Source organism: Odontesthes bonariensis, chromosome 8 (assembly GCF_027942865.1).
Source record: "Odontesthes bonariensis isolate fOdoBon6 chromosome 8, fOdoBon6.hap1, whole genome shotgun sequence".
Lineage (NCBI taxonomy): Eukaryota > Metazoa > Chordata > Actinopteri > Atheriniformes > Atherinopsidae > Odontesthes > Odontesthes bonariensis.
In genome coordinates this window covers 20,697,561-20,758,508 of record NC_134513.1, presented here as the reverse complement: position 1 = coordinate 20,758,508, position 60,948 = coordinate 20,697,561, and the positions used below count along the sequence as shown (strand labels likewise).

The window sequence follows — 60,948 nt, the reverse complement described above, 5'->3', positions numbered from 1 at the left end:
GTGTGACGTTAATAGCAAGAAATGTACTCATTTGGGTCATTGCAGAACTGACAGAGTGAGAGCCATTATCGCTGCTCAGTCTAGTTGGTATTTCCCTTCTGGGAATAATCTCTGTTAGCAGAGCCTTTGCCACTTGGCTGTTTTGGTATTTTTACTTGGAATACTTCAGTTAAGTTCGACCACATGTCAATCTATTACTAGGCAATTTTTCTTCCCTTCTGCTGGTGACCGTGCTATGAAATCTATTATTAAGTGTTCAAATGGTCTGTTTGGTGGTGGGTGAGTGTGATTCAAGAATCAAGAATCAAGAATCTTTATTGTCACTATGCAGGCATAATGAAATTTACTTCAGGAGCTCTTGGCTTTGGATTCACAAAAAATATAAAAAGATATCTAAATAATATACAAGAGAATAAAAATAGTAAAAGTTAAAGTAAAAAGTAAAATTGTTTTGGTTTTACCTGTTATGCGTTGCACAGACCATACACGATTGACAAAACTTCTGCGCATTAGCTGAAAATCCTTTAGTGAACCAGTGTTGGGGTATGGCATCCATCACCCCCCCCCCCACCCAACCCCCCACCCCCACCCCTTTGACACATGGTTCAACCCCATGTGTCAATTTTGCAAAGTGAGGAAAGAAATGTTTAGGCAGGCAAGGTTTATTCTCAGGTCCACACCACACTGCTTCCTTTGTGTGGCACTGCAGCGTCTCCACAGTGTCTTTTCCTGTGGTGTGGCAAAGGGCTGTATTGCAGTAAGAAAGTTGGGAATAGTGACAGGAATTGATACAAATAAAGGATCAGTGGTAGTGGGTAGCTCTGTTTGCAGCGGCATCCGCGCTTGCATTTCCTAGAGAGACAGGATCTGAGTTGTTAGTGTGAGGCATTTACAACCAACAACTGACTTTGGGAGTCAAAATGGCATAAGACCTGAAACTTTGTCATGATGGAAAATGGGTTTGCTGTCAGATTTTAGGAATTGTCTGTGTTTCCACAGAGTGCCAAAATCATGCACAACCCAAAGCATATCTGAAGTCAGTGTATATAGTTACTGTGTTGTTGTTGTTTGCCAGTCTGCATGCCTCTGTCAGTGCTATCAGTTTGGCCTGCTTGTGCAGACTAGTGAGAGGAGAGTAAACTGGAGACAAGAGTCTCATGGTTAGTTACAACAGCAAAACCAACTTTGTTGCGACCACTTTGTGGGTTGCATGGAGCAGATCCACCTACAAAGAGAAACAAATCAGAATTTGTTAATGGTGTTTCTTGTGGATTCGGCAAATCTGTTGGAGAGCAGTGTAACATGGTTTAAAACAGTGCGTCTTTTGATAGGATAATGCTAAAAGCATTGTGTTGTATCGTAGCCATCATGCTGTGAAAAAGTGGGAAGTCTTTTGTTCAAATAAAATCATGGACACAGTATGTGGGACCAGTAGAGTTACATCAGAATAGACCTGCAAAGTGCTGGATGCATATCTTGAGGTCATGAGCGTATTGTAACAAAGTAGTGGCCGTGGGTCAGTGGTTAGAGTCGGTCGTCCAATAACCACAAGGTTGGCGGATCGATTCCCACTCTCACTACTCAAAAAAGATTGGTGGAACTGATAGCTGGAGGGGTGTCAGTCCACCTCCTTGTCACGGCTGAGATGCCCTTGAGCAAGGCACCGTATCCCCCATGCTCCCCGGGAAGCTTCATGGCTGCCATTGTCAGCCACATCTGAGTGTGTGACCCTGTGCGTGTGTGTCAACAGGTGCCAACCTGGATGGGTTAAAAGCAGAGGACAAATTTTGTGTGTATGCATGACCCAATAAATCAGATCTTAATCTTAATCCTAGTGTCTGGAGAGAGAATAAAGGATTCAAGGCTGTCTGAGTGCTTCCTTGCAAATGATGAGGCTTTCACAGTATTCTTGGCTCAGACGTGTGAATGTATAGCCCCATCTGCTGAAGTTGAAAGCAAACCAGATCCAGCTTCCTGGGCAGTGTTGGTCAAGTTACAGTTACTAGCAGTGTTGGGAGTAACGAGTTACAAAAGTAATGCATTACGTTTTGCTGTAACGTGGTAATGTAAGGCATTACAAAAATAATATTGGTAATATTTTACTCGGTACAAATCTCAGTAACGCACGTTACAATGCTTTTTTTTTTTTTTTTTTATACAAATTCCCAGCCTGCGAGATTAGCAGAGGGGGGGAAATATCCACGCAATGTTTACTTCCTGCTCCGGCTACTACTAGAGAACTATCGATTGAGGAGAAGATGACTGCAGCAGCAGAGTTGGACTCTACATTCGGGAGATGGGCATACGCTCATTATTTTCAGTATGTCAGCGACAAGGAGGATACAAAGAACATTACAGTTAAGTGCACTTTGTGTGCGAAACCAAAACAACTCTCTACCTCGCGAAATAGCACAAGTAATTTAAAGCTGCAGTCTGCAGGATTTGTTGTTGTCATGTGTAAAGTCCTACTTTTTGGCATTTTAAGAGTTTACATGATCTATCAGAACGTTTGAAGTTGAAAACGGTGACCTCCGTAGTCGCAAAATGCAAGAAATGCTTATTTTTTAACCGAAAAATAAAAAGTTATTCAACTTCCTGTCCCGCCCCTTCAAAACACATGAGAACTCGTGCACGTCTACGTGCACACCAGATGCGCCCACACGACTCCTCATTCATCAACTCACCTGTCATTTGCGATCATGGAAGACACAGTAAGTAGACTAGCCCGTAATGAAGTTCAATAGTCCAGATAAATAAGCGTGGGGACGAGCCTACCTTGTATCGCGCGTGCACAATCGGTGATTGACAGGCAGCAGAGCCCAGCTCGTAACCTGATTGGTTACCTTTTACCGGTCCGGTCTGCAATTTTGTAAACAAACCTGCTGGCTTTGGAGGGACCTAGCGGGACATATAGGGGACCTAGAGAGCTAATTTTTTTTGTATTGGGGTATTTAATGTACTACTTTCAGAATCCCCGGACAGTTCCAGGCATTATGCTTGAAAAAGAGTTGCAGACTGCAGCTTTAACGAAGCATCTAGCGCCGTGCCATGCTAACATCAAGCTAGTAACCAAAAGAAAGCAAACTGAGGACGAGAGCAGAGGAAAAACTAAGCAGCAAAAACTAACATTCTCCCGTTCTGCGATGCTTGAACCTCGAGAAGTGAGGAGACTCGTGGCAGAGTATGTTGTCGAAGATATGCTGCCCCTTTCAGCCCCTCTAGCTTTCAATATGAATTTGCCTAAAGTAACAGTATATATATCACAATATGTATTGTGCCATGAGCCATAACTGCGGCCATTATATTGTACTGTGGTTAGCCTTAAGCCTAGCTCACTCATTATGCCATACCTCATCACCTCCTACTGGATGTCTTAATGAGCTGGATTGAATGTAATAAAATCTATTGAGAACGCCAAATCCATATTTCCAGTTATTTTGATGAAAGTAATGTAAAAGTAATGCAAAAGTAGTGTAATGCCTTACAATTCAAAGACAGTAATGTTGTAATGTAAGGCATTACTTTGAAATGACAGTAATAAGTAATAAAAATTGCATTACGTATGTGAAGTAACTTGCCCAACACTGGTTACTAGTTACTAGTTACTGCCCCCAAAAAGTAATTGAGTTAGTTACTCAGTTACCACATTGTAAAAGTAATTAGTTACTCAGCAAAGTAACTGTGGCGTTATTTTTGATGTTCTATAACGCTGTTATGTTCTATAACATCTTTAACATCAAATATGTTTATATTAACTGATTGAAGAATAAAAACACTACATACAGTAATTTAGAACATTCGGTATTTATTTGATCTCAATTCAATTCAATTCAAATTCAAAAATACTTTATTTATCCCAGAGGGAAATTAAATGTTGATGTAGCTCAATTAAATCAAAGAGTTATTATAGATGCTGATGGCTGTGGGCAGGAAAGATTTCCTGTAGCGGTCCGTTTTGCATCCAAACTGAAGAAGCCTTTGACTGAAGAGACTCTGTTTTCCAATAACAGTCTCATGGAGAGGATGTTCAGGGTTGTCCATAATTCTCTTGATTTTATGCAAAATCCTTCTTTGCATTATTGTCTCCAGAGGTTCCACAGTCGTCCCCAGAACAGAACCAGCCTTCCTTATCAGGTTGTTGAGTCTTTTTAGGTCCCTGGTTCTGATGCTGCTGCCCCAACAGATGACGCAAGAGGAAATGACGCTCTCAACAACAGACTTGTAGAAGATCTGCAACATCTTGTTGCAAACCTTGAAGGACCTTAGCTTCCTCAAGAAGTACAGTCTGCTCTGTCCTTTCTTGTAGATGGCTTCACTGTTGTGTCTCCAGTCCAGTCTGTTGTCCACATGAACACCAAGGTATTTATATTCCTCAACCACCTCCACTTCTTCTCCCATGATGGAAACAGGGTTTGATCTGACCCTGTTTCTCCTGAAATCTACAATCATCTCCTTTGTTTTGTTAACATTCAAGATGAGATGATTGTTCCCACACCATGCCACAAAGCGGTCCACCAGCTCTCTGTACTCAGCTTCTTGTCCATCTCTGATACACCCGACAACTGCAGAGTCATCTGAATATTTCTGTAGATGACAGGAGTCTGACTTGTACTGGAAGTCTGAAGTGTACAGAGTGAAAAGGAATGGTGAGAGTACAGTCCCCTGTGGTGCTCCTGTGCTGCTGATCACCTGGTTAGACACACAATTCTTCAGTCTGACAAACTGTGGTCTGTTTGTCAGGTAGTCATTAATCCAGGTGATTGTTGAGGCCTCCACCTGAGTCTTCTGGAGTTTCAGACTAAGCAGATCAGGCTGGATTGTGTTAAATGCACTGGAGAAATCAAAGAACATGATCCTCACAGTGCTGCCTGCTTTGTCCAGATGACAGTGGGTTTGTTGAAGCAGGTGTATGATAGCGTCTTCAACTCCAACTCCATGGCGATAAGCAAACTGCAGGGGGTCCTGATATGTGCTGGTTTGCTTACACAGGTGGGTCAACAGGAGTCTCTCCAGGACCTTCATGATGTGGGATGTCAGGGCAACAGGTCTGTAATCATTGATGTCTGAGGGGTGAGTTTTCTTTGGTACCGGAACCAGACAGGATGTCTTCCACAACAGTGGTACCTTCTCTTGGGTCAAGCTAAGGTTGAAAAGGTGTTGCAGAATCCCACAGAGCTGCTCTGCACAGGCCTTCAGGACTCGGGGGCTGACACCATCTGGACCTGCAGCCTTGTTCCGGTTCAGTCTTTCCAACTGCCTCTTCACCTGACTTCTAGAAACAGAAAAGTGGGAGGGGGAGGCAAAGGGGACAGCAGCATCTCCTGATTGGGTTGAAGACAAACTAGTGGAAGCAGAAGAATCCATGACTGAGGTGGAGGTGGAGATGTTACAGGAAAGCTGTGGGTCAGAGGAGGGTGGGATGTCTCTTTGGCTGGGAACAGGGGGGGAGGATGGTGAGCTTGTTCCTGAACTGAACCTGTTGAAGAATGTGTTCAGCTCATTTGCTGTGTCCAGACTTCCATCCATCCGATCCTCCCTCTGCTTGAGGCCTGTGATCTTCTTCATTCCTGACCACACATCTCTGATATTGTTCCTCTGCAGTTTACTCTCAAGCTTCTTTCTATACACCTCCTTGCTCTCTCTGATCTTGACTTTGAGCTGCTTCTGTATACTCCTCAGTAACTCCCTGTCTCGCTCCCTAAAGGCTCTTTTTTTCTTGTTCAATAGTTCCTTTAGCTCACTGGTGATCCAGGGTTTGTTATTAGGGAAGCATCTCACTGTTCTGGTGGGGATGGTGTTGTCCACACAGAAGTTAATATAGTCAGTCACACACTCAGTCATGGCATTAATGTCCTCTCCATGTGGCTTACAAAGAGAAATCCAATCGGTTGCATCAAAACAACCCTGTAAGGCTTCTTCAGCTTCCTCTGACCATTTTCTAACAGTCTTTTTTGTGACAGGTAGTCTCTGAACAAGGGGTTTATATGCTGAACAGAGAAAAACAAGGTTGTGATCTGATTTTCCCAGGGGAGGTCTTGATTTGGAAATGTATGAATCCTTGACATTTGTGTAAAACAAATCCAATGTCTTGTTTTCTCTGGTAGAGCAGCTGACAAATTGTTGAAAAGTTGGCAGTGTAGCAGAGAGTGAGGCATGATTAAAATCACCAGATATTGCCACAAAAGAATTGGGGTGTTGAGTCTGTATCTTAGCAACAACGGAACTGATGACATCACATGCAGTGTCGGCAACAGCTAAGGGTGGAATATAAACAGCCACCAAAACAACACTGGTGAACTCTCTTGGCAAATAATATGGACGAAAACTTACTGCCAATAGTTCAATGTCAGGACTGCAGAGACGACTCTTCACAGTAACATGTCCTGGGTGACACCATCTGTTGTTGACAAGCACTGCCAATCCACCCCCTTTCCTTTTCCTGCTAGTCTTTATATCTCGATCTGCTCGTACAGTCAGGAAGCCCGGCAGAGAGACGCTGGAGTCGGGTATATGATCCTGTAGCCATGTCTCAGTAAAACACATAATGCTACATTCCCGATATTCTTGCTGAGTCCTTATCAAGGCTAAAAGTTCATCCAACTTGTTAGCTAACGATCTTACATTTCCCATGATGCAGGATGGCAGAGATGGTTTGAACTTCTTCTTTCTTTCTCTCCTCTTTGCTCCTGCTCTGCATCCACGACGCCTCCTTTTCAATTCCAGTGGGATTTCTGGCTTCAGTTGTCGAATTATTTCTGCTTTTCCAATGTTATTCAGCTGCTCCCTGTTGTAAACCACCTTGTTGCTATGGTGATGCATCATGACAAAAGAGTAAAATATACAGAAGTATTGGGAAAAATTAATCCAGCTGCACAGCATCCAAGGCAGGAAGGAACAGTTGTCCAAAAAATGCAATTTCTTCCAAGAAATAACAGGAATGAAATTTAGAGAAAAAGAAAAATCTCAATGTGAGGTACAGAGCTACTCCAACATGCTGCCACCCTCAGCAGCGCATTCTAGAAGCATTCATAGATTGCAGCCTGCCATATGATGCATAGAAATAAAAACATGAATATTGAATATAAAATGGTGATGGTGGTCACCTGTTTCTGACCCAAAAAATCAAGTATTGTTTGTTTTTGAGTGCCTCCGTCTCCTTCGCTGGGGCTCACGCTAGCTGCCTTTGGGCGTTGGGTTAGCAGCTGCAGAAGCAACAAGTGCTTCATATTCGCATGGGATGATGTAAGGTGCTTCATTAGATTTGAGTTACTTGAGGCAGACATGGATAAAGTTTTTTTCTCTGGGCATAGCGAGCATGTTACATACACATTCTTGCCTTTTATCTCCACGGGTGAGTGAGAAGTAGTGCCGGTACTTCCAGTTAGAGAACGCTACCTTTGAACTTCCCTGGCTCGTTGCCATTGTCGCTGTCTCGTGTGTGTTTAGTAGTAGTCGTCAGCGCGTGCAGTGAGACAGCGTGAGCAGGGCATTCGCCCACCCAGTCAATCATCATCGCATTTGCAACGGTGTCATCATCCCCACCCCTGCTCTCTCCAGGCAGCATGCAGCTGATGTGTAGCCGAAAGCCTACAACCAAAGTGTAGTAACGTGCCACTTTATATTCTCAGTAACGATAACGGCGTTGTAATGATGGGAAAAGTAATTAATTAGATTACTCCGTTACTGGAAAAATAACGCCTTTATACTTAAACGTGACCTGGAGCCTCAAAGTTGGTGTCTGAAAAGTCGACCACTGAAAATAATTTTGTATTATCTGCTTTGCAGGGCTGCACAGTGGTGTGGTGGTTAGCATCATTAGCCGCTTTCGGACAGACCGTTCTAAGAAAGTAGTTATCAGAACTACCCTCCTCGAATTTCGTTCTGATAACTATCCTTCCCCAGCGGAACTGTTTCAGTCTGCATTCGCACATGAATCGGGACCTGATAGGGACTGATGCGCCGCACGCAGCCGTCTGCTTCAGTGACGTGTTAGCCGTTAGCCGTTTAGCGCTACATTCAAACACAAAACAAAACGGTAAAAGTAAGGAGAGTAGAAAAAACACCACCAAGAAGCTAATATGGAGAGCGGGGAGGCCACTGTGTTCATGGTCTGCATGATGGTGATATTAATCATGGACAATCACATCAGGCGTCTAATATCGAGGCTGGAAGAACTCACAGAGAGAGTCAGGAGATACTTTTTTATTTCATGAAGGAAGAAAGGAGAGCAGAGCGCTGCAGACAAAGGAGACCAGTGTAAGTTTAACTTATTAAACACCCGCCGGGAAACATTTTAGCCGTGATAGCATGGCATGGGGCGTAGCTACCGACCACCAAACACCTCTGTCAGATTAGTTCTATAGAACTATGAAAAGACCCGACCTCGGAGAAGGAGCTAAATAGTTATAGGAACTAAGGGAGAAAGCCCCGAGTTGCTGTATGTCCGAACACGGGAGAAAACGGCCCCGCGGATTAAAAGGTTATTAGAACTGCCAAAGGTTCCTACAGTCCAAAAGCGGCTATCGCCTCACAGTAAGAAGGTTCCAGGTTCAACTCCTAACTGGGGCCTTTCTGTGTGAAGTTTGCATGTTCTCCCTGTGTATGCATGGGTTCTCTTCAGGTACTCCAGCTTCTTCTCTAAAATTGTCCCTTAGAGTTTGGGTGTGTGTGTGGTTGTTTGTCTCTTGCCCAATGACTGCTGAGATAAGCTCCAGCCCCCCTGTGACCCAACTGACAGTGTTGGCTGATCTTCTTGACAGGAAATAAGGGTGTGCGTTTTGGAGAATCATCACCTGGGACAATCACTTCTGCTGTCTTAAGAGACTCAAAGAATTGTGGTATTCTATCGATGGCTTCTTGTTTAACTGAATGATGAATGAATGATGGAGTGATGATAACATTTTCACAAACTTAGAAAAACAGAATTATACTTACCGACAGCCCAGTGTCTTAGGGATTTCCTGTAAGGCTGTGATAGGTGCAGAGTGTTCTTTGGAAAAACAAAGTTTTTAGAAGTGCTTTCAGTTCCCAGCTGGATTTTCCTTTGAGTGTCCACAAAAGATGTCACCTTTTTTTTTTTTTTTTTCTTTAGTACCACTGCAGTGTAGGTGAGAAAAGAACAGATTGATCAGATGTTTCTTGCCAATCGGCTGCACGCTTACACGATTTCACAACTGGGCTCAAATCTTCCCAACTAACTGATGTGTGTTTTTCTAGGGGGATGTGTGGGCCTGAATGGTCCATGATGTACATGTTACATTAAGCTGATGTGAGAGAGACTAGCGCAGCACATTTATGTTGTGTCCAATAAATGTGTTTCAATGGGAGTTTGCCAAACCTCTCCTTTAACCTGCCTTCCTCGTACGATTCATCAGGTTCCGATGACATATGAGAGGTGCACTGTATGTCTTCTGATGTCGTGAAGTCTGTTGAAACGGTTTTCTTGGCTGAAAGAAAACTCAGGGAAGCATGTTAAAGGTTGCAATTTCCATTGGTATGCACAAGTCATGCTCAGGATGTGGTAGACAAGGTGTGTGAAGAAGTTGATGCGTTGAGATTAGACAAAGCCTAATTTGCACACCCAGTCCCTGCCTATCAAGTTAACAAAACAGACTTCAGAGAACAAGAATGCGCATTTGAAGCTTGAATGTGACCTGTCTACACAGTTGAATAGGACATTACCTTCTTTACAAGTTGGTTTGGCTCATCAGCAGGAGTCCATCTCCTTCTGGCAGCCCCCAACCACTGTCAGTCCGATTGTTGTGTTTATGTGTTTATGTGACAGTCACGCCTCCAGTGTCCACTTTGGCCACAGGTGAAACACACATCTCTTAGAATCTTCTTTTTCCGGTACCTGTAACGGCCATGTTGTCCCTCCCCTGTTGCTTCCCAAGTGTGTGGAATCCACCCGTCATTGGTTTAAACTCCTTCGCATGCAAAGGGAATCGCTATCGGCATCAATCTATCATCTCGTGTCTCTGCCTCTGCCCTCCACATTTCTAAACACTCTCTTTGAATTTAGTTTTTTCTTATTATTTCTTGTTCCCTTTTCTTCAGTTTTTCTTCTAACTGATATATATCTTTTAAACTAAGGGATCCCCCTGTTGGGAATCCAAACTCACTGTCCAAATACTTAGATATCTTGAACTTTTTGTTCCCCATTCCCTTTTCATGAAATCGGCTAGCGGCCCTTCCGGAGGCTGCTCCACCTCTACGGAAGATCTACGTCTCATCCCGAATGAGAAACGTCGTACTACCGATCAGTGCAGGTCTACGCACTGAGTAACTACTAAAATCCGTTTCGTTTGCCACAAACAGAAAAAGTCTAAACCACTTCATTTTTAAGCTATAAGTGCGGAAAAAAAGCTACATTTACAAAATTCCGCTCCTTCGTTTATTCAGGCTACAAGAAGTATAAAGCAGACACTTCCGTTTTAAGCTTCAAGTGACAATAGCTACATACACAACCTTCTGCTTCGTCTGAGTCTACAAGCAGGAAAAAACTTGGCCACCCGCTAAGATCATGAGAAATGAAAATGTTAAAACCCCAATTTGAAAGAAAATTCATTTAGATGTCAATATTTCAATACTCACCAGATGAATTTCGCTGAATTACATTCGGAAAATCTCAGCAGCAACGATTCAGGACGTATCATGTGAGCCCTCACGTCTTAAGAACTGAACAACGTTTGGAGGCTGGAAATAGTCTATTTTTCTTTCCAGGATGGCCTGTCGCTTTCCACGCCTCGTCCGAACGATTACCGAGAGATCCCACTTCTGACACAAAATTGTGGTGGAAGTTTTTCTTAACTCCCTATTAAGTTTTGCTTACCTTCCTATTACATCTGATGAGATATTAAATAGATACCTTTCTATTTTTCTGCCGGCCGGCCACGTGTTTATTTTCTTTATGCAAAAGGGTCAGTCAACACCACTCAGCGATTATGGTGAAGAAAGACCCTTGATCTTGAGGTCTCGTTGATCATTAAAAGATAAATAGTCTGGGGCGGTCGGTGGCGTAGTGGGTTAAGCAGCTGACCCATGTACAGAGGCTACAGTCCTTGCTGCAGCTGGCCCCGGTTCAAATCCCGCACTCCACGGCCCTTTGCTGCATGTCTTTCCCCTCTCTCTCTGCCCTCTGCTTCCTGTCTATCTCCAACTGTCCTATCATTAAATGCATAAAAAGTCCCCAAAAAAAGATAAATAGTCTAAAAAAATTATTTTCAGGGTGTTAATTAAGAGACAAACGGTTTGCAGACACTGAATTTGCCATGACAACTGGCAGTTTGTTCCACTTGTTGGCAGCATAACAGCTAAATGCTGCTTCTCCATGTTTAGTCTGGACTCTGGACTGGACCAGCTGACCTGAGTCCTTGGATCTAAGAGCTCTGCTGGGTTTATATTCTCTGAACATATCACAGATGTATTTTGGGCCTAAACTGTTCTGGGATTTGTAAACCACCAACATGCTTTTAAAATCTATTCTGTGACTGACTGGAAGCCAGTGTAAAGATTTTAAAACTGGTGTGATGTGTTCAGATCTCTTAGTCCGGGTTAAAACTCTAGCAGCAGCGTTCTGGATGAGCTGCACATGTGCAGATATGCACAGTATCGATGCCTGCTACTGCTGCAGAAAACATTGCAAGGCCCGTGGCTTCTGCAGGAACGTACACCCATGGGGTGCGTGTGGGCACAATTCCTCATTCAGTTTCAGTTTATTTATATAGCGCCAAATTACAACAAATGTCAAGGCACTTAGTAATAGTATAGTCCAATTCAAAGCCAATTAATCCAATTAATTCATAGAGAGCCAATTCAAAAACAATTTCCTAGCTAAGGAAACCAACAGATTGCACCGAAACTTGTCTTCAGTCCAATCTCCCGTCCTGAGCGTGCCTGAGGCGACTGTGGAAAGGAACGACTCCCTTTTAACAGGAAGAAACCTCTGGCAGAACCAGAACCAGGAAGGGTGGCCATCCACCTCCACCAGCTGGGGTTTGAGAAGACAGAAAAGAGGGGAAAAACCCACTGTAATAGTATTTAAAGGATATCTGTTGGAACAGGGAAACACAAGTTAATGACAACAATAATGTCACATATACATAACGTCATTTGAGAAATTAAACGGGGGAAAAAGAGAGTAAAGTGAGGAAAGGTGTGACAGATGAGGCCCCCTAGCAGTTTAGGCCTATAGCAGCTTAACTATGGGATGTTTCAGGATCACCTGAGCCATCCCTAACTATAAGCTTTATCAAAAAGGAAAGTTTTTGCGTGTCTTCCCCCTCTCTCTGCCCCTGCTTCCTGTCTCTCTCCAACTGTCATATCATTAAAGGCATAAAAAGCCCCCCCCCCCCCCCCCCAAAAGGAAAGTTTTAAGCCTGGTCTTAAAAGTGGACAGGGTGTCTGCTTCCCGGACATTTACTGGCAGCTTATTCCACAAGAGAGGGGCCTGATAACTGAAGGCTCTGCCTCCCATTCTACTTTTAGAAACTCTGGGAACCTCAAGTAAACCTGCAGTTTGGGAGCAAAGTGCTCTGTTAGGAAAATATCTTACAATGAGATCTTTAAGATATGATGGAGCTCGGTCATTAAGAGCTTTATATGTAAGGAGAAGAATCTTAAATTCTATTCTGAATTTAACAGGGAGCCAATGAAGAGAAGCTAAAACTGGAGAAATATGACCTCTCCTGTTAGTTCTCATCAGAACTCTGGCTGCAGCATTTTGGATCAGCTGGAGGCTTTTCAGAGAACATGTGGGACAGTCCAATGATAAAGAATTACAGTAGTCCAATCCTGAAGTAACAAATGCATGGACATCATGACATGTACGCTGTGAACAAGAACATCATTTAAAATCCATAGGATGTTCGTCAATGAAAAACAACCTCATTCAGTTCAAAATTCACCGAAAATATGAACACTGATCATAAGCATGCTCATTTTAACACATTCATGCACCACACTGGTTACTACCATGTTTATTTCAAACATTTGTAACCTTGCTTTTACTAGAACCTGCTGATAATACTATGAAGCAGAGTTTTTTCACTTCAAAACAGAAAATGCACCTTTTCTATTCAGCAACATTTGAAAAGTTTTCTTTAAATATGTGTCTTTTTTTGTCTCCTATTAGTGGTATCTAGCAATCTAGTTATTGAGTTATAACATGGGATTTCTTGCTGAACCACAAAAAAGGGAAAATTAGTTAATTCTTTATATGAGAACAAAGTCAGGATAAACTACAACTAAGTATCGCTGTGAACTCCAAGTCATGTTTTGTAGAGCAAATACCAATCATCTCTGCCTTGACTCTTTCTTGCAATGTGCAAGTATTTCTTATTTGACAGCTATTTAATTTCAAAAAGCCTGTGAAGGTATACATTCACAGAAATGTGTTTTTAAAAGCAGTTGTATTGCTTTTTTTTTTTCACCAGAAGTGACAAGATTTTACTGTTTTGAAAAAAGGCAAAATCTTGTCGTCAGTCGTATTTTTGTGAGGACCAAGTGAACTGTGTCTGCTGTTGCTGTCAGACCGCAGTACCCCTGAATTTCAAATGCAAATTCAGATTTTCACAATCGGAAAGCTAAGTGAGGTAGAGACTTTTAAAGGAAATTTTCACAAGCTCAAAGACAAATCAACTGGAAGCTTTATACACAAAGGCTCTAGTGATGGCTCTCTTAAGTCCCTGACACCTGCTGGGGCCACAAACTAGATCTATAAGCTTCCACAATGAGTAGTTTTTCAGTATTTCAGCTTGAGACATGTGGGTGTACTTTGTTTCTGATATCATTATCTGTCACTCTTTCAATGTCAGCTTTTTGTAACTTATTTACATATACACAGGCACACATACACTATAGACCCTCTGTTACAAGGGCAATTCCAATAGCATGGATCACTTCCCTGAAGCGTGAGACTGTGTAGCAGGACAGAGAGTGCAAGCAAGAGAGGGGAAGACAGGTGAAAGAAGGGAAAAGGAAGAGGACAGGGGAAAGAGGGGGGAGTAATTCAAATCCGCAGCTTTAGTTTACCTGTCGTGGTAGCCAGACGGCAGGAGAGCTGCTGCGTTAGATCATTCTGCCAGATAAGATCGAGGGGGAGAGGTTTTCTCCCCACCAATCTGGCATGTGTGTGTGTACAAGAGTGCTAGAGAGTTGTTGGGTTAGATTGCCCAATCTGATAACTCTGCAGTTCCCAAATGAGAGCAGAGAGGTAACATTAGAATAAGTGGTCCTTCTGGAATAAATAAAGGCCTCTCTTCTGGAAAAGGGAAGGGAATCTCGAAGGCAAAAACGTTTATTGAGCTAAAGGTGAACTGCTGAGAGCTTCTACTTTCAGGGATCGAAGCGCTAATGAAACGACAACTTTGGGGCTGAATTTGTAGTTTAGCCTCCATAAGGTTCCTTAAAAAGTTGTTTTTGAACTAATGGATATATGATGCAAAAAGACTGTCCTCCTAAAAACAACTGTGTGAGTTGTTTGTTGCAGACAATAAAAATCTATAGTTACAGTTAATGAATATATTACCTCTAGTGGTGGTGAGAGCAACTGCATGTAAAAATCGCAACCATTAACCAAACTACAGCATAGTAGAAAGAATGTATTTTACTCCTACTGTGATAGTTATTCTAACCCTAATAAAGTGGTTTTGATTTCTAACCCCAAGCAAGTGATGTTATTGCCTTAACACAACCAGGAAGTGACAATAATCATAACATGTTGTGCAGGCAACCAGAACAATAGCCTCGATTAAGGTAATGATACCATTAAAAAAGAATGTATTTTAGCCCTAGTGTTGATGGTTGTCTGACCCTAACCAAGTAGTTTTGACTTGACCAAGTGATGTTACAGCAAAGCGTTACAAAGTGTTTTTGAAACGTGTTATTGCTTAAAGGGGAACTGCGGTATTTTCAACATTAAGCCTCTTTTCTGAGTCGTCTGCAATCTTTTAGAACCCCCCTCACCGCTTTTTTGATGTTTACTGCTGTCTCCAGTATTTGCCTAATTTTGATTCTTCTCAACCTGCTTCAGAATGGCAAGTCATATGCATGTCTAGAAAGGTCCGTAAAAGCACCATAAACGTCCGTTTTCAAAATCATCAACTCACCGGAGTGGTTACTGGTGTGCACTGGTAATCCATATCAAATTTCGTTGCGAAAAGTTGCTTGTGTCGTGTTTTATTTGGCAGCTCGTTCATGCTCGCACTATTTTCTTAGCGGTGGCGGAGTAATATCAACGAACATCGAGTACAAAATGTCAAATAAAACACGACAGAAGCAACTTTTCGCAACGAAATTTGATATGGATTACCAGTGCACACCAGTAACCACTCTGGTGAGTTGATTATTTTGAAAACGGACGTTTATGGTGCTTTTACGGACCTTTTTGGACATGCGCATGACTTGCCATTCTGAAGCAGGTTGAGAAGAATCAAAATTAGGCAAATACTGGAGACAGCAGTTAACATCAAAAAAGCGGTGAGGGGGGTTCTAAAACATTGCAGACGACTCAGAAAAGAGGCTTAATGTTGAAAATACTGCAGTTCCCCTTTAAACATAACCTAAAAGTGAAAGAGCCTGTTGGACCCAAAAGATCTATCACTAACATCCTGATACCAGAAACCCGAGGACACTTAAATATTCTTTGTCTAAGCCCTGACTGGTCAGAGCACTTTTGGCAACATAAGGAGGAACTACTCGATTTGGCAGGTGGTCATAATGTCTGTCAGTTGGGGGTGGTGATGCGAGGCGTGGATAATTGGACACGGATGCAGATTTCCAAGGTAAAATCAAACTTGATTTATTTTCCAAAACAAAGGTCAACACAAAGCCGGATGAGCTGAGCCGGATGACAAAAACTAGATGTGACAGTGATGGCTAAAGGCGGTAGCATGGTTGCCGCGTCTGTCACGGCGGTGGTGGACCGTGACGTCAAAATGACGTTTCAGGCCTGGCGCTTCCCTTGAAAAGACGGCGCAGCGCGTTGTCGTGCACCAGTCGATTTTTGTAACTTGGCGGCGCCGAGCACAACGAACCGGATGGACCGATGTGAGACCAGGCTCAGTGAGGAGGTGCCTTTGTACAGGCAGCTGTACGAAACTGCAGTGAAACAGCACAGGGAGCACGTAAACTCCCAAAACTGGTGGAGAGAGATTGGCAGAACTTTGGGGAAAGAGGGAGAGTTCTGTAAGAATGTGTGGAAGAAGCTACGGGACAGATACGTGAAGGCAAAGAAGAGGGCAGAGACTCTGTTGATGCCGGGGGCTTCAAACCTTCACCTCTATTAACTGAATTAAAAAATTAAAATGATCCGAAAACTGCAGCAGTATCATTAATTACAGTATTCTTGCTCTTGACAGAGGCATTGTTTTCTTCTCCACTTTCGTGGTTGTAGAGTAGAGCTAACCTTCACGTAGCAGCGCCCCCTCTGTGACGGAGAAAATTGCAACTACTGGCGCGTAACGACTTGCGCCACTATATAGGGTCCTATGGCGGGCACGAACTCGTGACGTCATCGACACCGCTCGCGCGAGCAGCCGCAGCAACCATGCTAGAGCCTTAAGATCTGGCAAAGTGAATGAGGAAACCTGGAAACTAAATACTGAGGGATTGATTGGTGAGTGAGTGCAGCTGAGGGGAAAAACACAGGTGGCGTGAATTAAGGTGATGGCAGAGCAACCGAATATATTTCCCTATGGGGAAAACATGGCAAAACTAAATACAAGACCTGAACTAAAAACCAAGGCATAAGATAAACTTAAAACGTGACGACACTAAACAGGAACTAAAAAACATGGCAAAAACCCACAGACTAATTGTTTTAAAACTAATGAATGTCTAGCATTAATGGTTTTAGCCAGGTTGTAAATTTGTGATGATCGTGACAGGTTTCCTGAGATTTAGATTCCCAGAAACTTTTAAGTTAACCTCGTACCCCAGCTACAATAAGTTCTGATTCAGAGTTCACTGATTCAGAAAAGGGTTTTTCCTTGTGGAGTTTTCTTGTGGGCTCTGGCTCTCTGGGCTCTCGGGGGCTCTGGCTTTCGGGGTTGTGGGTCTCGGGGCTTGGGTTCTGTGGGCTGTGGGTCCTGGGGATGGGACAGCCGGAGAGACGAGGGAGGAGGTGTTCAGCGCAGCCACTTTTTCTGGTTCCATGCCAAAAATGTCTATCACCGCCCTATGCTGTATACTTCGCGCCTCCTCCCAGATGTGTGACATATTCACCGCCCATGTGTTTCGTGACTTCTGCGCACAGTAGTCCAAGACTTTATTTGCCACCTCCAACTTCCTCCGGGAGATTTTCTCCAGCCCCAAGGAAAAAAGGTCACCTACCAGCTCCCAAAAGGCCTCAAAATCTGCCGCGTCCATTTTATGGCCAGATGGTGACGCGAGGCGTGGATAATTGGACACGGATGCAGATTTCCAAGGTAAAACAAACTTGATTTATTTTCCAAAACAAAGGTCAAAACAAAGCGCAGCTGAGCCGGATGACAAAAACTAGATGTGACAGTGACGGGTAAGATCTGGCAAAGTGAATGAGGAAACCTGGAAACTAAATACTGTGGGAGTGATTGGTGAGTGAGTGCAGCTGAGGGGAAAAACACAGGTGGCGTGAATGAAGTTGATGGCAGAGCAACAGAAACTATGGGGAAAACATGGCAAAACCAAATACCTCTAATGGCGCATTTCCACTATCTCTGCACGGCTCGATACGGCTCGGCCAACACTCATCGGCCAATCAGTGGAAGGCAGTCGGCTGACGTCACGTTTTAGTAACGCTTCGGCTCGCTTGGAACCAGGGCTGAGGTGATACGGAAAACCTACCCGGTTGCAGGTACGGCGTGCTAGTGGAAACACGCAATAGCGTGCCGAGCCGAAGCGAGCTAGTGGAAAAGTGCCATGAGTTAACCTCGTGCCCTAGCTACAATAAGTTCTGATTCAGATTTCACTGATTCAGAAAAGGGTCTTTCCTTGTGGAGTTTGCATGTTCTCCCAGTGTATGCATGGGTTCTCTCCAGGTACTCTGGCTTCCTCCTACCATCCAAAAACATGCATGTCATGGTAATTGGTGACTCTAAATTGTCCCTAGGAGGGTGTGCATGGTGTTGTGTCTCGTTTGTCTCTGTGATGGAATGGTGACCTGTCCAGGGTGTACCCTGCCTCTCACCCAATGACATCTGGGATAGGATTTAGGACCCCCGCAACACTAAAATTGGATTAAGTGGGTATAGAAAATGGATGGATGAATGGACCATTTATACCTTTACAACATGTGTGTCGGTTGGGAGTTGGACACCCCAAAGCATTACCCAAATCAGTAGGCTTCCATGCAGCTGAGTAGAGCGTCTTTATGTGCATGGGATGTTGTCTTTGATATACGGCAGAACCGACTTTTTAGCACTTCATCAGCGGGAATTTCCTCATATACACACACAACTCCAATTACACTAGGTTGGAAGTGTAGCTCCAAAAGAACAGATGCTCAATTTGAGGATTTCCTGTGGTAATTCAACCAAGAATGAGGGACACTACTACACACACAATGCAGTTGCATCCTGTGGAAAGTCACACACACGAGCACAGGGGTGAAAATTGCCTTTGCTTTTGGCATCACTCAACATCTTTTAGATATGTTGAGTATTGCATTATTCAATGTGCTCTACAGTTTAGTACCCAGTAAGATCTACCTTTAAAACAATGAATACAGAATCCATGACTGGTTAAACTAATGAGACATCCGTGAAGATTAATAGAGGTCAATTCTAATGGTAACTTTAAAAACTGTTTATATTAGCATTTCAAGACCTTCTGTGATCATATTTTAGCCTTTGGTTTGGTAATTATTTTCATTTCTCTCTTTCTGAGGCTATCATATCTCTTGTTTTCACTGATGTGAAAAATAAACTGGTAACAATCAGCCCTTTCTTGTGGAGTAAAACAGTCACTCATCAGGCAACATTTGAGTTTTGTTTGCTTTTTTAACCGCTTTACATTCATGCCCATAATTTATAAAATAAACTTTGCCATTTTAATTTAGTACAATTCTGTCCTGGGCTGTACTATATGGTCCTTAAACTGTTAATAAGGAGTGGAATGTAACATTAAACAAACATGCCCTCAGACTAGACCATTATGCCTGAACAAATAGTAAAGAAACCAGTTGCAGGACAAAAGCAAAGATGTCTTGAATACACCCAGTGTGCTAACAGTTTGAAAGAAAGTTTATCTTAAAATCTATACCTTGTGTTTGAATTATTCCTCCACCATTTGTCATATAATTGAATTGTAATAGAATTGAAGACAAATTGTGCAGCTCTATAACAAAGTACTATTGATTTTTGTAAAATATATCAGTTTAAACGTAATATGTTTTTTAAAAAGTAGTACTGTCTGGGCTAACATTGATTTAAATAAAATCCTTTTGAATTATAGAATGACAAGATGAAAACAAAGAGTCCAACTTGTACATGTAAAACAGCTCAGAATCATTTCATAGCCTTCCACATCACCATTAACGGCTTTATGTACTGTCACATGACAACAGCATGCTTTCATACAAACACAACACGCTCTAATTAAGCAAGGAGTCATAAAGTGCTTGCTGAGAACGGGGGAAACATACAATGGAGAGGAAAAGGGTGTTGCCTGGGGCAAATTAAATGGGACTTTAGAGTGACAAAACAGTAGGTAATCATCAGCAGAGGTAAATGCAGACAGGAAGGGTGTAATGCATGTGGGCAAATGTTGTGCAGCCTTGGCCTTTAAAGACAAACAGGGAGGGATTTATTTATGTGTTCTCTCCCACCAACCGTACAATGTGATGGATTTTGTATGCTAAGCTTTGACGTGCAATTCTGCAGACTCTCTGGGCTTGTAGGCTATTCTTTGCCTTAACTCCTGAGAATCATAACTGATAACTGAAAACGATTTGTGTCTACTCCTGTTGATTGGAAAAGTAATCTGGAAATGCAAGACCAAGCACTGAGAATGTTGAACTGAAACAAAAATTTCATCAAACAATGAGACAGCATTAACTACACCTGTCATTTGGTTCCATTTCCATGTTTATCCCCTCAAGGTGAGTTACTAATTAAACTAATTCTAAATCTGGATTCCATAAAATAATCAGGGTAAAACTAGATGACACAGTTACTGTCGTGGCCTTTTTGAGTTTCCAAACTATATTTTCTAACAAAGGCCGTGGGTGGCAACAAGTGGTTTTGTTTATTGCACGCACTTCAGAGTTGATTGTTTAAAAAATATATGTAGTTTATTTCTGACAAAAAAAAAAATGAACAAAACAATAACTAAAAATCTCTTATAATTTGGATGAAAAACGAAAGTTAACTTAATCTGATTTAACAAGCTCTAAAAACCATTTAACCACAACCTCCCATCTTCACACCGGACATTTGACAAACAAAAAGCGCTCCCCGGTGTGTTCTTAATCTGTCTAATTAATGGGAGGGTCTAAAAGTTTCCAAAATAATCTAAACAATTTCAAATATAAAAAATGAATTACAGATTTTAATTCCAAACTAACTAAAGTATATTCTAACTGCCCAAAGAAAACTAAATTGATAGAACTTATGATTTGCAAACATTAATGGCCACAACAGTTATTATTTGTTAAACCCTAAAAGTTTAATGCTGAACTGGGCCACTTAGAGGGTCCTGTTGGTGAGGAACAGCATGCAAAACCAAGATGACTTTCCTAAAACTTTGAGCATTGGCAAAGAAAGAATCCATTCAATTTTGGTACAGACAGGAAAACTTTTGGACCTTTTCAAAAAAGGTTCACTTTAAACTTACAAAATGTGGCGTTGGGCTTGGCTGAGGACGTACTCTGAGTACTCTTACATTTTAGTTGCAGGAAATAACAGCAAAAGTTCACTTAGTGAGGTAAACGCTCCTTTTGGTGCTTTTCTGTGACATTTTAAGACAGAAACTAGTCTGTACTAGTAATAAAGATGATTGCTTTCAACATGGTGCAAGTGTTGACTGCTGCAGTCATCTTAATTGACACTCAATTGGCTTTCTTCTGCAATGACTTCATCTGGAATAATAGACTACAGCACTGAGTACATGTTTTACTCAGTATCTAAGCCAAATGAACAAGCAAATTGTTTGAGATGAAGCTGAAGTCTCTGTTCTCTCTGTCTCAACACATACAACTCAATATTTTTTTTAACCGCTCCCATCCACTGCTGTGTAGTTTAGCACAGCGCTGTGTTTGCCAACTCGATATGAATTCTTATGGCAGAACAAAAAACTAACTCTAGGACTTAACTTCATTTTTTTTCTTGTGACAAGCAGAAACATTGCAGATATGGTGTCCTCAGGTGAAACAAGCATCACCTTTTCTCAAACTAATAACCACGATGCTGGTACTGTTTTGCATTTAAACCCTCAACAAGCTTAAAAATATAACAAAGTGATATTTTCAGTTAGTTTCATCCACTGTTACTTTGTTTCACACAACCATGGCATGTTTGGCTTGCTAATAAGAATTGGGAAAACTCTGTCCCCCGGTCCGGTTCGGCACTATCACATGTTAAGTATTGTAACTACCGTTCAAATGTGTTTGGCATAGATGGTTATCAGATTACAATTCTGCTGCCATAATGCTGTACAGGACAAGGGGTTAAAAAAAAAAAAGGAATTGGGAAAACTGCTACTCTAATTACTATTACACCGCACTTTATGGCCCTGTCACACTGTTGCGTATGAGAGAAGCTTATGAGTTGCGTATTAAAATTAATAAAATAATTTTCATACGCACGAAAAGTCCTTGAAAATAAAGAATTGTGCGTATACTTACCGTATTGAACCTATAAGTAGCTTATGGTCAGCGTATTGACAACGTATAACCAGCGTACTCTGCGTATGACTAGCGTGTGAGTAGCATATGAACTGCACATGCCCAGCGTACGTTTCAACGCGCCTATAACAGCAGCCTTTCCACATTGCTCCATTATTGCAGTAGACGACGCGCTATCAACATCTCTCGAGACATTCATCTCGATCATGCCTCCCAAGAAGCAATCGTCTTTTGCCCGGGCCCTGGGCCGAGGAAAAGGCAAAAAAACACAAGAATCATTCTCACCCAAACCTGCTGAAATGCCTGATGCACCTGCGGCTGATGAGTTACATGCGTCTGAGCGATCAAGATCCCCAACTCCTCCTCCTGACCGCTCCTGTGAATCGTCGGTTGCCTCAGATATGTCAGTTGCCGCCTCCATCTCCTAGCTGTACGGTACACCTTCATGCCAACGTATGGCAACTTATGTCCAGCGTTCTCGACCTATCAGTAACGTACCTATATATCGTACCTCTAGCGTATTCAGCGTATGCCTAGCGTATGCTTAGCGTATTAACCATACGCTCGCATACGCACAAAAGTTTTGAGCATGTTCAAAAATTTATTTCTGCCTCAGCGTATGCCAACGTATGCCAGCGTGCTTGAAACGTATACAACCTATGCCTAACGTTCCCCGGCGTATGTCAGCGTATGAGTGATAATTTTCATACGCTGGCATATGCTAGTGCCATACGCAACAATGTGACAGGGCCATTATATCCTGTTAAATTGCACATATTGGGTGCACAGCATGGGGCTTTCTGTTACCTTTACAGATATTTCTAAATTAAGAGACATTATCAGAACAGTGACCAATGTCTGAATGACAGAATGTCACATTCTAACACCTCGAAGAAGCCATCAATGTTACATAGCTCATGTGTCAATAAGGGCTTTTCAATATGGGGAGCCACCATGGACATCGCTTACATACAAACATATGAAATCAAACTCTCATATATTATGCTGAAAACCTTACACACATATTAAAGGGGAACTGCGGTATTTTCAACATTACGCCTCTTTTCTGAGTCGTCTGCAATCTTTTAGAACCCCCTCACCGCTTTTTTGACGTTTACTGCTGTCTCCGGTATTTGCCTAATTTTGATTCATCTCAACCTGCTTCAGAACGGCTAGTCATGCGCATGTCCAAAAAGGTTCGTAAAAGCACCATAAACGTCCGTTTTCAAAATCATCAACTCACCGGAGTGGTTACTGGTGTGCACTGGTAATCCATATCAAATTTCGTTGCGAAAAGTTGCTTCTGTCGTGTTTTATTTGGCATCTCGTTCATGCTCGCACTATTTTCTTAGCGGTGGCGGAGTAATATCAACGAACATCCAGTACAAAATGTCAAATAAAACACGACAGAAGCAACTTTTCGCAACGAAATTTGATATGGATTACCAGTGCACACCAGTAACCACTCCGGTGAGTTGATTATTTTGAAAACGGATGTTTATTTTGCTTTTACGGACCTTTTAAGGCCCAATCCCAATTCTATTTTCTACCCCTTCGCCTACCCCTCGCCCCTACCCCTCGCCCCTTCAAACGGAGGGGTAGGCGTAGGGCTAAGAATGTCACCCCTTCGAATTGGGACAGCACTTCACACTCACGAACGTAATAAGTCCGCGCCGTCAGTTGTTACGTAACCAAAAGCGACAGCTTTAGCCAGAAGTAAACAAACATGACCGGTGCTGTGGTGTTCGCGCTGTCCTGGGCTATTCGGATATCTTTAGAAATATCTGCGTCGAATCGACGGAGTGCCATCAGGCGAAGGCGTCTTCGACATCTGGGAGCATTGCTGGATCTTGTTACGGTATGTAGAATGAGAAATTAATGCAAATAACGCTTGTGAGTGAGCAGCTGGTAGCTTCCAGAGCCGGCGTGTGAATATGATAACGTGTGTTTGTGTTTGAAAGTGCTTCTAACTGTACATTTGTGATCTCGTGTAATATAGAAACAATTTGCTTGTCTCGTTGGATTTGCTGATTTATTGATTGTAGTAGTATCCTAACCTGGCTAACCTAGCTGAAAGCATAAGCTAACGTTTAGCCTTTGTTACTCGCCTCGTTCCGTTTGGGATAAACATGCAGCTCATGCGTTTTTGAAGCGGTTTTCTTTGTACCAGGTTCAGATTTGATGACATAAATAAATGCACTGCATTGTGTGTGCTATCAATGTGTTGGTTTGGGAGGATGAAAGCCTGATCTTTCCATGTTTTTCTTTCCAGCAGACGGGTCATCCTACAAATTATTGGACCACAACGTTTACCCCAATTTCTTTTGTTATCCCTTGTATAATAAATCTCTTCATACCAATATCCGTTCCAGTCGTTAATATGATGTTGATGTGATAATCATGCTCAAACCTTTGCAAACCTTTTGTCCTTAATTTATTTTATTAGGCTCACATTACAGACTGGTAAGGCAGCTCATTTTCAGAAATAACAGCTTAAAGTGTGTGGTGAAAATATGGACAATAAACAGTATGAATATAAACAATATGAACATAAACGGGCAACAGTGCAATCATCGAGAACGAGATGACCGGAGCAGGAACAGCGGAGGGCACATCGGAGGTGCTGCATGGGCTCAGTGATGTTCTGGTGGAACAAGACACGACATGACATTATAGCATGCGCTTTCATCCATTGTAAAAAATTTAAAAAGGTGTTTCAGAATGCGGTAGTGGTGGCTGTGTGTACAATAGGTGCATGGCGCATCAACTCACCGTAAAGTTTGTCTATCATGCGCTCAAACAGAGCTAAAAAGCGCTCCGTTTTCTGCTCGTGGCGCTTCTGCTCCTTCAGGCTCTCCTGTATCAGGTAATCCATTATGGGATTGGACTTCCTACTTCTTTTTGGGGATGGGGATGACTTTAGAAACAGATCTTCGTTTTCGGCGCTAAACCTGATCAGGCTCTGTTTGTGCTTGAGTCCCTGTGAATCAGTCACGTATATGAATACTTGTGATAATAGATAGCGAAATGACGCTCATGTCACTAAAAAAGGAACTTCTCTATGGTTAACCAACTACATTGCTTGTAAATACTCGTGTTACGATATAAAAAACGACAACTCTTTCGCAGCACCTTCACATGCATTGACCGATTACTCATGTAAAATAGCGACTTTTCCCATGTGCGTTTATAGCAGAAAACAACTACACATTGCCACCATGTTAAACTCACACAATACACCAGTTATCACAACCTAAAACGATTAAAAAGACTCGCGATCTCCCGGTAGTCGCGTTGTACTCTGGGAAATATATCATACCCCTTCAAACGGAGTCTGCCTGGCCGAAGCCCTCCGTTTGAAGGGCTACAACGGAGGGGTAGGGCTAAGGGGTAGGGCTTTGGAAGAGTATTGGGACAACACTACCTCTTCACGTGAACGCGCAAAACGGAGGGGAAGGGGTAAGGGGTAGGGCCAAGGGGTGAATTGGGATTGGGCCTAAGACATGCGCATGACTTGCCATTCTGAAGCAGGTTGAGAAGAATCAAAATTAGGCAAATACTGGAGACAGCAGTAAAATTAAAAAAAGAGGTGAGGGGGGTTCTAAAACATTGGAGACGACTCAGAAAAGAGGCTTAATGTTGAAAAAACCAAGGTTCCCCTTTAATGAAATGCTCTCATATATACAACTGAAATACTCTTATACACAAGGTTTTCACACGTTTATATGAAAGGTTTTCACTAGTTTATCTAAGTGCCTTTCACCAGTGTGTAGTACACATTTTTAAGTTAGTGTTAGCTAATTCTGAATAATGTTCCTGGTGGCACCCTATATTACATTGCCACTGTCACATTAACTTACACAATTTTGTGGGTTGCCTTGGTGACGTGTGTGCAAGACAACCCTTTTGTCACATGATGATTGGGTTTAGGCAATAATACTTCTTGGTTATGGTTACAAATACAAATAACACTACTATCAGCAGTTTTCTGACAATGTCACAACCCACTGATCCAATCTAGAACACAGAAGTGAAAATAGAAATACGGGTCAAGGGAAATCAAAACTTAAGTCAGAAAAACAATCCCACTCTGTTCATTCTGGGTATTAAACCACCCATAACCCATTTGCCCTCCGCTTATGACCAGAAAAACAGCTTTTCCATAAAAAAACAATAAAAGCTAATTGAGGGTGAAAGCATAGGAAATAGATATATCAAGTGCATGAGTGTGAGAGCTTCTGATGAGAAAGAAATTGCCGTTGGAAGCCAAAATAAATGTGCAGCCGATGACAGAAAAAGCCTCAGAGCTGTGAAAATGAAAAACAGTGAGTGACATTGCATCATTCAGTTCACAGAAGACGGAGGCTGAATTGCATGATTCAAAGTAGTTACCGGCCGCATTAGTATTAAAAAAAAAAAGTTTTTGACAGATGAATCAACCATATCAGGGCCTGGGCTTGTTGTATCCGTTTCTGGAGCTGGTTTTGTTGCAACTGGCACAGATCACACAGAAGTGTGATATGGCTACGTTGAAAGTAATTCCAACAAACGTTTTGGTCACACCTTAAAACAAACAAAAAAAAAACATTCAACTCAAAAACAAAAATCTATTGAGGGCAGCAGTTGTTAGACTTAACCAGTGTGATGCAACCAGATATTTTTATACTTTATTGGATCACTGTTTCCTGTGACATTCGTTTGTCACATTTAAAAAAAGAGGGTGGACATAAAAAATTCTAACATGCAAGTGCACAAGTGTTGTTTTGTTTTTTTTACATAAACTGATTTTTTCAACACATGAAGAAATATTTAACATGTGGTTCATATTACTTGACTGCACACTTAGCTACCTGCCTCCATGTCTCGTACAAGTCTTTGCAGAATATTACAGCATTTGGGTCCTCTCTTCCTTGTCTAATGATGGCTGCTTCATCCATTGTGAGATCACCTGTCAGTCCTGTCAAAAGAGAGTGTGTGCACTGTCCACACTATACAACTAAACTCTCTTTTTCTATTTTTGAAGAGGCAAAGGAGGGAAATATGTTTTTAAAAAATAGGCTACTTGTGTTCGTTTGTCCTGATTCACCCTTTGAATCCACCATTTAGCCTCATTATTCGTTCTGGGATAGAGGGGTAGGATGAAGAGATTTGGTTAGATAGCCTTTCCAATGACGATAATAGAGACTTTAAACGTTTTGCAGGAAATTTCCACACAGTTCAATAAAGTGATCACAGCTTTTATATGATCTAAGCATATCAATGCAATATAAACAGAAACTTTAATGAATCACCTATGTTATACATGTGGCTAACTAAAAGATAATTGTTTACATTTTATTATAAATACTAAAAACTCATTCAATGACATTTCTGAGGAACCAAAGGTGTTTTTGATTCCTAAATTGCTCTGATATGCCATAGAAAACCGTAAAATGATGCCAATACCCCACACAGCAATAAGTTACAGTGTATTCATGTAATCTTCCCTTAATGTTATAGTAACATACAGTGTTATCCACGATCCAAGTTACTGGACACAGTTCCGCTTCTGTGATTATGTGGCAGTGGGAAAGGATTTGAGCTGCCTGTCACGACTTGGCTGTGTTGTCGTTGTGGTTTCTGGGCCTTTGGTGGGGATGAGCAGATCTGGATCGCTCCTGCCTTCACATCTGTTCCTCGTTTGTCCTCATCAAGACATCAAGTCTTAAGTAGCTGCAGGAGCAACCAACCTTTGCCAGATTGTCTCACTTCACCAATGTGTTGCTGGATCGTCAATTCTCCTCAATCTGGATTCCCATGCTAAGGACTTAGCATTCATTGTTGGATTCCTGTTTCCCCTACCTGGCTGCTTGCCCAGCCACCGACTCATCACCACAGCCAGTATTCCCCCTACATTTATTATTACTTTATTCTATTATTATTATATTTTTTGTCTCGTTCTTATGGCACCAAACAGACCAGGCCAAATTCCTCGTGATGTACAAATTACTTGGCAATAAAACCTTTTCTGATTCTGATTCTGATTCTAAGAACTGATCATTACCTTTGTCTGGACAAATTACCTTATCGGCTCCTCACTAACCGTCTCCCTCCTCTCTGAGTTCCACATTAACAGGATCCTCCGTCTGGCTTCCAACACCACGGACCTGTAAATAAACTCTCTTCTAAATCTAAATCACCCAATGTTCTGCATCTGCTCTTGGGTCTTTTTTGTGAGTCGGCTCAGCACCTAGCTGTGGCACAGCCTGTGTAAGGGGTGTAACAATGTTTAAAAAGCATGTCTTTTTTTGTAGCGTATCCGCTAATTGTTGAATAAAAATGGTATATTAGAAATCACTAAAGTGCGTGTCGCTTCTGTTTACGGAAAAAGAATCTGTGAAAACGGTGGACTTTTCAGCTGTTTGAGGGGGGTGTCCCATTTGTGTCCCATAATGTACATGTGACATTATTGTGGTCATTAACTCGTGTTTCCCTGTTCCAACAGATATCCTTTAAATGGTGTTAAAGTGTTTTTTTCCCCACTTTTCTGTCCTCTCAAACCCCAGCTGGTGGAGGCGAATGGCCACCCTCCCTGAGTCTGGTTCTGCCAGAGGTTTCTTCCTGTTCAAAGGGAGTCGTTCCTTTCCACAGTCGCCTCAGGCACGCCGCTCAGGCCGGGAGATTGGACTGAAGACAAGTTTCGGTGCAATCTTTTGGTTTCCTTAGCTAGGAAATTGTTTTTGAATTGGCTCTCTATGAATGAATTGGATTATTTTGAAAATAATTATGATTACAATGAATTGAATTCCAATTGGCTTGAATTGGACTTTATTATCTAAGTGCCTTGAGATGACATTTGTTGTATTTGGCGCTATATAAATAAAACTGATTTTCATAGGAGAATATTCCAGCTATGGGAAAGCACATGGGAAATTAAAGGAAAGGACAACATCAAGAAAGGGTATTATGCTATAAGGATTCAGGCTGATTCACTTTATATACCAGAATCCTGAAAAGGGATTCTCCATTTGATAGATAGCCATATGCTAAGGGTTTTCCATATCCTGTATCATAGTAGAAGCAGTAAGCAGTACAGTAATTGTTTAAATGTGGATTAAGTGTGGACTGTTAACAAATACCAGACATTTGCTCATGACCTGGTTTTTGTGCTGCAGGTAAAAAATAATCACCATAACTTTACAGAATCCAAACCTCTATGGGTGTGTGTGTAATTTAGGAATGTAATGGACACATATATCACGTGGGGACTTAGCAAACAAGTATTCACAAGTATTTACACTTTAATTGAGCCAGAATGTCTTTTTTGTGGATTATTATCTGTCATTTTGTTTTTTCTGCAGTGTTTTAATAAGAGATAATCTCTAGTGCTTTTTCCGAGTTTATTTTCTTTGCACTGTTCTTCTACCTTCCAATGCCTCAGGTTACTTTTCAAAGGCACAGGGAACTCCCAGTCACCTTTATTTTTTTCTCTGACATTACTCCTGAAAGGGGTTGGCTAGGCCGAAGTCTTTGCCTCTGCAGAAAGTTTTCCATGTCATACTGTCAGATATCTTTTCAAACTTTATTTGGTTAGTTAATCTCTTCTACCAACACCCTGCTTCTCACGCAGGGTTTCCCCAAGTCTAAACTTGGCGTGAGCACCATGTAAGCACTACATAGCTGTCATGTATAACATGTTCTGTTTAAGCAGAAGATAAAATTAGATGTACGGAAAGCATGAAGTAGGAAGAAGGAAAATTGCTCTAGCAGTATAAGATACAATATCTATTAGGCCTACATTATAAAATACATCTGAAACATGTTAAAGGAAATGTTGTGACTTACAGCAACGTGCAAAAAGTACAATGTGTAAAAAAAAAGAATAATAAAAATGGGAAGGTCTATTAAAGCCTTGCATACCTCCAAATGATCTAAAATGTTGTCTTCTCACAAGCTGATGTAGTAACATCTGTAGATAACTTTTTGAAGTGTTGCCATAAGTTTGTACAGGGTGGGAACGACGTCATAATCAAAACTTGGTACTGAATGGGAGTGTGATAACAAAACTGGCCACATTATGATTCTCAGGATGCTTGGTGAAAAACCAAAAGGACTAAAATGACCCAAAATCAGGACTACAGATGGAGGGGGTAAAGAAAAGCAGAGAGGTTCTGATGTAATAAACACAACCAAGTGAAACAATGGAATTGCCTGACTGAAAGACTGACAGTGTAAAAACAGGGAAATGAGATCGATTGAACCACAGGATAACAATGATCTGGCAAGGAGCAAAGGAAAACCAGGAGAATACACCATTCAGACATAACATTATGACAAAATCTGCCTAGTTTTGTGTTGGTTCCCCTTTTGCCGCCAAAACAGTCCTATTGAGGTATGGACTACACTACAGCCCAGAAGGTGTGCTGTGTTATCTAGTACCAAGACGTCAGCAGTAGATCCTTCAAGTCCTGTAAATTGCGAGGTGGGGCCTCCATGGATCAGCCTGGTTTGTCTGGGATTTCCCACAGAGCGGGGCTGGAAAGCAAAGTCAGCAACTGCGCTATCTCTACCCCCAGGTGCTCCAGGGCAAGGTTTTACCATCTTTGGTAATGTTGCTTAAATGGTGAATAAAAACCAAACATTGCTCTTTACTTAATCACATCAGTAAAGACAACATACACTTATTTTTAATGAATCAATAAGATCAGGAGTAGCATGAGAAATGACATAACTTTTAGAAGTGGCTGAATTCTTCCCATTAGCAGTTGCTAAGACAATTCAAATCCCTCCCTTCAAACAAACAAACCCTCATCGCCATACATGTGTCTCTGGCTCATTGAGAGCCAAAGTACATGCTGCACATGCACAATATGTCTTAGTTAAACGTTATCTTCTTATTTCAATCAGCCATGAGAAGAAGCTAAGCATTTCTTTGGTGCAGCTGCATGCTTTGTCTATTCTGTTGATGAGGCAGAAACACTTATAACTCCAACTGAGAGCAGCTTATCTACCACACACTTGTATTTTATCATTGGTTGAGCTTGGTGTTGAATTACTTCAGTTTTCTTAAGCATTTTCCACCTTTCTGGAAACAGCAGTTAAGCCAATTTAATGCTTTGGCCCAGACATACCAGCTTTTAAAACCGTGAAATTCCTTTTGAGAGATTAGTTGCTTTTAACGGCATCGCCATACTATGAGGATTTGCTTTTGTAAAGAAGTTTTTTTTTTTTTTATTTGACTCACAACTTTGTGCTTTTGACTAACAGTGAACTGCCTTGAAAGTTCTGACGTTTCAGGGTTGATTTGTTGTTGCAAAACTTAACTGCAAGCTTTGCAGCAAGAGGTCAGCAAGAGTAGAGCTACTTTTAGGGAGGAATCCTGTTTAAATCCAGGCTGAAAACAGTTCTATTTAGCTGTGCATATGACAACTGAAAGTATTTTATCTGCACTCTTTGCTTTTAATTTAATTAATTAATTATTATTTTTATGTTTCATGAAAGGTTTTTATTTGCCTTTTATGATTTTATGTAGCTGTAAAGCGTTTTGAATTGCTTTGTGTAGGAATTGTGCTCTACAAATAAACTTGCCTTGCCTTGCAGGCTTGAATTGGACTGTGTCTTTGAAGTGCCTTGAGATTACATTTATTGTGATGTGGCGCTATATAAATAAACTGAGCCTGATTTAATTGAATAGGAATTTTGTCATACCTGGCTGCATCAAGGAAGGAGACGAGTGAAAAACGACATTTAACACTTCTCTGGCTCATTTTGAATACCTTGTCATGACGTTCGGCCTCACAAACGCTTCGGTAGTTTTCCAAGCCTTGGTTAAGTCTCTCAGAGACTTCCTGTGCACCACAAGAACCCAATCGATTGACAGAACGCAAAAAGATTAAACTTGTGTCAGGCCCACTGGTTGTTGTTCTTTGGTCGGTTCAACTTTTCAATTACCTACCGTCCTGGCCCTCGCAATGTTAAACCTGATGTCTCATGACTGTCTCTCGACAGTCCTCTTCAGATAAAAAAACCTCTGGCACCTACCTGCACCATTGAAAGCATTACCGAGGAAATTTAGGAGCACACCCAGTGGGCCCTGCAGTCTGAACCCAACAGGCCCACCCGACTGTCAATATGTTCCCTCAACGGTCCATTCCACTGTTCTCCATTGGGCACACACCGCTAGGTTCACCTGCCACCCAGGTATCCATACAACCATTTATTTTCTTAAACGCTATTTCTTGTAGCCTTCATTAGACGGAGATGCCAGAGAGTTCGCCTTGATAACTTGCTCTACATCTACTCTTATTACAATAAGAGTAGATGTAGACCCCCTTCTGGGCTATTACAAACTTTAGAAATCCCTGGTCTCACATTTAAGTAGACTTCGTTACTGCTCTAACCCCTTTCCAAGAAAAGACCACCATTCTCTCCATTATAGCCTCCTTCATAGCTTTTGAGAAACTGCCCACAGCTACTGAAACTGCTACCCTCTTTATGTTTTCAGACTCCACGGCATCTCCTCTCTGAACCATTTCATTTCCAAAGTATGGAAGACCTTCTGCACAGCCCTGGGTGCCAGAGTATGTTTGAGTTCCAGATATCATCCCCAAACCAACAGACGACCAACACAGAGGCTCAATCAGGAGTTGGAAGACACCCTCCATTGTGTCACCGCAGATAATCCGTCCTCCTGGAGTCAACAGCTTCCCTCGATTGTATATGCACATAATTCACTCACTACCTCTGCCACCAGACTTTCACCTTTTGAGTTCTATCCGGGTTAACAGCCACCCTTATTTCCCACCATTGAGGAGGATTTAGAAGTTCCCTCCATCCAGCACGACCTACAAAGATCCAAACCAGGGAGACTCTCCAGAGAAATTGCAATCTAGCCGACCAGCAGAGAACCCTAGCCCCACAGTACCCAGGCCAGAAAGTATGGCTCTTTTCCAAAGACATTCCTCTTAAGTCTGTATCTAAGAAACTCGCTCATCGTCAACTGTCATGATTATGCCTGGCACTGGTGTTGTTTTGATATCTGAGGCTTAGGTCAGGGCTCAGCAGGCTGCGGAAGCTTTCCAGGGCGGAGTTTGGATGATGCACGCCCGCATGCACACCTGTGCGAGTCCTTTTTAAGGACCAGCAGGAGCAGCCAGTCTTCGCCAGATGGTCAATGTCCTCCATGTGGTAACTAGGTCTCTCTTGTGGCTACCCCGCACACTGTGTTGAGTGATTGACTTACCTGTGTCTCCTTTGTTCCTCAGTTTCCTCCGTGGAACCTGATGCTGATTCCAATCAGTAGTTCAGCCCAGTCTGTTTCCCTTGTGTCAATACCTGTGGATGCAACTGGGAGAACTCACTTTCACAAGTTATCTGCTGCTCACCCTCTGATGGCTCAGTTCCTCCTCACCACAGCCAGTGCCTCCCCCCAAGAATGAAACCTCCAACTCAACAAGTAAGGAGTATCTAAATGACTCTTCTTAGTGGACACACTTGGCATTCTTCAAAAATATAACCAAGCAAGGATTAACCTACCTCTCCTCTCTCTCAGATTCTTACGACCCAACCTGGATTGCTTCCGTGACACCCCCTGCTCGAACATCATTCCTTTCTAAATAAACCCTTTTCACTCACGAAAACTGTCTCTGGTGTTCAGCTTCAGAGTCCACCTTGTGTTGGCTCACATGAGCTGTGACAAATTTAGACAATGTTGACCCTAATCCTGACCCTGGTAAGAGGATGGTTTCAGTAAATACTGACATACCTCTTAGGCCATGAAACACATTTGTACCAGCAAGAAGGCAATTATTATCCTAGGTAAAGCAGACTGACACAGAACAAGCTTAACAGAAGCTGGATTTGCTCTGAAGACCAGTTGTGATTCATCAGGCTTCATCCTTTCGGGTGAGTATTAAACAACCCAACAGAATTGTGTCCTTACTGGCTACCAGTGTAACCACATTGCCATTCAGACTTTTTCTGTGCATCTCTTTTTAAGTGGGAGCTGAAGTAGCAGTTAAGCAGTAAAATCTTTAATCAACCATGTCTAATGCCGGATTTTATGGTCCTCCAGTCTCGTTGGCAGTCGAGTTCTATGTCTCAGCAGATTTCATGCAGCAGAGCAGTTTGCCTATGCAGCCAGTGTTGATTTACACAGTTACCCCCCAAACACTAAAAAGCTGCTTGGTTTGCACCTAAGCCAGGATATAATATTACTCAGCTGTTACATAAAACTTTAACAATTTGTTTTGTTAAATAAATAAAACTCAAAAGAACAGGTTTGTATTAGTAAAATGGAGTTTCATGATATTTGGCTGAAAGAGGAAAATAAAATGAGAGAGAATGAAAATGTGATTCCACACTGGCTTAGAAGTTTATAAGAAAAGCAGATTTTGAAAATTATGGAAGACAATGCTTAACTGGCAGCAACATTTTCAAAGCCGATTTAAGAAGTAGTTGTAAAAGTTCAAACCTTTCCAATGAAAATAAGGGAAATTACATCCTGAAGTAAAACTGAAGATCATAAAGCTAGGGTCTGTTGTGTATTAGTAAATTAGAAAACAACGTTTGTATACTTTTACTTTTAGCAATTTGTTTTTTGTTTAGTTTTTTTTTTTATTAGAAAAAAAGCCAAAGTACTTGGCAATTACCAACAGCAGATTTAGCACATAATGGCAAAAGGGAGTTCTGAATGTAAATCAAAAACAGACGTTTGTGATACAGTAAAACGATGTAATAACCATTTCATAGTTGAAAAAAAACTGTCTGAAAAAAACAAAAGCATTTTTGTCTAATCGGGCATCACTAACACTCTTTGTAACACAGATTTGGTTTACATGGACTTGTTTCCCTTTTCATTTTTAAATGTGCTGTCAATACTCATTCAAAAAATGTTTCACTTCCTCCTATTTGTCTGGCTCTTGCTTCAACATCTGCAGCAAAATAATGTTTCTTACCTGATATACATACTTTATCTTTGTAATATTTGTAAGATTTCCAGTCATCTTGCCATGATTGGACAGTCAGGAGAGATTGAAAGGATGGAACTAAATCTATTAGGAATAAGACACCTTGAAGTCCAGATGCTCGTAGTGGATCAGCTGAGTTTAGAGGTGGCAGAGACCTCTAATGAGGCTCTATAGATATATATTGTTCCCAATGCTGATAGATTTTCTGTGTACTATAATGGCAAAATGTGACTCCCAAACCTTGGCTCTTTGATGCTTGATCCTTTAGTCAGAAAAGAAAAACAACAAACTTTGCTAAGGTCATCCCATATAGTTGTCCAATAACAAAAATGGGTCAATCTAACCTCTTGAAAATGATAATTATGGCCATAGTGAGAGTTCAGTTAAGAAGTACTAAACTGAAATCAAAATCCTCCTGACCGATAATTTGACCATCACACAAGTTGTTCCATGCACTCAGGTGCCCGATCCTGCCAACATACTGGGGTACATAACAACCAAACACACTAAGCAAACTTAATTATAAATACATTAAGTTAATCACAAAGGTGTAGTGACATTGTTAAGAGATAATTGATATTAGATTTGAACTGGAGTCACAAATTATTCTAGCTGGTGGAGTTGAAAGGTTTTTAAAAAGTCTTGATTTTATGCACTAAATTCAGCTTTTGTGTGGGTCTTTTGTGGAAGTTACCTATAACACTCAATTAAAACTTAATTTTGATCGCAGCACAGCTAATATTGGTAACAATGTCCCTCCTCACTATCTATGGAGGCTACCACCCTAAGAAGCTAACTTGCTCATCTTCTGAGCCATTCTCTACTTAGAACTTACTGAAGCATTTAGGCCAGCGCTGTTTTCAGGCTAGTTTTTGGATTCATCACAGCAGGTGGAGCTTTTTCATATATTTTCTGACTTGGGTAAAGACATGATGAGAAATGTCTCTTCAAATAAATCTCTTCCTTAACTGCTATTGTGCTATCATCTATTATTGTATAGCAAGCACACCAATCACAGATATGACCATACCATTGTCTTCCCTAGCATCACAGTGCTGCAAATCAGATTGGACTTTTTTACTAAAACTTCATGCTCCTGCAGAAACTAAATGGACTCATTTAAAGGCTTTAATTCTTGGGGAAAATCATTTAAAAATATATTCTTTGTTGAAATAAGATTAATTTTAGATTCATTAAATCCTTTCTTGGGGCCTAAGAGAGCCTTAACAGTTCCAGTCTGGTATGATCGAGTGTCTGTGAAATAAACGTAAGAATTTAGACTTGTACTAACCATGAGTCAATTTGGTTCTTCAATCATGACACAGACCCATCTGGGAAGTCCTCTGTAGAAACTATTTGGAGAACAGGAAGCCATCAACAGCAAATTTCCACCAATAGGATTAACAATGCTACCTGTGCTTACGTAGCTACCAGTGAAGGAAACTATATCGATAATATATGCTGGAAAGATTCTCTTATGATTGTCATCTAACAGATTTCGCAAGAATCCAGCAGCAAATCCTGCATATTTCCTGCCATACTGTAATTTCCTGTGTCTATTACTTTTTTCTTTTGCGTGTAAGTCTCCATGGATACAATAGATTAGCTATGAGAGTCCAAAATGTTAATGTTTGTTGTATTTAACTCATGTTGCATGTTAGCGAGCTATCAGTGTTAGCATGCTAACAGTACTAGGCAGCACAAAACACAGAGAACCTAGGCATCGCTTTAAGTATTGGTTCCATACCAATTTTGATCTGAATGGCTGAGGGAAAATTTATGATTAAATAAGAAATGTTATACAAAATCTTTATTTAAAAAAATTACTTGAATTAATTTTAAATATTCCACTCAAAACCACAAATGCGGTTCACGTGGTTGCTCTGCACTGTCCTTAAAATATATCCTTTTGAGATCAACAATTTTTGTGCCTAATTTAAAGGTGATAGAGAATGGTTGAATGGAGCATTAATCCTTGTTCTGTGATGTGATATGTAGCCCAAAAAAAATTGGTTGGGTCTGTAATCGCTCAGAACCTCCCTAAAAGGCTCTCTGAAACAGCTATGTTACTATGCTGGGTTTAGAATGCGTCGTTTACCCTTATTGGCGTCGTTTCAGAGCTTATCTAGCAACCTCATTATGAAATGCAGGTAGGTGTTGGCGCTATTCGGTTGCCGTTGCTTGATTGGCTGCCCTTGCTCTCACTGAAAACAGAGCTATAGAGTAATACACTGACTGAAAAGAAAGCTCATCAGAATCAGAATTCGTTTTATTGCCATTGTTAGTGAACAGTGTTCACTAACTAGGAATTTGCTGCGGCATAAGGTGCAAACATGTAACATAGGATATAATAACAAAAAATAAAGAATAAAAATATATGAATATAAAATGTACAAGGTGTGTACAACAATGCACAGTATCCAATATACAGAGCAACAACAGTGCAGCTTCATTAGTGCAATTTTAATGATGGTAAAGTGACTGGGGCAGGTTATGAGGTGATTATGAAGTGTTCATTAGTCCAACTGCAAGGGGGAAAAAACTGTTTTTGTGACGGGAGGTTCTGGTCCGAATGGACCGAAGCCTCCTGCCCGAGGGGAGCAGTGCAAATAGAGAAGGGTCAGCTGTGATCCAACCTGCTCGCCCCATAGTCCTGGAGACGTGCAGGTCATGGATAGATGGGAGGCTAGCTGCAGCCGATCACCTTCTCAGCGTGTGTGTACTCCCCACAGCGGGGAGACTCAGAACTAACACCAAAAACGTGAAAAAGATGATTTTGATTCTCTATCCCCTTTAACAGCAATCTATACAAAAGTTTCTGAGAAACTTTTTTGGGAGAAAAACCTATTCCTGTTTTGTGACTTTGTAGCTGCCCTGTCTAGGCTTTCACAGGGGTCATTGTACGGTTGTCCAAACTCAATCCCACACCTGAAATGACAGTGTTGAAATAAAGTGGCATTTTCAGTACAGTCTCTGTTCGGTGATGAGTTATGTATTCAATTTTCCATTACTACACTGTTCCTTGAAACAGTAGTATTGAATTCATGTGCTTATATAATCCGGCTTGTGTGTGTTTTGTTTGTCTTGCTTAATGAGCCCTCCATTAACTTTTAAAGCACTGGGAAGGACTACAAAAGTAAATTACATTATCATAATCTAGTCTGGAAAGTGGAACCACTCCCAAAAGCAACAGTTACACATCTCAGTGTGGCACAGTTTATTTCTAAAGACGAGGGAGTGGTGCTGTGACAAAATGGGCCAGAGTGATCCATCATCCCGTTCCACTTAACCAAACAATACTACCTAACAAAATGTATTAATAGATAACTTTGCTGCTTTATTTTTTCGATGGCCGGGATAGCTGCTGTTCTTCCAAGCAACAATAGCTATAATCTCAGTCCAGCACACCCAGACACACACACAAATATCAGCTCCGCCGGGAAACCAATAACTAGAGGTGAATATGGGGTCAGTCTGCCTCATGATGTGTCTGCCTTTGCAGTTTTTTTACTATGTGGAGATTAGGTTGCAGTCGATAATCTTGAGTCCATTACTCTAAAGGATATACACATGTACCCTTTCCAGTGTTTAACATAGATAAATGACTTTCACCGAGTGGAAACTTTGTTAGGTTTCTAGTCATTACTACCTGATCCTGCGCATTCTGACAATATAATATATATATACAATATAAAAACTCATAAAGCTTCCCATTTGTACTGTGAGGTCATACTTTAGGCTGATGATGTACTGGCTTAATAATCAAATGTTCACATACACCATCAACTGGATTTGTACAGAACTTCAATTATGCTAGATTTTGCTAGATTATGATCTCAGAGATGATAAAAACATTCAGTGTTTGGGTGATATTACAATTACAGCAAAACAGCCATGGAATTCATAACAATAAATGGTAATGACCCAGTCTCTAACAGTCACCTGCATATTGCACCTTGAGTACATGTAGCATAAAAGCACCATTAGAGAATTGGTTAGGAGTCACATAAAGACTTTCATGACAACCTGGCTCATACTCATACCAGTTTGCCAGAGGGCGCTGTGAACGCACTGGAGAAACAAGGAAATTACGCCCGTCTTCTCTTTGTGGATTATAGTTCAGCATTCAACACCATCCTTCCCCACAGTCTCGTGAGGAAACTGCTGAACCTCGGACTGCCTCAATCCACATGCCTCTGGATTAAGGACTTTCTGTCAGAGCATCCACAGATAGTCAGGATTGGCCCCCATACCTCCGCACCCCTCACACTCAGCACCGGTTCCCCTCAAGGCTGCGTGCTGAGCCCCCTACTTTTCACCCTCTACACCTCAGACTGCACCCCCATCCAAGGTCACCAAAATGGCTGAGAAGGTCATTGGGTGTCCTCTACCCACACTGGAGGACCTTCATGGCTCTTACTGCCTCAGGAGAGCCAACACCATTCTGAAGGACTCATTCCACCCGGGACATTTCCTGTTCGAGCCACAGCTAATCGGGCAGATGGTACAGGGCCATTAAAACCAGGACAAAAAGACTGAAAAACAGTTTCTTTCCAACTGCTGTCAGAGCCATGAATACCTCCTCACGGTGATAAGTAAAATATACTGTTTTCTGGTGATAAGTGCAATATATTGTTTTTGTAAATACATAGTCATATTGTTTTTATATTGTTTTTTATATAGTCATACTGTTTACGCAATTTTTATATGTCTGCACTGAAAGGCATGCACCTTACTTTTAGCTGTACTCGTTGCAATGACATTAAAGGAATCGGAATCTGAATCAGAATCTTGGCTATGCTTGTGCTTTTTGGCTCCCACTACAGTTGTGGGATGTCACATCAAATTGATGTTGTAAAAACAAACCTTCCTCTGTACCTTGTACATGCACAGATTGTGAATTTTGTATGTTTTAGAGGCTGATAGCCTCTAGAAGCCACCGAATGCGTTTAGAGACAAGATGGGATTATGTTACAGGAAGATAGCGAAGAACATTTTGAAAGGGTGCAGACTTCCAAGATTTTGGAAAATTTGCAAAAACTGACCAAACAGATCAGAGGTTCATCTGTTTTGCAGAGACGATAATGAGATTATATCTATTGTTTCAATCTGTAATTAAAAAACAAAGAAACATACAACAAATAAATAAATATATATATATGTATATATACATACCCACTAGCCATTTTACAGAGAACAAAAGTAAATGTCTTATCAAGCAAAACAAACGCAACAAAACAAATCAGTTGTAAAATAATTTGCAGTGGCAACAATGAAGGTAACTCGGCATCTGTTTGTCATCCAGCGTCGGAAATTAGCGAGGGCCACGGGCCATTTGGCCCCCAATTTAGCCTAAAATGCCCCCAAAAATCATGCTCGAGGGGCCAAAATTGCCCCCAAGTTTTTGAAACAAATATTTGTACATTATTATAATGTCACATTAAACTACAATTTTTATTTTCATTAATTTACCGTCGCGTCTCTTTATTCTCCTGATGGAATGTAAATAAACGATTATTAAGCGAGCGGCGGGAGTAGTTGGGTTTCCAACCAAGTCGTATCGAATTTAAGAGCGTATTTTGTGAAAATGCGCAAAAAGCAAAGGTCAAAAAATACAATGCACACCGTCACCAGACTACGAAACACCACCGTTTCGCTTATGGTAAGTGACAACAGACGCTAACTTTTAAGACTTCATCACATCTTTTGTGTGGCTCGTTAGCTAAGGTGTCGAGTTGATAGCTATGGTCACCGTCTACAACCTGCAGCAACATACGGCTCTTAGGCAAACACTGAGAGCCGTATGTTGCTGCAGGATGTAGACGGTGACCTTAGCGTTAGGCTAGCATCGACTCTGGACTGTGTCACTTCTCGTGTTCCTCGTGCAGAATGTGCAAAAAAAACGACTTGTACTCTCGCTTTGTATACACGACATTGCCTAGCAATTATAGCATTATATCCTGCTCCGCTCCCGAGTTTTAGCTCTGGTTTTAGTAGTAGGCTATTCATGGGAAACGCATGAATAGCACGTTAAGGTCTCTGCCCAAGTCGTAATTAAAAGCAGTTCTTTATTATTTAAGTAAAGAACGTGTAATCTATAGAGTCGATTTAGAGTCGGAGGGGGTGCTCAGCCCTAGGTTTTCAGCTTACTTTTATGTTTATTAGAGGCCAGGCAGCCTACCAGTATTGTTCTCATTCTCATAAAAGGCTAAAATTGTTTAAATCAAACCAATACTGATGTCAGTTTGCTTACGGCTTTCTCCTGTTTTCTGTCTGTAGCTACTACTTCCACACTTCTCTCTGTAAAAGAAATGGCAAGCTTTACATTTATTTGGGTTGGCAGACGGCAAAGTAATGATGACGTTGTGCATTTAAATCTAAAAATAACTTGAAGATCTAAGTTTTTTTTTGTTTTTTTTTGTGGGGGCCAAAATTGCCCCCAAAATATTTTCTTAATTTCATACGCTGTTGTCATCATATTTTTATTTCTCGGCTCTCTCCAGCAGTAAAATCCAATCTGATGTTTATTCTTGTCCCATGTCTTGCTTGTACACTTTATCTCTTTTCCCTCTGATCCGTCACTCCTCTGACTGCGAACAGTCACTCTCTAAGGAAACTTCTCACCCTCTGAATCTTCATTGGCAAAGCTTTAAACCAAAAACCTTGTCGTGTTTAATGGGTTTTTTTTATACAATTTATCAAATTTTCACCCCAACATGTTCGATATAAACACTTCCACATAGCCACACGTGCTAATGGCCCTGACTGATAAAGCATTTCATTTCATACACATAGTCATCAGTTTACTCGAAATTTAAAATTTTGTTGTAAAGTTCAGATAATACATACCTGCCATCTAGTGGTAGTGAGTAGAAACAAGATTGGATGTGTTATGTGTTCTATTCCATGTGGTAGATTGTCGCAATTCTGCGACAGTGGCACTTCAGGGGATAAATATTTTTTCTTATTTTTACTTGATATCGTTTCTTTTCTTTCTTTTTTTTACTTTATTCATTATGGTTAAAGTGTGTTTGTAATCTAGTTGCTGGTGCGTGACTTGGTACCGTAAAGCAAAACAGTGTTGAGCCATGCAGGAAACTAAAGTTATGAACTGCAATATCTCAGCACCTAGGTGATCCAGGGAAGTTCCAGGAATGGTCCCAGGAATGCGAATAACAAAAGTTGGTCTGCCTCATAAGCACCCGGCTGAATACCTTGGAGTTCTCCCCTGTGAGGGAGAGGATCCCCTCACTACAACTGCATGTCGCAGGAGGGAAGGTTTTGACTGTGGAATCTGAAGCACCTCCATTGTGGATGCTGCTTCCAAGAGCTATGGCCTGAAGATTGTCCACCTGTTGTGGTGGTAACTGGTGAGGGAAGCCATCATGCTGAAGAAGAAGGCCTTTCGAGCTTGGTTGTCCCGGGAGTCACCTAAAGCAACTGACAGGTACTGAGTGGTTAAAAGGGCTGCAGTCTGACTGGTTGCTGAAGCTAAAACTCAGGTGTAGGAGGATTTTGGTGAATTTTGGCCTCAAGGACGTTCTGACAAACCATTGTGGGGTATGAGGCACCAGAATTGCTTTGTTATTACCAAGGCAACAGCTGTGTCCGCATTTTTGGCACTAAAGGGCCGTGTATACTCTGGCAGCAGTGTGTCGCAGTGAGCTTGTCGCAGGTATGACGCAGTTATTTTTGATTTATGCCCAATTTTGAAGCGCGGTCTGCGCTATGTTAATTCCACGCCACAACGCAAGAGGGACAATCACGAACAAGCTAGGATTGTGGGTGTGGTGGGTTGCGTGTTTCTCTTCTGGTTACGGAGGTCATTCAACAACAATGGCGACTGGACGAATGCTTTGATTGAGATGCAGCTGATCGATCTAGAAATAGAAGAAATATTGCTACTACTGGAGCTGGCAGAGAGGCGAAAGAATCGTCACGGTTAGCACGGTTAGCGTCACCATTAGCCGGTTAGCAAACCGGATATACGCATAGTGTAGAGCGGATGTACAGTTGACCAATCAGAGGCCTCCTTTCTCTCCTCCCTGCGATGATATCTGCGGCACTGTCTGCGGTGAGTTACAATTTTGGGGAGGTGCACCAGAGTGTCTGCAGAAGGGGGGGGGGGGGGGGGCATGTCTGCGTTAACTGCGACACACACGCAGACGACCTGGTTTCTGACCATAAACAGGCCTTAAGTCTTGCATGTTTACAGTGTTGGCTGGACTCCGCCAGAGGGTTCAGACTGTGGTGAAGACAGGTGGTGAAAATTCTTGTCAGAATTTTGCAAACTTTGCTTGTACATTATATACTGTATTACCAGTTATGATTGCACAGCTTTCAAAAAAATGCTGAGTAGATAGATAGATAGATAGATAGATAGATAGATAGATAGATAGATAGATTGATTTTCTATCTACAGAGAGACAAAAGAAAGAAATCAACGAAATGCTTATGCATTTTGAAAGAACACCCAGATCGGCCGACTGAATTTGGATTCATGTCTAGACAAATGAGAACTCTTCTTACACAAGACTTTCCAATATTTTTTCATTGTGACTGCTCTGGATATTAGTTGGAGAGTTATCAAAAACAGTTTTCTCCCTGCAGTTCATAAGCAATAATAGATGCAGAAATAATTAAGGAGAACTTTATATACAGAAAGGTGTATCCAGACCTCCTGGAGCGTTATAACCAGTTTTATAGCCGTTTACTCCTTTCTATTCTCTTGTTGCTGATAATTTGACCAGCTGCTGCTTTCTGCTGACATATTACTCTCGGTCATTCACTGAGGGTCCTGTTTGGATCCATGGCTGGACTGACAGTCTGGCATACCGGGCATTTTCCCGGTGGGCCGACGCCCCTCGAGGGCCGGTGATGTCGTTTTTTTTAATTAATGTGAAAAAAAAAAAAAAAGTGACCGGCGGGCGGCCCACAATTTCATGTTGACGGGGCTAGTCCAATGAAATCTCTCAGCACCTCTTTGGCCCGCCACTCCCCTCACTGTTGACACAGGTCATCAATCCTACCATTTTAGCTGAACGGACTAGGAGAGAACAGTCAAAAACCGAAATGGATAAACAACAGAAACGAAAGGGTGGTGCACAGAAGCTGCGAGATAAAAGGCTAAAAAGCCTACAAGCAGCAAAATGTACGAAGCTTACTGACATGTTTGCAAGTGCTTCCACCACGACCAAAGCACCGGGTGCAGGGCCATCAAGTGCAGGGCCAGAGCCGTCAACATCAGCAGCAGCCTCCAGTGCACGAGTGTAGAACAATGTAGGCCAAACACAGAGGAAGAAGCTATCGAGGTGGATTCAGAGGTGGAGGAGACAGACGTGACCCAGGGACAGATTGATGAGGTCAGAATAGCCAGCCCGGTAAGAAGTAGGCTAATGTTAGGCGAAGTGTTAGCAGAATGACGACATGTTTTTTTAATGGGAGGACTGAGGGCTCTCCGTGTGCGTGGAGACTTAAAGCAATACAATGTAACTTCTCAAAAAGCCCATTATGGAGCTCCCCCTACAGGCTTGGAGGTAATGTACGGTTACACTGTCGTAAATACAACACCCTTTCACTTTCACGTTTCACGTTTGTTGACGAACCGGCGAGGAGTCAGAAGGTGCAAGCTATGTCGACCGAGAAGGTAAGAGTAATCAAATGTACCTGGGAGCGTGAGAGGGATCTATTTGTTTTTGCGGTTGGTCTATACCAGAAAGCAAGTCGAAGTACTTCCGCTCAGCTCCCGGGCCGGTCCAGCAAAGTTGCATAGCGCAGTTTTTCCAACTCAGACCCCCGAAGGGCATAGGAGACAGGCCAATCGTAATATTAAAACTCATTCTAGCCGCACAATTTTTTTCAAGCTGTTATTTTAAGGTAGGAATGTTACATAGTATTGCTTTAAATTAGGTATTTATAGATAAACGACTGGTGGGCTACATCTTCACTGCATCAGTATGGGGGGAATTGATCATGCTGAAATTATTACTTATTTTATCCAGTCAGGCTGGAACACGAATAAAAAGCCTTGCCTGTTTTTTGCACAACCTTGTTGGTTAGGAGTTGGTCACCGACTGTGGTGTGTGTGTGTGTGTGTGTGTGTGTGTGTGTGTGTGTGTCTCTGCGCGTGCGCGTTTCTGTCACAGAGATCATTCAGTCTTTATTTTCAACTATTGCTATGAGTAGATTTACTTTATTTGAAGGTGTAAAAGTGGCATGCACCCATTACAGTACTTAAACCATCATTAATGGAAAGGCTATAACGTATCTAGTGCCATTCCATTTTGTAGGCTTATGTAAAGTTGACTGGTGTGCAGATATTGCAAATACCCAATGACATCAGTCATAGATATCAAGTGTGTCATTAATGTTTATGACACTCATGTAGACACCAAAGTGTTCAGTGTTATTTTAGCTTGTGATAACTATATTGTTTGCAGGTGTTACAGGTTACAGTTGCCCATGTCATATTAGTGAAACATTGCTTTGCTGAAATGGATTGGTAGGTAACCGGAGAAATACGAAATTAATATTCCTGCCTCGGTCATTTTCAACCCTCCGCTACATCAAACACAGACTGAGGAGTTGCCTCTCTGCCAGCAAACTGGAAGCCTTTATGTTGATGGCCACTGTGAAAGATGTTCTTGTGTCCCTTGATACTGACACAGTGATTGACAGAGTGGCAGAGAAGAGCGATTTAATGAAAAAACTGCTTTTGTAAGGTGAGGAGATATATTTAAATGAATACATTTGTGTTAGGATTTAATTACATTTTTCACAGAAAGTGATGAGATTACTTGTGTGATCGTATAAATATTCATGGTGGACCGCCATGGCCATTCTTTGGTCCCAGTCTAGCCCTGTTTGGATCTACACAAGTGCTGAAATGATGAAAAACAGACATTTTCTCAGCTCAGGGGCTCATCAGTCCAAAAAAAGACACAGTGGGATTTCAAACTTTTTCCACCATGTGATGGCTTCTCAGCTGTCTAAAATCCTGGTTCAAAAATCATGTTTAAATTATGCACCCATAAATGGAAATGAATGTTGGGCAGTATTTTAAAACACATAGACTCACATAAAAACCCCATCAACATTAAAAACACAAATATACTCAGAACAGCAGGAAAAGTCAGGAAAAGTTTAAAAGCAGTTCTCCAACACATTAGAAACACACACATATCCAAGAAAATTACAATGACATCACCAAGGTGAAGAACTGGATGTAAAGGTCTGTCTGTGTGTGTGTGTGTGTGTGTAACATTGGCTGCTGAACCCGCAGCGTGTGAGTGAATATGAAACCCAAACCATCACTTTCAATTCTGACCCCAAAGACTACGCCTGCTGTTTGTGAGGATTTGCTTTTTCTCATGTCTCTCAGGGGCAAACACACACACACACATACAGATGGGCATTACCAGAAACAGATTTTTTCATGTCAGTAAATTGAAAACAGAGTCACTGAGCCATCTCATCTAGATTCCATTGATCTGTATTGACAGCCCTTTTCCTCCCATTTCATTTACTTTTCACTGACTGCTGCTCTCAGATGCGCCAAACCACAAAGGGAGAACGATTCAAGGACAGTCAGAGGAAACTGTCAGTAAAGTTGTGGGTGTGAAATGGATGATGATGTCTCTGTTTTTGCCCTGCAGGTGACCACAACTCCTCACGAACTTTACTCCAACCCTAACTATGACCCTGACCTGGAACGCTGACCCCCTCCTAAATCTCTGGGTGTCACCATCAACTCTTGGATCATGTTTCTACGTGACATTACCCTGCATTCCACAAAGTTGCACAGAGCAATTCAGAGTTTAAAGTAAAAATCTCATTCAAAAAACTGATGCACTTAGTTAAAGGCATGGTTGGTAATCCTGTTCAGAAACACATTTTGTAATACTGGGTGAAATGGTCCGTCTGTCCTGAGAGAAATCTATACAAGATGTATTTAGAAAAAGGGACGAAAATAATCAGACCTCTGTGGCAGCTGCAGGACTGAGAAAAAGCTGACCAATCCGAGATCAGCGTCCCGCTGATCTCGGATTGGAGCGCCTACAAAAACCAATCAGATGCCTCTGCTTTCTGCCTACGCCCCCCTCTGTCGGCTCCCTGCTCCGTGTGCGCATGCGGTTCTACCGGCTTTGGATGACGCACTGACGGAATGGGGAGGGGGGGGTGGAGCTTAGAGGAGGGGACACTTTCGAATCTTGCTAGCTCTCTTGCTAGCTCTCTAGGATTACCTACCATAGCTTTAAAGTAGGCATTTCAATAAAATGCTAAATTAAGTGTGGAATTAGAATAAATGTACAGACAGATTAAATAATAAGTAATATGAAGCAACATAGTATTGATGCTGAGGGAATAAAAAAAAAAAAGAAGAAACGGCACAAACATATGACAGACCTTAAAAGTCTGAGCCTGATAGGCTTCAAAGAAATCAGGCAAGGGTTAAAATCAATGATTGCTAAAGTTTTCTTTGTACTGTAAAGTTTGCCATCACATGTCAGAGTGTAAAAAACAAGAGGTGGTCATTTAATACTAAAGTGTTAAACAGCACAGCTGAAGGGCTATTAATTACAACACGTACCGTATAGCAACAGCAAGCTTCGTTTCACATCAGAACAGGAGAACTATTACATTTAAAAAAACTAGTCTAGTTCCCATCTTTGTTACGCCTTGTTTTCACATGTGTTTGGACGGTAATATACAGATTAGGCCAAATATGCAGATTAAACAATATACGGATTGTTTAATGTAAGGTTATGGCTCCAGAGGGTCAGATGAATGAACCTCACTTCGGCAGTGGAAGGGGCTTGTTGAAGTTGAACAGCACAAAAATACAGCCCACCACATATACAAGTTATACGTTGGACAAAAGACCAAAATGCTGTCTATGTCTTTGCAGTGCACACATATTCAGAGGGTCTGAGGAGACAATTGGCTACACTTTCACATTCATGCAATCTCTGCTGGACTGAAGTGACCCTATGACCTTGACATGTTGTCTCCATTTACAACCCACATACCTCCAGTAACCAGCCTCCAGATCAGAAGCAGTTATTGAGGTCTTTCTCCAGAAATCCTGTCAGGCCTGACTCCTTGTAAGCTTACCTCACCTTCCACTAGCAGGTGGACGCATTGTGAATTTGCAAATCTGTCCTAGAAAGAAGGAACCGTGCATATGTGTGGTTAGACATTTTGTAGGCACATAGAATGAAGCCATTGTTATTGTTCCTGCTGTGTCCAGGTATCAAAAGATACAAATAATTTACTTACCTGGAACTTTTACCTCTATTATGGGATTGAAATATAATATTTTTTGTGTAAATTTCTATGCATGTACATGAAACTTTGAATCTTTCAAATGATGAATCCTGAGAAATATGGGGGCCTTGAGGAGAATATGAAAGTTGTGTTGGTTCTCCAGACCCAAGGCCTACAATGACACATTATTAGACACATAAAGTAAACTCAAATATTTTTTTTAAAAACAACTAAATGTAACTAACCTGTAATTACTCGTGGCAACAACATATGGTTTAGTAGTGGAGCAAAAGAGGAGCAATTGGCCTATGCAAGTAACAGAGAAGCCCAAAAACCTTTTTCTTTTTTAATTACCACTTTCAATCGGTCAAAACCTGTTTAGTTGTGTTTTCCACACAACAGCAGGGCGTGGTAAAGTAGTTTACCTTGTTGGAGGTTGGAGGTTGGAGGTTGGAGGTGTGCGGCCTGAAGGTTCCATTACTTATGCTCTAATGTTAGAAAGGCAGCTCAGCTCTGCTGTCGCAGAAAGTTTTTACTGTCTGTTTTCGTCCCTCTGTAATCTCGCCCTGTGCCTCTTTCTGTTCCCAGGGGGTGACTGTTTCTTGTCTTACACACCCATGATTCAGAACAAGAGGAGCTGTAACCCCAGACACACACACACATAGTAACCCCAGCCCACCGTTTCAGGATCAGTTACTGAATTAGCATCTCAGACTGGAGTGTGAGGAACAGAATCGGGGAGAGAACAACCCAGACAATTTCTTTTCCTTTCCTGTCCATTATCATTTCAGTTGTGACCTCCAGCCGACTCCCGATCATCTGTTTTATTTTACAGCTCCGACAGATGTTGCAAAGATCAAACATTAAGAGTGTACACTGCATTTGAAGAAATCTACGTTTTAATCAAATGAAAATTCATTCTTATTCATTCTTGACAGCCTGAAAGTGAATTCATGAAAAGAATACTTGAAACAACACAACATAAAGAGACTTACTTTCTTCGCAAGCTAGGACTTGTAAGATAAACACTCGCAGTCATTTTTAGTTGGGGTCATGCAATTCTTCGACAGTAACATGAACCTGTTCCTTTTAAATGTAATGTATGTATCTCACTCCACAGAAACAAAATGTTCCTTATGTTTATTGTGCCCAGTGGAGACATGAAATTAAGTAAACACGAATCCCTGGAGGAGAGAGTGCTTTCCAGGATTAAGCCTAGGCTTTACAGGGAATGTTATTTGGGTTGAGGTTGCCAAAGGTTTGGGTTTTGCAGTCAGTTGTGATGGTCAGCTCTTGAATAAAACAGAATATTGGGATATAATTTTCCCCAAAAGCTTCGGCAATGAAATTCAAGCTTGAGCCGTAGGTGTTTGGAATGCATGTTGCATTTTGCAATACAATATGTCAATGTCTAGTTTAAGGATATAATAAAGTTGCCCCTTAGAGTTTGGCACTGAAGGTGAAAACATATTTCCAAACAGGCCTGGTATTAAAATGTGCAACCGTAAGGCTCAGTACAAAAACTTGGAAGCTGATTTTCCTGTTCATGACCATTTTTGAGAGCCAAAGGTCATGGCTGCGATTCAGTATTGTTTTCCCTTAGATTAATCCCTTACATGTCAAATCTAGCTCCCGAAAAAAAAATTGTGATAGTTAAATGACAATCTCAACGCTGTCAACAAATCTCAGAGTAAGATTAAGGTGTTGTTGGTCTTTTATCAACTTTCTATGATGTGGCTTGTCTGTGTATGTTTGTTTTGACATCCTGGTGGGTCTCTAAACCTAGGTTTCAGAAACAATCCTAGGCGTTTTGGAGCTTAAGACTTGAATAGGAAGTTAAAGTTTGAATGGGATGTAAAGGTTTGAATTACATTAAGGTTGGGGATGAGAGTTGGGGTTGACCGTTCAGATCTGAGATCTGGGTAACAGTAGGAAATCAGTCAAAGAGTTCAGTATGTCAACATAGTTTCTCCCTGTGAGGAGAGAGTTGAAGAGAAAATTTAGGCTCAATCCCAGTTCCTCCCCATGAACCTACCCTCTGCTTTGTAGTATTGCGGTGACCTTTCCCTTTGATGGATTAAGGTGTAGCGCTCATCAAGCCCTTCAAAATAGGGCTTTAGGGTTCATTTAGATGGCTTTATGACCACTACTTTTTGATCACTAAAAGAAAAGGGTCACTTTATCCCTGCAAAATGTTGTTGGGCCAAAGGGAAGATGGGGATTGGGACAAAGTTTTGTGGCAGACTAGCTTTGTGACTAAATGTCACATCTCAGAAATGCAATTTAACTCAATCAAGTTTTATTGATATAGCACCAAATCACAACAAATGCCGTCTGAGGGCACTTCAAAGATGCAATCCAATTCAAGCCAATTAGAATTTAATTAGTTATCCAACCTTAATCCAATCAACTCCAATTCATTTAATTCCAAATTAGCCCAATTCATACATACAGAGCCAATTCAAAGAAAGTAGCCTATCTAAGGAAACCAACAGATTTCACTGAAACTTCCCCGATAATTGCAGAAATTTATTTTTATGTTCTTTGCTTCTCTCATCAACCATTCCTCCAGTTCACTTTAAACGTGATAGATGTGTTTTGCTGGAGATGCCAGGCAATGCAGTGAAATCGTTTGGAGCCCCTCATAGTTTTGCTTAAACACCTACAGGATGCCTGCAAGTGCAGCATTTAGAGACCATTTGTTTATTGTACCTGCTCCATCCACCACCATAGGTAACTGGGAAACTGTGCAGTAAAATCTTGGCGCAGTTATAAAATCGACAGATCTCAACAGGTAAGATTTTTCGGTAGTTCAAATCAAGACGGGTTTCAGTGTTAACATGAGTTTTGCTTCTGTGACTCACCGCATGTTTTGTCATGACTGTAGTAGTAACACTCGCGGCGGAACACGTCATGAGATTAGTCAACAACGTCTCGATGAATGAACAATGATGCGCAAACTGGGAACTTGCACAGGGCACACATGAAGAATTTGGTCACAGCTCTTTGAAAAATTCGAGCAAAAGTGATCTGCATATGTAAGGATGATAAAAAGGCAATCTAAATACATATAAAGGATTTATTTGTATTCATGGAAATGCAATGTCAAAAGGGAAAAAGTTCAAACTGTAAGTTAAAAATGCATTATGATCAGTAGATTGGTAATCCATTGCTTTTTGGGTAAAAGAGGTTAAAAAGATTAAGAGGATTAAAAGACAATCAGTGATTGAAATGCTGTCTTATGTTTTGGAAATGCAACTTAATTTAAAATATGCCGTGTTTGCTTGTTTATATAAGTTTCACTTTCTTTGCCGTAAGTTTATAGGGCACACGCGTTCCATTCTGGGATATGGTGGCCATATTGGAGGCACAATCTCGTAAACAAACCCTGAGGCAAGACGGAGATCAAGGACCAAACAGTGAAAGAAAAGTGAGAGAAAAGCCTCGAAGAAAGGATGTGGGATATACCGGGATACATTACAGAAGGAAGCCAGAGATCGGTACATACAGAAGATTGGCGTTATAAACGGACTGGACCCTTATGAAATACCGAGCAAGGAATGGAGTGTCGACGAAGCTTTACTGCCTAAGTTCACCCTTTCGGACATAATTGCGTATATAGTACGTGGTGTCAGTGCTTATACTTTGCAACAGTTTCAATTCTAATGACACTACACTTTTGTCATGTTACTCTACTTGTAAATAAAAAATGAAACACACACACTTGGCTGTATCTCAAAGCATATTTATTTCAGACGACTGCAACTTTGCACAACACTCCTACTCATGGAGGTCAGAGTACAACATACAGACACAATCTTGTCAATGAATGTTTTGTCTTCACCTTCGCATGGCAGAACTATGTTGATAGGTACTTTTGCTGACAAAAAGGTGTATTGTTTCTGACAGTTCCAATCGCCCTTTCCATGTGAATTTGGAGATGGGCAATTTTCCTTGTATTTTCCACATTAAATTAAGATTAAGATCAGATTTATTGTCATGTATACATGCATACACACGAAATTTGTCCTCCGCTTTTAACCCATTGAGACATCCCTTGCTTCCAACTGACAGTGTCCTCTTGTGAAGGCGGGGATCTTTACCTCAGCACACAAAAGTCTGTAACTTACCAGAATGAAAATGCAGAGAACACACTCTCATCGACACCGGGATTGAGTGGAAAGTTATGCTTGGTCGTCTTACAGCAGCGATCCATGCTAGTCGACGACGCTTTGTTATCTCGGACACTTGGTCTCCGTGGGTGCGCCTCCAAGCAGGAAACCGGTAAAAAAGATAAACCATTTACGATTCCCCCCCCCCCATTCCTGTCACAGCTTACGCTATTGCACCCCACGACACAGCAACGTGCGACCATAGTGGCAAAGTATGGCCGCCGCTCACGTAGTGACGTCACGTGCCCGAGCCCTATAGTGCCAGTTTGTGATCGGAGGATCTGTTAATGATTACTAATGCCTCGTTCAACCTGCGTTCGGAACGTGTGGTTTACGTTCGTCGATTACAATATTGGACTTGACTGAGCTACATCGTGTCCGTTGTCGTACTTCTATTTCTCCTGTTCAAGGTAAGAACGAGGGTTGTATTGTGTTTAAATGATTTATATGTGTGTTTGTTACTGTTGGCAACATGCAGAGAGTAAATGTAAATGACTGGTAATTTCAGTGTGCGTGTGTTAAGCAGGCTAATCGTGTCGCGTTGCTCCAGTGTAGCCTGTATGCTAACTGTGTCATGCGGACTGAAGTTAAAGCGTGGTTGTTATGTGACGCCGCTGTCATTTTCTCTTTGTATTCATTTTATGTGGTTAATAAGGTAAAAGTATATTGTTGCAAGTTAAGGAAATGAGTGTTTAATGTGGAAAGGCTGGATACTTTGTTTAAATGCAACACTGATATTGAGGTTAAAATGTTTTGTATTCTGAAGTAATAATAACTAAGAAATAATTTTAATAGCATGTCAGAACATTTCCTAATTGTGCAGTGTTTTAGGGAGACGTTATGTCATGAAAAGGGAATGTGACATGTTGATTGTGATGATGTGTATAAATGTCATGGTTAATCCATTACAATATTGGACTTGACTGAGCTACATCGTGTCCCTTGTCGTACTTCTATTTCTCCTGTTTCAGGGGTGTAACACATACTAGCATAGGACAATTGCTTTGATGAATGTAGACATCATGCACTTATACTTCCTCAGCATAAACTGGATTCATAAGAATGGTTTCCGCAGTATCATACCCAAAAGGTTTTAGGCTCACAGAAAGTATAAAGGCAGTCTTTGTGGATGTTCACATATTCATGAAATTGTTTCAGGTGTTTGCTATTAGCGCTTTTTGACAGAATTATGACTTAAAAAGATGAATGTTCTAGAAAGAGTTTCAGCAGCTATTAGGAAGTCTCTTGAGAAATTTCCGTTATGAGTTCATAGATAGCTCAGTGGACCTTGAAAGATTTTCAATATAAATATGGGTGTATGCCACAATACACACACACAGAAAATCACGTTAGCTCTGGTCCAGCCACCAAGATTTAAGCACGGGTCCTATTTATGTTCGACATCAGAGTCAGACTTTCATTGCCCCAAGACAGCACATAAACAACAAGACCGTGAATATGTGTGTGTGTGTAAGAGAGAAAGAAAGGACAGAGAAACAGACATAACAATGGTTGGATTTAAATGGATGTTTTATGGGTGCTTTAGATTTTATTTGACACACATGATACATTTTTTAAACATGAGGATTTGGTTGGATGTGTTTCAAAACATGCAAGCTCTTTACATTTTGAATTTAAAAAAAGCCATTTTTTTCAAATGTGCCAGTAGTAAGGTCATTTCAAGTCCAGTAGATTTTTTTTTTTAAAAGGCCACGTTATTTCTTTTAAAGTATTTTTGGTACTTTGTAGCTCAGAAAAAAAACTGCATCATTGTGCTGTTGTTGCTGTAAGCAGGAATGTAGTCTTGTCTCATTCTTCATTGTTGAAGAAGCAACTGACTGACGTTTCAGGCCTTGTCCACACGTAGCCGGGTATTTTTAAAACCGAATGTTTCCCCCCCTCCGTTTATAAAAAAAATCTGTATCCACATTACCTCGTTTTCGAAAAAAACACCTTCCACACATAACCGAACATCTGCGTTTTCACCTGTCTTGACAACCCAAATGCATTTGCTGTTTTGCGCAATCTGCCCTCGTCAGCTAAATAATAAAGTGTGCACGCCACTTTTTTGAGCACACGGACAGGTGATCTGAGAGTGGACTGCCCCTCGATATGAGGACGTAATAATTCCGACAGCGACAGGAGTGAGGAGTACGACTTGGGCGTGTAAAATCAAGGCAGTAAACAGCGCCTGCACAATAATAACCACCACAGTTCTCAAGGCATCCGTGCTTCTTCGGTAAACAAAGGTCGCACGTTTGACATCAGAGCAGATTTGTTGTTGTTTTGGCGCATATGGTGACGTTCGAAAACGCAAATCTCCGGTTATCTCTGTCTACACGCAGCTGCATAAACGGAGTTTTCAAAAATCTTCACTTTGCCCGGAGTTTTTAGAAACATTCGTTTACGATGCGTTTTTATGCGTTTTCATGTGGATGACAGGTCCAAACGTAGAAAAATATATTCGTTTTAGCAGATACCCGGCTACGTGTGGATGGGGCCTCATTTTTTGACCACTATGTTCTACAGAGAGTGTGCGGTGTTGTCCATTGTGTTGAGTTTTGCAAGATTCTTCTTCGAATAATCAGTTCTTTACTTTGATATATGTCTGGAACATATTTGTCAGTGAAAGTTGTTCATCTAGTTGGTATCTTTTACCTCAGTTTTTATGTATGTACTGTACCAGGTCACAAAAGCCATCACTCTTAACCTCACTGTCAGACTGTAAATCTTAAGCTATACATTGCATAATAGATGCTGCAATTACCTTTGACCTCACTAAGCTGAGACAAAGTTTTTGCTGGAAAAAAATCTTCATTCGTCATGTTTTTGTTTTATGTTCTTGTCTTTGTTAGTATCCAGGGATTCCCTAAGACGATCTGTTGTGCTACTGCTGTACTTAAAGAGTATTTCACAGACTTTTATCAGATGTTTCTTTGTTCTTATAAAATCCAAATGATTTCAGATTTGTTGCTGCATTGTAAACCATCTTGGTCGTGAGACATTTACTTTTACTTTTTTCACAAACTCTTTATCTTGTGTGTATTTTTTGCTTATATTGTGTGTATCTTTGCTCAACTTGTCCAAACATTTGCCAATGCTATGTGTGCAACGAGAGCAGCTGAAACTTGACTTTGCCTCTGGATCAGTAAAGTATCTATTTATCTATCTACCTTTTTATTTGTTTTTAATCACAAAAACAGTTGTGTGTGGCTTTCACCACTAAATCTGTGCAGGGCATCCAGCAATAAGGCAAGCTAATACGCTGTTTAAATGGTGCGGAGTGCAGATTCCACTCACTCTGTGCTCTACAGTGTGGAATCAGGCCAGAAACCTTTTCATTGTATATTTTGTGCAATCCAAGGGTCCACTGGCTCCTTGCAAAATTATAAAAAGACTGGACTAATATATTGCTTTTCTAGTCTAGCTGACCACTCAAAGCGCTTTTACATTACAAGTCACATTCACCTATTCACATACACACTCATACAGCATGTCTTAGTCTATGCAGTTTTACAGGCTACTTTTGACTGAAAATGAATTAAATCAAATCTCCAAAGAAAAATTTGAAAGACCTTCATCAAGCCTGGAGAACTATTGCTCAAGACCACTTTAAAATATTACAAGAAAGTCTGGCTGCTTGGAGACAAAATTTCAACAAAAATGAGGGGTGACTCAAGAAATCTGCACAGGACTTTATGTAATCTCTATGTGAAGCATCTCAGTTTCAGTATTATATGCACGCATGTGTGTTTATCTGCCTGTTTGTAGATAAAAATGACATTTTATAGACACAAAACATTTGCCAGGATGGCATCTTGTGGGATAATGCATTTGAGCAAACATTGCTCCCACACACTCACACAGACTGCCCTGAGTGAGGGTAAGCAGTACATTAAAAGCAGTTGGTGAAGCAGCTAAGAGGCCAAGTTTTGACAAGTCTCTCCATCCCTTTTTTTCCCCTTTCACTCTACCCATCCATCTCTCCCACTGTCATCCCTTCCTCTATTTTCAGACGTCGCCCTCCTCCCATCTCCTCTCGTGTCAGACATGTCGGCAGCATTTTTTTTTTTTTCTTTCCCAAGGAGGACAGACACACAACATGAATTATTTCCATGTTCTTGTCCTGTATGGAAAGGCAGGGGGAAGGATTTAGGACAGCAGAATCCCTCCACATCCTCCATCTCACAGCAGAAAACTTGGAATTTGAAGATATCCTCTGTGCAAAACTCCACATTCTATATTCTGTATAGCAAATGAGTTATTTTCATTATCCACAATCACAACAATCTGTTCATTATAAATATTTGTTTAATCAAATCAAATTTATTTGTATAGCACATTTCATGTACAAACAATTCAAAATGCTTTACATAAAATAAAAGCATTGCAGCAGGGAGTGGAAGAATAATTAAAAATACATAAAAGAATATAAAGAGAAACAAATAAAATCATTTAAATTAATTTAAAAACAAGCAACAGTCACAGTAGACACATGAGAAAATGATTAATTTGGTGTTCGAGCTCCATCTGCTTGGTCCCTATTGCCATGGCCAAACTGTTTTTTACTCATGCTCCCCAGCTTCTGGAACCAGACATGTTTTTGCCAAACTGTTTGTAATAAGTTGAATTGTTTTCCAGGTTTCCATACTGCCATTTCATTTAAGGTTAGGGAAATTGTCCTTATCCTACATTGCAATGCGATAAGGACAAGAAAATACATACACTGGAAAATAGATATACGTAGCACTTTTACCATAAAGGCTCAATAAATGTAAACTTGCAAAGTTTTTTTTAGTTCTCTAGTGCGAGGTGCTCCCGTCAGGGCAGTTGATTACTTTTACATCCCTGATATGACATGACAGCATTAGCCTCTTTCACACATGCTTTGTGCCTTATAATGCAAGAAATATGCTCTCTTAAGCCGCTGCTTTTCCTCCTCATCGTTCACACATGCCAACCAGAGGTGGAACAGCCTGGCATTGCTCTGTCATTTAACGCATCAAGCCAACGTAGCGAACCAGCTGAGTTACAACAGTACTGTTGGTCTGAGTCATGTTCCGCAATGCCAGTTTGGTGTTGTCAAGGATCGAGGTGGAGCAGGAGGTTAAGGACACAAATGCAGGACTGAGGAAGAAAGCATAGGTGATAAAGAAAGAAACAAAGCTTGATTAAAAACTAACTAAAGGTGCTGCCAAAGCAGGAATAAAAAAAATCCACAAACTAAACTTACACGGAAGAAAAGAAGGACAAACTGGCTGATTTACAAAGCAACAAGTCAATCATGAGAGGGAGGAGTAAAAACAACATACAATAATCTGGGGAAAAAAACCTGATTGGATGGAGAACTATAAGTGCTGGGGAAGTTGATGAGTCGAGTAACAACAGGTGAGTGAATAGCAGGAACAGGTGTGAATGAGAGCAAGCAACAAAACCATGATGACTGAGGACATCTAGGGGTGGAGACGGGAAACAGAATCTAACAGACTGAAAACTAAAACGGTGTACCAGAAGAACTGAACACACGGCACAAATACTAAACCAAGGCACTAAGAATGAACTAAACCAGAACAAAGACTAAATCAAAAGACAGGAACCAACACGCATGAACTTAGGAACTATGACGAGTGTAAGCACACACGACGTTCACCTCTCTTACGTCCCTTGCTGGCTCAGAGGCCAATCTGCGGTGGATTGACTTTGTCCCCTCATTCCACCTCTGTACTTTCACACATGACACGATGCACAACGACGGCGCATCAGTCCCACCTTGAAAAGGCACATGTGAAAGAAGCTATTGGTGCTCCACAAGTAATGATGTCGACAGTTACCACTCTTTACAAATTTTCCATGAAAAGAGGAAGGAAGGGTTGGGGGATAGCCTTCAGAGCACAGATCCCACATCCCTTGTACGTCACTCTGCGTACGTACTGAATGAATTTGAAGAAAAGAATGCAGATGGCACACTTGAACAAGTGCAAACTAAGTACAAGTTAGGGTGTTAAAGGTTTAGGAATGGATGTGTTCCCTGAAGAAAAAGTCTCCTTGAGAATCTTATATGTGGACAAGGGGCCCCCTGCTCTGATCTTATGAATCCCTATTATAAAATGATAGCGTTTAATACTGACACCTGGGCTTGAATCGTAACCCCTGTGCTATGAACACTAACTGCTTGGCCATTGGGTAGCCTCTTTAACATTCTATTATTTTAACCAGATGTGTTTTACTGTAACCACCATGCAGAAGATCACTATTTTAACACAAATCTAGATTTAAATGTTCTCTACAGCTAACTGAGAAATGGAGAGGAAAAAAAGCCGCATTGGATGAGAATGAGCAGATGAACGTCATACATGCCTGTAGACTGAAGACTGAAGAATGACAGATTAGCTGACAGAAAAGGGCGAGTCAGCATGTGCGTCCAAAAACCCGACGAAGGAAGAAAGAGATGATGGAGGAAGTGAAGTGTCGGTGGCTGAAAGACGGCAATGTCAACATTTTGCCCATAGAGTGATGCATAGAGTGAAAAAGAGGAGACTGATAATGATTTCCACTCAGGAAGAAAGGAGGGTTTTTTCAAGTTTGCCCCTCATCCATCTTTCATCGCCATCCTCTTTCTTTGTCACTTGTGTGCAAAGTGGCTACACTTCCGTTTTAAGTCTCCAGCGGCTTTGGTTTCAGTTGGACTCTTTCCTTATTTCTCCCAGTGTGAGCTGCTGATGCTTTTTCATGAAATAAGTCATGTTTGCTTTTTCTCATGAAGCCAAGAGCCTCTGCAGGCCTTGCAATGACACAGAAAGGATCTGATTTCAGCTCAAGCCAAGCATTTCAAAGCATAAATTTTCTCTACGGTAAGAAAGTGCCAGCAAGAAAATTGTTGGATACATTTACACAGGGCTTTTGTCAAATCTTTTCACCACATAAAATTCCTTCATGCGGCCGAGAATCATATGAAACCATGTCTTGATTAAGACTGCTTCCAAGACAACAGAAGAAAATAGGCCAGGGGTAAGATGCATTAAACTATTTGTTGCTGTCATGACTGAAACTGTTGTCAGATTTATAAGGCTGTACCTATGTATAATTTTCTAATCTCAGTTATTGTGGAACTAAATGCCCAAACCTGCTCTCCACTTCCATTGGAGAAGTGGATGCATCCATCAGTGTGTGAATGCTTAGAATAAAACACTGGCTGGGTTAGAAACCGCATACTACTCCTACTACTCATTCTGACTTTTTTCCCGAATGCATACTAGATTCGCCGAAATGTTGGGTATGCATCATGAGGTTACTACTCATACTGAAACTACCCAAGATGCAACTTACGACGTCGCCGATCGTCATTTCTTGTCAAAACGGCAGTTTCAAGCTAGCTACAACGAGGGTAGGTTCACTTCCTGTTTTCAAAACAAAAGCACCAATTGTATCGTAATGGCTTTCCCTATGACAAAAGGCAACGGGTATTTTATTTTGTGAAAATAACCGGAAGTGCGTTGCTCACTGCAGCTAGCTTTTGTAGCGCCGAATTCGTCGGAGCAAAATTGTAAATAGCCGGTATTTTGGCAGGTTTTCAACACGTTGGGGATCTAAACGACTACTTTCTCGCCTGAAAATGTTTCAAATGTTGCTAAAGTTTACAGAGTTTAGAGCTTAAGCGAAATCAGCTTCAGGCCGGCTGATTTTGGCTCGGGCAGGAGCGAAATGCATTGTGGGTAAACGCTCTGCATACTGTCTGATCGATGAGTATGCAGTATGGAAGTATGTAGTATGCGGTTTCGAACACAGCCACTGTGTAGCGTGCCGTATGAGTGTGTGAGTGGCGGTGAATGTGGCATGTAGTGTGAAAGCACTTTGAGTGGTCAGACTCAGCTCGACTAGAAAAGCGTCATACAAGAACAGTCCATTTAACTAAACAGATACAAGAATGAAAACAACAGTAAAGAAGAAGCACTGTTTATAAAAAAGGGCAACTCCTGTTTTACCTGCAATGAATGAACGCATAGCCTGTAAAGTATACAGTATATATAAAGTCTTGTTTGGAGATGAAGAGCAGAGGGACACAGTACAGATGGATCGTGATCTGTAGGCTTTGGTCTCTCCCCACACTGTCATTTAAAAAAAAAAAAAAATCTGTGTGTTATCCCTGGTAATGTACAGCCACCCACATACATTCTATTTGTCATTTTGAAGCGGCAACAAAGAAGCAATCAAAAGCCTACAAAAATTAAAGTGACTTCAAGGCAAAACGGCATGGTGTGAAGTTGGAAACCAAAGTCGTGAACTGTGCTATCTCAGCTCTCCGGTGCTGGAGAGCAGTTTCAGGAATGTGCATAGCCAAAGTCGGTGTACTTCAAAACAAGTCACAATCACACAGGTTTACAAACTTTGCCAGTGTTGCTTTAAAGAGAGCCCTAGCTCATAAGATAGTATATATCAGAAAATCAGAACCATCTCATTGGAGATGTCTTCCAGAGCTATATGCCTGACACACAGCTGTGGTCATTTATTGCACCCATAGTAACTTTAAACAAGTACCGCGATCAGCCATAACATTTTGACCACTTGCCTAAAATATGGTATGCTCTCCTCATCCTGCTCTTAACAGCTCTTAACAGTCAAGGGTGTGGTCAAAGAACCTCTGAAGGTGTCCTGGACTGTCTCATACCAGGACCTTAGCAAAGGATCCTTTGGGCCCTGAAGGTTGTGGGGAGAGTCTTTGTGTTTTGGGCTTGCTTCCCACGGA

General features: G+C 41.3%; 1 long non-coding RNA gene across 2 annotated transcripts; it reads right to left on the bottom strand.

The window, feature by feature from the left end:
- Positions 1-24,241: 24,241 nt before the first annotated feature.
- LOC142385840 (uncharacterized) lies at positions 24,242-25,193 on the bottom strand. 2 transcript variants are annotated; one of them, XR_012770238.1, is made up of 3 exons: positions 25,140-25,184; positions 24,593-24,800; positions 24,242-24,464 (listed from the first exon to the last, which is right to left on the bottom strand). It is a non-coding gene; the product is annotated as an uncharacterized LOC142385840 (long non-coding RNA). The 2 variants fall into 2 exon arrangements; XR_012770237.1 differs by having other exon boundaries at positions 24,593-25,193.
- Positions 25,194-60,948: the final 35,755 nt, after the last annotated feature.